Source organism: Triticum aestivum, chromosome 3D (assembly GCF_018294505.1).
Source record: "Triticum aestivum cultivar Chinese Spring chromosome 3D, IWGSC CS RefSeq v2.1, whole genome shotgun sequence".
Classification (NCBI taxonomy): domain Eukaryota; kingdom Viridiplantae; phylum Streptophyta; class Magnoliopsida; order Poales; family Poaceae; genus Triticum; species Triticum aestivum.
Genome location: NC_057802.1, coordinates 3362389 through 3432481, shown reverse-complemented (window position 1 = coordinate 3432481; position 70093 = coordinate 3362389). Strand labels below are relative to the sequence as shown.

The following is a 70093-nucleotide window of genomic DNA, read 5'->3' as shown; positions in this document are numbered from 1 at the left end:
GTCGCCCTTATCCCTTCGCCGACGGGGACGGCGAGAGGGTTCGGCGGCGACCGGCGAGCGCGGTCGCTGGGTCGGGTGAACAGGGAGGAGGGAGGCGACCGGGGGAGGTTGGCTGGCCGGCTGGCCTGGGGGTCGGCCCAGTTGGGCCAGGGTCCAGTGGGGGAAAGGGGGGGTTCCTTTTCTTGTTTGTTTTCTTTTTCTTTTTGTTCTGTTTTCTCTTGTATTTTCTTTTCTTTTTATTTATTTTATTTTCTGTTTTACATCATTTTAGAATAGTTAGGCATTTTCTAAAAATATATTTTCTCCACAATAATTATCAGTGCAATATCTGGCACCCACCGAACATTTTTGTTTAAATTTTTGAAAACTTTTATTATTGACATTAACTAGGATTTAAATTTGAAACGGTTTTGATTTAACCCGAGATCAATTACAGTGACAGAGGTGACGTGCCATCATTAACGAGAGATTACTGTAGCATGATTATCCGGGCGTTACAAGCATGGCATGCATAATAGACCCTATGGCCGAGGCATAGGGGGTGACACTACACTTTTCTCTATCTTATGCCGTGGTCGGGCATTGAGCTGTGCTCAATCTCACACCTTGCAATACAGGCAAGAATCCCTTCTTGGACTGATCCATATTGAACTTCTTCAATATCTTATCAAGGTATGTGCTTTGTGAAAGACCTATGAGGCATCTCGATCTATCTCTATAGATCTTGATGCCTAATATGTAAGCAGCTTCTCCAAGGTCCTTCATTGAAAAACACTTATTCAAGTAGGCCTTTATGCTTTCCAAAAATTCTATATCATTTCCCATCAATAGTATGTCATCCACATGTAATATGAGAAATGCTACAGAGCTCCCACTCACTTTCTTGTAAACACAGGCTTCTCCATAAGTCTGTGTAAACCCAAACGCTTTGGTCATCTCATCAAAGTGAATGTTCCAACTCCGAGATGCCTGCACCAGCCCATAGATTGAGCGCTGGAGTTTGCATACCTTGCCAGCATTCTTAGGATCAACAAAACCTTCCGGTTGCATCATATACAATTCTTCCTTAAGGAAGCCGTTAAGGAATGCCGTTTTGACGTCCATTTGCCATAGTTCATAATCGTAGAATGCGGCAATTGCTAATATGATTCGGACGGACTTCAGCTTCGCTACGGGTGGGAAGGTCTCATCATAGTCAACTCCTTGAACTTGTCGATAACCCTTAGCGACAAGTCGAGCTTTATAGATGGTAACATTTCCATCCGCGCCCGTCTTCTTCTTAAAGATCCATTTATTTTCTATCGCTCGCCGATCATCGGGCAAGTCTGTCAAAGTCCATACTTTGTTTTCATACATGGATCCTATCTCGGATTGCATGGCTTCAAGCCATTTGTTGGAATCTGGGCCCGTCATTGCTTCTTCATAGTTCGAAGGTTCTCCGTTGTCCAACAACATGATTTCCACGATAGGGTTGCCGTACCACTCTGGTGCGGAACGTGTCCTTGTGGACCTACGAAGTTCAGTGGTAACTTGATCATGATCGTCATCATTAACTTCCTCTCTAGTGAGTGCAGGCACCACAGAAACATTTTCTTGTGCCGCGCTACTTTGTAGTTCGAGAGGGGTCATCTCATCAAGTTCCACTTTCCTCCCACTTACTTCTTTCGAGAGAAACTCTTTCTCCAGAAAGGACCCGTTCTTGGCAACGAAGATCTTGCCTTTGGATCTGAGGTAGAAGGTATAACCAATGGTTTCCTTAGGATATCCTATGAAGACGCATTTTTCCGACTTGGGTTCGAGCTTTTTAGGTTGAAGTTTCTTGACATAAGCATCGCATCCCCAAACTTTCAGAAACGACAGCTTAGGTTTCTTTCCAAACCATAATTCATACGGTGTCGTCTCAACGGATTTCGACGGAGCCCTATTTAAAGTGAATGTGGCAGTCTCTAAAGCATAACCCCAGAATGATAGCGGTAGATCGGTAAGAGACATCATAGATCGCACCATATCCAATAGAGTGCGATTACGACGTTCGGACACACCATTACGCTGAGGTATTCCAGGCGGCGTGAGTTGTGAAACAATTCCACATTTCCTTAAGTGTGTGCCAAATTCGTGACTCAAATATTCCCCTCCACGATCTAATCGTAAGAACTTTATTTTCCTGTCACATTGATTCTCAACCTCACTCTGAAATTCCTTGAACTTTTCAAAGGTCTCAGACTTGTGTTTCATTAGTAGACATACCCATATCTATTTAAGTCATCAGTGAGGGTGAGAACATAACGATAGCCACCGCGAGCCTCAACGCTCATTGGACCGCACACATCAGTATGTATGATTTCCAATAAGTTGGTTGCTCGCTCCATTGTTCCGGAGAACGGAGTCTTGGTCATTTTGCCCATGAGGCATGGTTCGCACGTGTCAAATGATTCATAATCAAGAGACTTCAAAAGTCCATCTGCATGGAGTTTCTTCATGCGTTTGTCACCAATGTGACCAAGGCGGCAGTGCCACAAGTATGTGGGACTATCATTATCAACCTTACATTTCTTGGCGTTCACACTATGAATATGGGTAACATCACGTTCAAGATTCATTAAGAATAAACCATTGACCAGCGGGGCATGACCATAAAACATATCTCTCATATAAATAGAACAACCATTATTCTCGGATTTGAATGAGTAGCCATCTCGCATCAAAGGAGATCCAGATACAATGTTCATGCTCAAAGCTGGCACTAAATAACAATTATTGAGGTTTAAAACTAATCCCGTAGGTAAATGTAGAGGTAGCGTGTCGACGGCGATCACATCGACCTTGGAACCATTCCCGACGTGCATCGTCACCTCGTCATTCGCCAGTCTTTGCTTATTCCGCAGCTCCTGCTTTGAGTTACAAATATGAGCAACCGCACCGGTATCAAATACCCAGGAGCTACTACGAGCGCTGGTTAGGTACACATCAATAACAGGTATATCACATATACCTTTGGTATTGCCGGCCTTCTTATCCGCTAAGTACTTGGGGCAGTTCCGCTTCCAGTGACCGTTTCCCTTGCAATAAAAGCACTCAGTCTCAGGCTTGGGTCCATTCTTTGTCTTCTTCCCGGCAGCTTGCTTACCGGGCGCGGCAACTCCCTTGCCGTCTTTCTTGAAGTTCTTCTTACCCTTACCTTTCTTGAACTTAGTGGTTTTATTCACCATCAACACTTGATGTTCCTTTTTGATCTCCACCTCCGCTGATTTCAGCATTGAATATACCTCAGGAATGGTCTTTTCCATCCCCTGCATATTGAAGTTCATCAGAAAGCTCTTGTAGCTAGGTGGAAGCGACTGAAGGATTCTGTCAACGACCGCGTCATCCGGGAGATTAACTCCTAGCTGAGACAAGCGGTTGTGCAACCCAGACATTTTGAGTATGTGTTCGCTGACGGAACTGTTCTCCTCCATCTTACAACTGTAGAACTTGTCGGAGACTTCATATCTCTCGACCCGGGCATGAGCTTGGAAAACCATTTTCAGCTCTTGGAACATCTCATATGCTCCGTGCTGCTCAAAACGCTTTTGGAGCCCCGGTTCTAAGCTGTAAAGCATGCCGCACTGATCCAGGGAGTAATCATCAACACATGTTTGCTAGGCATTCATAACGTCTTGGTTTGCTAGGACGGGTGCTTCACCTAGCAGTGCTTCAAGGACATATGCTTTCTTGGCAGCTATGAGGATAATCCTCAAGTTCCGGACCCAGTCCGTATAGTTGCTACCATCGTCTTTCAGCTTGGTTTTCTCTAGGAACGCGTTGAAGTTGAGGTTGACATTAGCGTGGGCCATTTGATCTACAAGACATATTGTAAAGATTTTAGACTAAGTTCATGATAATTAAGTTCATCTAATCAAATTATTAATGAACTCCCACTCAGACAGACATCCCTCTAGTCATCTAAGTGATACATGATCCGAGTCAACTAGGCCGTGTCCGATCATCACATGAGACGGACTAGTCATCATCGGTGAACATCTTCATATTGATCGTATCTGCTATACGACTCATGTTCGACCTTTCGGTCTCTTGTGTTCCAAGGCCATGTCTGTACATGCTAGGCTTGTCAAGTCAACCTAAGTGTATTGCGTGTGTAAATCTGGCTTACACCCGTTGTATGCGAACGTTAGAACCTATCACACCCGATCATCACGTGGTGCTTCGGAACAACGAACCTTCGCAATGGTGCACAGTTAGGGGGAACACTTTCTTGAAATTTTAGCGAGGGATCATCTTATTTATGCTACCGTCGTTCTAAGCAAATAAGATGTAAAACATGATAAACATCACATGCAATCAAATAGTGACATGATATGGCCAATATCATTTTGCTCCTTTTGATCTCCATCTTCGGGGCGCCATGTTCATCATTGTCACCGGCATGACACCATGATCTCCATCATCGTGTCTTCATGAAGTTGTCTCGCCAACTATTAATTCTACTACTATGGCTAATGGTTAGCAATAAAGTAAAGTAATTACATGACGTTTCAGTTGACACGCAGGTCATAAATAAATTAAGACAACTCCTATGGCTCCTGCCGGTTGTCATACTCATCGACATGCAAGTCGTGATTCCTATTACAAGAACATGATCAATCTCATACATCACATATATCATTCATCACATTCTTCTGGCCATATCACATCACATGACGCATGCTGCAAAAACAAGTTAGATGTCCTCTAATTGTTGTTGCAAACTTTTACGTGGCTGCTATAGGTTTCTAGCAAGAACGTTTCTTACCTACGCCAAAACCACAACGTGATATGCCAATTTCTATTTACCCTTCATAAGGACCCTTTTCATCGAATTCGATCCGACTAAAGTGGGAGAGACAGACACCCGCTAGCCACCTTATGCAACTAGTGCATGTCAGTCGGTGGAACCTGTCTCACGTAAGCGTACGTGTAAGGTCGGTCCGGGCCGCATCATCCCACGATGCCGCCGAATCTAGATAAGACTAGTAACGGCAAGTAAATTGACAAAATCGATGCCCACAACAACTTGTGTTCTACTCGTGCATAGAAACTACGCATAGACCTAGCTCATGATGCCACTGTTGGAGATTGTAACAGAAATTTAAAATTTTCTACGCATCACCAAGATCAATCTATGGAGTCATCTAGCAACGAGAGAGAGAGGAGTGCATCTACATATCCTTGTAGATCGCGAGCGGAAGCGTTCAAGAGAACGGGGTTGATGGAGTCGTACTCGTCGTGATCCAAATCACCGATGATCCTAGCGCCGATCGGACGGCACCTCCGCGTTCAACACATGTACGGAGCGGAGACGTCTCCTCCTTCTTGATCCAGCAAGGGGAAAGGAGAAGTTGATGGAGATCCAGCAGCACGACGGCGTGGTGGTGGAAGCAGCGGGATTCCAGCAGGGCTTCGCCAAGCGCTACTGGAGGAGGAAGAGGTGTCACAGGTGGGAGAGGGAGGCGCCAGGGCTTAGGGTGCGGCTGCCCTCCCTCCCCTCCACTATATATAGGGGCTAGGGGGGCGCATGCCCCCCTTGGAGATCCCATCTAGAGGGGGGGCGGCGGCCCCTCGGGGGGCAACGACCCCATTAGGGTTTCCAACAAAGGGGGCGCATGCCCCCTCGGGGGGCAACGGCCCCCTAGGGTTTCCAACCCTAGGCGCCTTGGGCCCTTGGGTGGAGCGCACCAGCCCACCAGGGGCTGGTTCCCACGCCACTTCAGCCCATGGGGCCCTCCGGGATAGGTTGCCTCACCCGGTGGACCCCCGGGACCCTTCCGGTGGTCCCGGTACAATATCGGTGACCCCCGAAACTCTCCCGGTGGCCGAAACTGGACTTCCTATATATAAATCTTTACCTCAGGGCCATTCCAGAACTCCTCGTGACATCCGGGATCTCATCCGAGACTCCGAACAACTTTCGGTTAACCACATACTAATATCTCTACAACTCTAGCGTCACCGAACCTTAAGTGTGTAGACCCTACGGGTTCGGGAATCATGCAGACATGACCGAGACACCTCTCTAGCCAATAACCAACAGCGGGATCTGGATACCCATGTTGGCTCCCACATGTTCCATGATGATCTCATCGGATGAACCACGATGTCGAGGATTCAAGCAATCCCGTACACAATTCCCTTTGTCAATCGGTACATCACTTGCCCGAGATTCGATTGTCGTGATGGGGAACGTAGCAGAAATTCGAAATTTTCTACGCATCACCAAGATCAATCTATGGAGTAATCTAGCAACGAAGGGAAGGGGAGTGCATCTACATACCATTGTAGATCGCGATGCGGAAGCGTTGCAAGAACGCGGATGAAGGAGTCGTACACGTAGCGATTCAGATCGCGGTTGATTCCGATCTAAGCACCGAAGAACGGTGCCTCCGCGTTCAACACACGTGCAGCCTGGTGACATCTCCCACGCCTTGATCCAGCAAGGAGAGAGGGAGAGGTTTGGAAGACTCCGTCCAGCAGCAGCACAACGGCATGGTGGTGATGGAGGAGCGTGGCAATCCCGCAGGGCTTCGCCAAGCACCGCGGGAGAGGAGGAGGAGGGAGAGGGGTAGGGCTGCGCCAAAAGAGAGACGTTCTCATGTCTTGGGCAGCCCCAAAACCCCAATATATATAGGGGAGGGGGAGGCCTGCGCCCCCATCTAGGGTTCCCCCCCAAAGGGGTGCGGCCAGCCCTAGATGGGGCTTGGGGGGCGGCCAAGGGGGGGAGAGAGGGGGGCGCCCCACTAGATGGGCCTTAGGCCCATCTGAGCCTAGGGTTTCCCCCTTCCCCCCTTTCCTGCGCCCTGGGCCTCTTGTGGGGGGGCGCACCAGCCCACCTGGGGCTGGTCCCCCCCCACACTTGGCCCATGCAGCCCTCTGGGGCCGGTGGCCCCACCTGGTGGACCCGCGGGACCCTCCCGGTGGTCCCTGTACATTACCGATAGCACCCGGAACTTTTCCGGTGACCAAAACAGGACTTCCCATATATAAATCTTTACCTCCGGACCATTCCGGAACTCCTCGTGACGTCCGGGATCTCATCCGGGACTCCGAACAACATTCGGTAACCACGTACATCTATTCCCTATAACCCTAGCGTCATCGAACCTTAAGCGTGTAGACCCTACGGGTTCGGGAACCATGCAGACATGACCGAGACGTTCTCCGGTCAATAACCAACAGCGGGATCTGGATACCCATGTTGGCTCCCACATGTTCCACGATGATCTCATCAGATGAACCACGATGTCGGGGATTCAATCAATCCCGTATACAATTCCCTTTGTCTATCGGTATGCTACTTGCCCGAGATTCGATCGTCGGTATCCCTATACCTTGTTCAATCTCGTTACCGGCAAGTCTCTTTACTCGTTCCGTAACTCACATCATCCCGTGATCAACTCCTTGGTCACATTGTGCACATTATGATGATGTCCTACCGAGTGGGCCCAGAGATACCTCTCCGTTTACACGGAGTGACAAATCCCAGTCTCGATTCGTGCCAACCCAACAGACACTTTCGGAGATACCTGTAGTGCACCTTTATAGCCACCCAGTTACGTTGTGACGTTTGGTACACCCAAAGCATTCCTACGGTATCCGGGAGTTGCACAATCTCATGGTCTAAGGAAATGATACTTGACATTAGAAAAGCTCTGAGCAAACGAACTACACGATCTTGTGCTAGGCTTAGGATTGGGTCTCGTCCATCACATCATTCTCCTAATGATGTGATCCCGTTATCAACGACATCCAATGTCCATGGTCAGGAAACCGTAACCATCTATTGATCAACGAGCTAGTCAACTAGAGGCTTACTAGGGACATGGTGTTGTCTATGTATCCACACATGTATCTGAGTTTCCTATCAATACAATTCTAGCATGGATAATAAACGATTATCATGAACAAGGAAATATAATAATAACCAATTTATTATTGCCTCTAGGGCATATTTCCAACAGTCTCCCACTTGCACTAGAGTCAATAATCTAGTCCACATCACCATGTGATTAACACTCACAGGTCACATCACCATGTGACCAACATCCAAAGAGTTTACTAGAGTCAACAATCTAGTTCACATCTCTATGTGATTAACACTCAATGAGTTCTGGTTTGATCATGTTATGCTTGTGAGAGAGGTTATTTAGTCAACGGGTCTGAACCTTTCAGATCCGTGTGTGCTTTACGAATATCTATGTCATCTTGTGGATGCTACCACGCGCTACTTGGAGCCATTTCAAATAACTGCTCTACTATACGAATCCGGTTTACTACTCAGAGCCATCCGGATTAGTGTCAAAGTTCGCATCGACGTAACCCTTTACGACGAACTCCTTTCACCTCCATAATCGAGAAAATTCCTTAGTCCACTAGATACTAAGGATAAGTTCGACCGCTGTCATGTGATCCATTCCCGGATCACTATTGTACCCCTTGACCAACTCATGGCAAGGCACACTACATGTGCGGTACACAGCATAGCATACTATAGAGCCTACGTCTAAAGCATAGGGGACGACCTTCGTCCTTTCTCTCTCTTCTACTGTGGTCAGGTCTTGAGTCTTACTCAATACTCACACCTTGTAACACAGCCAAGAACTCCTTTTGCTGATCTATTTTGAACTCTTTCAAAATCATGTCAAGGTGTGCGTTCTTTGAAAGTATCATCAGGCGTCTTGATCTATCTCTATAGATCTTGATGCCCAATATGTAAGCAGCTTTTATCCAGGTCTTCCTTTGAAAAACTCCTTTCAAACAACCCTTTATGCTTTCCAGAAATTTTACATCATTTCGGATCAACAATATGTCATTCACATATACTTATCAGAAATGTTGTAGCGCTCCCACTCACTTTATTGTAAATACAAGTTTCTAACAAACTTTGTATAAACCCAAAAACTTTGATCACTCCATCAAAGCGTATATTTGACTCCGAGATGCTTGCTCTAATCCATGGAAGGATCGCTGGAGCTAGCATACCTTTTAGCATCCTTAGGATCGACAAACCTTTCTGATTGTATCACATACAACCTTTCCTTACGAAAACTGGTAAGGAAACTTGTTTTGACATCCATCTACCAGATTTCATAAATGCAGCTAATGCTAACATGATTCCGACGGACTTAAGCATCGCTACGGATGAGAAAATCTCATCGTAGTCAACTCCTTGAACTTGTGGAAATACTCTTTGCCACAAGTCGAGCTTCATAGACGGTAACATTACCGTCCACGTCCGTCTTCTTCTCAAAGATCCATTTATCTCGGATTTCATGGCTTCTAACCATTTGTCGGAATATGGGCCCACCATCGCTTCTCCATAGCTCGTAGGTTCAGTATTGTCCAACAACATGATATCTCAGACAGGATCACGTACCACTCTGAAGTAGCACGCATCCTCGTCGTCCTACGAGGTTTGGTGGTGACTTGATCCGAAGTTTCATGATCACTATCGTAAGCTTCCACTTCAATTGGTATAGGTGCCACAGGAACAACTTCCTGTGCCCTGCTACACACTAGTTGAAGTGACGGTTCAATAACCTTATCAAGTCTCCACCATCCTCCCACTCAATTCTTTCGAGAGAAACTTTTCCTCGAGAAAGGACTCGTTTCTAGAAGCAATTACTTTTGCTTCCAGATCTGAAATAGGAGGTATACCCAACTATTTTGGGTATTCTTATGAAGATGTATTTATCCGCTTTGGGTTCGAGCTTATCAGCCTGAAACTTTTTCACATAAGCTTCGCAGCCCCAAACTTTTAAGAAACGACAACTTAGGTTTCTCTAAACGGTGTCATCTCAACGGAATTGCGTGGTGCCCCTTTTAAAGTGAATGCGGTTATCTCTAATGCCTAACCCATAAATGATAGTGGTAATTCGATAAGAGACATCATGGTATGCACCATATCCAATAGGGTGCAGTTATGATGTTCGGACACACCATCACACTATGGTGTTCCAGGCGGTATCAATTGTGAAACACTTTCCACAATGTCTTAATTGTGTGCCAAACTCGTAACTCAGATACTCATCTCTATGATCATATCACAGACATTTTATCCTCTTGTCACGATGATCTTCAACTTCACTCTGAAATTACTTGAACCTTTCAATAATTCAGACTTGTGTTTCATCAAGTAAATACACTCAGTATCTACTCAAATCATCTGCGAAGTAAGAACATAACGATATCCACTGCATGCCTCAGCACTCATTGGACTGCATACATCAAAATGTATTACTTCCAACAAGTTGCTCTCTTGTTCCATCTTACTGAAAACGAGGCTTTTCAGTCATCTTGCCCATGTGGTATAATTTGCATGTCTCAAGTGATTCAAAATCAAGTGAGTCCAAACGATCCATCTGCATGGAGTTTCTTCATGCACATATACCAATAGACATGGTTCGCATGTCTCAATCTTTTCAAAAATGAGTGAGTCCAAAGATCCATCTACATGGAGCTTCTTTATGCGTTTTATCCCAATATGACTCAAATAGCAGTGCCACAAGTATGTGGTACTATCATTACTTTTGGCATGAACATGTGTATCACTACGATCGAGATTCATTTTAGGTGTAAGACCATTGAAGGTGTTATTCAAATAAACAGAGTAACCATTATTCTCCTTAAATGAATAACCGTATTGCGATAAACATAATCCAATCATGCTCAACGCAAACACCAAATCTCGATGGTAGAGGGAGCATGCGATGCTTGATCACATCAACCTTGGAAACTCTTCCAACACATATCGTCATCTCACCTTTAGCTAGTCTCCGTTTATTCCGCAGCTTTTATTTTGAGTTACTAACACTTAGCAACCGAACCGGTATCTAATACCCTGGTGCTGCTAGGAGTACCAGTAAAGTACACATTCATATAATGTATATCCAATATACTTCTGTCGACCTTGCCCGCCTTCTCATCTACCAAGTGTCTAGGGTAGTTCCGCTTCAGTGACCGTTCCCCTCATTACAGAAGCACTTAGTCTCGGGTTTGGGTTCAACCTTGGGATTCTTCACTAGAGCAGCAACTGATTTGCCATTTCATGAAGTATCCCTTCTTGCCCTTGCCCTTCTAGAAACTAGTGGTTTTACTAACCATCAACAATTGATGCTCCTTCTTGATTTCTACCTTCGCGGTGTCAAACATCGCGAGTTGCTCAAGGATCATCATCTATCCTTGATATTTATAGTTCATCACGAAGCTCTAATAGCTTGGTGGCAGTGACTATTGAGAACCATCACTATCTCATCTAGAAGATTAACTCCCACTCGATTCAAGCGATTGTGGCACTCAGACAATCTGAGTACATGCTCAACGATTGAGCTTTTCTCCCTTAGTTTGCAGGCTTAAGAAACTTGTCAGAGGTCTCATACCTCTTGACGTGGGCACTAGTCTGAAATCCCAATTTCAGTCTTCGGAACATCTCATATGTTCTACGACGTTTCAAAACCGTCTTTGGTGCCACAATTCTAAACCGTTAGCAATACGCACTGAACTATCACGTAGTCATCAAAACGTGTATGCCAGATGTTTCGTAACATCTACAGACGACGTTGAGGTTCAGCACACCGAGCGGTGCATTAAGGACATAAGCCTTCTGTGCAGCAATGAGGACAATCCTCAGTTTACGGACCCAGTCCGCATAATTGCTACTACCAACTTTCAACTAAATTTTCTCTAGGAACGTATCTTAAATAGTAGAACTAAAGCGCAAGCTATGACATAATTTGCAAAGACCTTTTGACTATGTTCATGATAATGAAGTTCATCTGATTATTTAATGAACTCCCACTCAGATAGACATCCCTCTAGTCATCTAAGTGATACATGATCCGAGTCAAACTAGGCCGTGTCCGATCATCACGTGAGACGGACTAGTCATCATCGGTGAACATCTCCATGTTGATCGTATCTGCTATACGACTCATGTTCGACCTTTCGGTCTCTTGTGTTCCGAGGCCATGTCTGTACATGCTAGGCTCGTCAAGTCAACCTAAGTGTTTCGCATGTGTTCCGAGGCCATGTATGTACATGCTAGGCTCGTCAACACCCGTTGTATTCGAACGTTAGAATCTATCACACCCGATCATCACGTGGTGCTTCGAAACAACGAACCTTCGCAACGGTGCACAGTTAGGGGGAACACGTCTCTTGAAATTTTAGCGAGGGATCATCTTATTTATGCTACCGTCGTTCTAAGCAAATAAGATGCATAACATGATAAACATCACATGCAATCAAAATAGTGACATGATATGGCCAATATCATTTTGCTCCTTTGGTCTCCATCTTCGGGGCACCATGATCATCTTTGTCACCGGCATGACACCATGATCTCCATCATCATGATCTCCATCATTGTGTCTTCACGAAGTTGTCACGCCAACGATTACTTCTACTTCTATGGCTAACGCGCTTAGCAATAAAGTAAAGTAATTTACATGGCGTTATTCAATGACACGCAGGTCATACAAAAAATAAAGACAACTCCTATGGCTCCTGCCGGTTGTCATACTCATCGACATGCAAGTCGGGATTCCTATTACAAGAATATGATCAATCTCATACATCACATATATCATTCATCACATCTTCTGGCCATATCACATCACATAGCACATGCTGCAAAAACAAGTTAGACGTCCTCTAATTGTTGTTGCAAGTTTTACGTGGCTTGTATAGGTTTCTAGCAAGAACGTTTCTTACCTACGTAAAACCACAACGTGATATGCCAATTTCTATTTACCCTTCATAAGGACCCTTTTCATCGAATCCGTTCCGACTAAAGTGGGAGAGACAGACACCCGCTAGCCACCTTATGCAACTAGTGCATGTCAGTCGGTGGAACCTGTCTCACGTAAGCGTACGTGTAAGGTCGGTCCGGGCCGCTTCATCCCACAATGCCGCCGAAACAAGATAAGACTAGTAGCGGCAAGAAGAATTGACAAAATCGACGCCCACAACTACTTTGTGTTCTACTCGTGCATAGAAACTACGCATAGACCTAGCTCATGATGCCACTGATGGGGAACGTAGCAGAAATTCAAAATTTTCTACGCATCACCAAGATCAATCTATGGAGTAATCTAGCAACGAAGGGAAGGGGAGTGCATCTACATACCATTGTAGATCGCGATGTGGAAGTGTTGCAAGAACGCGGATGAAGGAGTCGTACTCATAGCGATTCAGATCGCGGTTGATTCCGATCTAAGCACCGAAGAACGGTGCCTCCGCGTTCAACACACGTGTAGCCCGGTGACGTCTCCCACGCCTTGATCCAGCAAGGAGAGAGGAGAGGTTGGGGAAGACTCCGTCCAGCAGCAGCACAACGGCATGGTGGTGATGGAGGAGCGTGGCAATCCCGCAGGGCTTCGCCAAGCACCGCGGGAGAGGAGGAGGAGGGAGAGGGGTAGGGCTGCACCGAAAGAGAGACGTTCTCATGTCTTGGGCAGCCCCAAAACCCCAATATATATAGGGGAGGGGGAGGGCTGCGCCCCCATCTAGGGTTCCCCCCCAAAGGGGTGCGGCCAGCCCTAGATGGGGCTTGGGGGGCGGCCAAGGGGGGGAGAGAGGGGGGCGCCCCACTAGATGGTCCTTAGGCCCATCTGAGCCTAGGGTTTCCCCCTTCCCCCCTTTCCTGCGCCCTAGGCCTCTTGTGGGGGGGGGGCGCACCAGCCCACCTGGGGCTGGTCCCCCCCCCACACTTGGCCCATGCAGCCCTCTGGGGCCGGTGGCCCCACTTGGTGGACCCCGGGACCCTCCCGGTGGTCCCGGTACATTACCGATAGCACCCGGAACTTTTCCGGTGACCAAAACAGGACTTCCCATATATAAATCTTTACCTCCGGACCATTCCGGAACTCCTCGTGACATCCGGGATCTCATCCGGGACTCCGAACAACATTTGGTAACCACGTACATCTATTCCCTATAACCCTAGCGTCATCGAACCTTAAGCGTGTAGACCCTACGGGTTCGGGAACCATGCAGACATGAACGAGACGTTCTTCGGTCAATAGCCAACAGCGGGATCTGGATACCCATGTTGGCTCCCACATGTTCCACGATGATATCATCGGATGAACCACGATGTCGGGGATTCAATCAATCCCGTATACAATTCCCTTTGTCTATCGGTATGCTACTTGCCCGAGATTCGATCGTCGGTATCCCTATACCTTGTTCAATCTCGTTATCGGCAAGTCTCTTGACTCGTTCCGTAACTCACATCATCCCGTGATCAACTCCTTGGTCACATTGTGCACATTATGATGATGTCCTACCGAGTGGGCCCAGAGATACCTCTCCGTTTACACGGAGTGACAAATCCCAGTCTCGATTCGTGCCAACCCAACAGACACTTTCTGAGATACCTGTAGTGCACCTTTATAGCCACCCAGTTACGTTGTGACGTTTGGTACACCCAAAGCATTCCTACGGTATCCGGGAGTTGCACAATCTCATGGTCTAAGGAAATGATACTTGACATTAGAAAAGCTCTGAGCAAACGAACTACACGATCTTGTGCTAGGCTTAGGATTGGCTGTCGTCCATCACATCATTCTCCTAATGATGTGATCCTGTTATCAACGACATCCAATGTCCATGGTCAGGAAACCGTAACCATCCATTGATCAACGACCTAGTCAACTAGAGGCTTACTAGGGACATGGTGTTGTCTATGTATCCACACATGTATCTGAGTTTCTTATCAATACAATTCTAGCATGGATAATAAATGATTATCGTGAACAAGGAAATATAATAATAACCAATTTATTACTGCCTCTAGGGCATATTTCCAACACGTCGGTATCCCAATACCTCGTTCAATCTCGTTACCGGCAAGTCACTTTACTCGTTCCGTAATGCATGATCCCGTGACTAACTACTTAGTCACACTGAGCTCATTATGATGATGCATTACCGAGTGGGCCCAGAGATACCTCTCCGTCATACGGAGTGACAAATCCCAGTCTCGATCCGTGCCAACCCAACAGACACTTTCGGAGATACCTGTAGTGCACCTTTATAGCCACGCAGTTACGTTGTGACGTTTGGTACACCCAAAGCATTCCTATGGTATCCGGGAGTTGCACGATCTCATGGTCTAAGGAAATGATACTTGACATTAGAAAAGCTTTAGCAAACGAACTACACGATCTAGTGCTATGCTTAGGATTGGGTCTTGTCCATCACATCATTCTCCTAATGATGTGATCCCGTTATCAATGACATCCAATGTCCATGGTCAGGAAACCGTAACCATCTATTGATCAACAAGCTAGTCAACTAGAGGCTCACTAGGGACATGTTATGGTCTATGTGTTCACACATGTATTACGATTTCTGGATAACACAATTATAGCATGAACAATAGACAATTATCATGAACAAGGAAATAAAATAATAACCATTTTATTATTGCCTCTAGGGCATATTTCCAACACACAAGGCAAGCAGCTCCAACACCCAAGAACAAGAGGCAATCATCAAGTGCTGCCAGGACAAGCACATCTACACCCACTACAAGAGCTGCTGGTAGGGCACCTTATGCTGCTCCAAGAGCTGCTGCAAGTCATGCTGCTGCTGGTCCTTCACATGGACAGAAGAGGAAGAGGAAGCCTACCAGGTGGGATGATTATTTCACAGCAAGTGGAAATCACTGGAATGGGTTTGCTGTGTTGCTGTTAGATCATTAGTGTTGGATCATGAGTGATGTGTTGCCCTTTGAACCAGTTGATTGTTTTGCTGTTAGATCATGTGTGATGTGTGGCACATTGAACTACTTGAACTGTTAGATCATGAGCACTTGGAACTATTTGAACTGGTTCATTATGAATTAGTGCTTTGTTGCTTACTCTTTATTGTTTTCTGTTGAACTTGCTGGATATTGCTGGATCATCCTGACAAAGTTTCAAATTGTTGGTATTTTATGCTGCATCAACATCTTGATGGATATGCCAGCAACCATGATTTGTGTTAATTGTTGGTAATTGAAGATTGGCATCAACCTATATTTGGGTGCCGACGACAACATGACACGACAAAATAGGCTCAACCCTATATTTGGGTGCCGTCGACAACACGCCACGACAAGGTAGGCATCAACCCAGTATTTGGGTGCCATCGACAACATGACACGACAAGATAGGCTCAACCCTATATTTGGGGGCCATCGACAACACGACACGACAAGGTAGGCATCAACCCTCTATTTGGGTGCCGTCGACAACATGACACGACAAGATAGGCTCAACCCTATATTTGGGGGCCATCGACAACACGACACGACAAGGTAGGCTCAACCCTCTATTTGGGTGCCGTCGACAACATGACACGACAAGATAGGCTCAACCCTATTTTTGGGGGCCATCGACAACACGACACGACAAGGTAGGCTCAACCCTCTATTTGGGTGCCGTTGACAACACGACACGACAAGGTAGGCATCAACCCTGTAATTGGGGGCCATCGACAACATGACACGACAAGATAGGCTCAACCCTATATCATACTTCAACATCTAGCATCACAAACAACAAGCCATCATAGTTCAACATCTAGCATCACAAACAACAAGCCAAACTAGTTCAGCATAGCCTCAAACAACATGACACCATAGTCTGAAACATACATAATAAATTAAGCACTACATCATCATCTTCACTCCTCCAAGATTGCCTTCATCATCTTCAACTTCCTCTTGTTCTCCTCTCCAACCTTCCAAAGGTCATGTAAGCTATATTCAAGTTTTTTCTTCTCCTTTTTGAGCTCAGCAGCAACCTCTTCAGCCATTTCAACCTCCTTCTTTAGATCAAAGTTCTCTTTCTCTAACTTGATCATCTTGTCAGCTGCATCTAGAGGTGTCTTCTCCTCATCCACATCCATCATTATTTTCCTATAATTCTCCTTGTGCACAGACTTCTGAACAGATTCACAAAAGTCCTTGGTAAGCTGAATGTGATGGTTGTACTTTTCCTCTACTATCTTCACTTCTGCTTCTAACTTAGGGATCTTCTCCTCATTAGCTAAATTATCTCTAATTCTGCCTGCCTTGGCCTCCTTATACAAAGCCCAGAGTTTTGTCAATGAATTCTTTAGTGCATAAGGCCATTCATTGTCCACCCATTCCACAACACCACAATTGTTACCCTCCTGCAACCATTTTTTCCCTTTTAGTTAACAATACAATAAACAGAGAAGTGAATTATAAAGAAGTGCAGATTTTTTTTGGTTAATTCAGTACAAAAAACAGATCATTGAATTGCATTACCTATATGTAAATCATTTATACATATTTCAATACAATAAAAAGAGCATCTCTCAGTTCTATAAAGTTAATATCTACATCATTCCTAAAACAGAGCCATTACATTACCTATATCTAAATCAATTAATTCTAATCTAAAAACAATAGCTATGTCTACGAATTCCAACAAAATAACAGAGCTATATTTATCTCTAAATCTTATTTGCTACTAACCTTCTCGGCGCAACCATAAAATCTACGGCCAGTGTTCAGCCCATCGAACACAACAAGCCTCTCAGGAGCATTCCCATGCTTGCAAAGGTGCTTTCCAGTGGCATCAATGCCTGACCAATCCCTGTCCTCTATTGTTGCTGGGCGCTAAGCAGAGCAAAGGGGAGAAAATCAAAACAAATGCAATCTCTCATTTGAAAATCGAAAATAGCAAACCCTAACCCTAGGCAGAGAGGTAATGATACTCACATATGGTTCCTCATCGACCTCGTGTGGCAGCAGCGACACCGAATCCGAGCTCGTCTCGCCGTCATTCCACGACACCATGGCTGCGGTGGCTGCCGGCAACTGATTTCAGCTGGCAACGGCGGTGGCGTCGTCAGGGAAGATGAACTAGGTCACGAGGGAGAGGAAGAGGGGGGGGGGGGGGAAGAGAGGAAGAGGCGGGCACGAGCTGGTCCGGTCGAACCAGGTCAAGAGAGCGCCGCTAACGGTCGTCAGGCGCGCGCCGTCTGCCCCATGCCACGTGGCCTGACGGCTGGGCCCGACCCGTCAGGTTTTCTGTCAAAACGCGGTCAATCGACCAGTTAGTGCTTTGTGCAACAAAATTACTGAAAAACGGTGGTTTCTGCAAACTTTTATGAAAACGGTGGTTTTTCGCAACAAGCGACGCAATTGTGGTGGTTTTTTGCAATTTACTCGGGTTGACATGACAGACAAGAATAACGCCCCATGACCATGATCATGTCCAGCTTCTCACTACGTACATGCATTGTTATATGGTTTGGGAACAGTACTAGTAGTACTGGACTATCCCGAGGGTTGTTAGGCTCTCTTGCTGGTCTTGGAGACTTTGATTGTGTAGATGCAAGTATTCTCTAGTTGATTAACAGTCAAAGTCTCCCCTGGCCATGGGTCAACAATGCGCACATTGGGAAGTCCAGCTTGACGGCAACGAATAGTGGCAAAGTAGTCATGTAAATTAGTGGCATCTTGGCCACGACGAGAACAACTTGCCGACCTCCATCCAAACCTTCAGTTCGCCATCATTACCACTCTGTTATTTTTCTGCCTCGGCCAAGTCGGACAGCCGGCGCGTCATCTTAGGGTTCTTCCTCAGTCCATGGCCGACGACAACAGGTATCTGAGACATGAGGAAAGACAGTTTAATTTTTTTAGATCAACAGGGAGTAGCTCCCCGGCTCCATTACTCAGAAAGAAGCTCGATAAAGACAATTTAATGGAAGGAGGATAGTTGCAAAATGGTTTTCACAACAACCTAGAAGCATGAGTTGCTCATAGGGATAGAGTGTGTGTGCGTGTGTTCATATATGTATGACCCTTACTTTTTACGTCTGTATTGTGTTAGAAAAATATAGCCTCACGCTCACATGTTGTCTTAATGATTGACCAGTATATGCGCCCAGTTAACAGCAACCATGATAGAATGGTGGCGGGCGCACAATTTGGCAATTTGCAGGGTTTAATAGGTACGTGACCAATCTACACATTCAGCATAGCTTTATAGACGACGACTAATTTGTGTTCTTCCTGGACTAATTTACACTCAATAGAATCGTCGATTGAGACATAGCAAAACCGAACAAACAAACATATCCATGCGATACAACTAGTACCAGTGTCGCCTCAAAAAGAAAAAGAACTAGTACCACTGGGATAAGTCAAACGGACTGAAGTAAACCTTGAAATGTCTACAGCGGCCTGCTGTGCAACGCGGAAGCACGGCAAGCATACATTACATATGGCTGGCAGCAGGAGGTACGTCCGCTGTGGCTGCCGGAGGAGTAGGAGGAAGCGGGGGCGACGGTGGTGGGTTGTCGCTGCAGTCAGGGCAGTGCTCCTTGGGAGCCACATGCCCTACCGGAGCCGGAGGTCTCGGCACTGGCCTTCCACCTGCACACAAATAGGAATATCGGTTGGCACATCGATCGATCACAACAGAGTTCAGTGAAGATATGGAGATCATCTGGTGGTTAATTTTTTTGCGGGGTTAATTACCTCCATGGACAAGCTCAACGTTGGCCGCACACATGATCAGTGCAGCGGCGATGACAGCCCAGCACAGGACCGACGAGGAAGATGATGCCGCCGGCTTCAACATCTTTGGTGTTAACTTGGATCGTTCTGGGAACGACTGCATGTGGATGCATGCTTGTATATGTATGTATATATAGACGTATAGTTTAATTTCCAGCAACCAGTGTGTATAACCACTTATGTATGTATGAACGCATGCTCCGGCATGGAGCTCGCCAACGGCGACTGCACGCCGTCAACGAGATGGACTTTTCCACATCTGTAAGACTTATTAAGAAACCGCGTGACAGCTAACACATAATATAACTTAAAAAATGATCTTATATTGTGAGACGGAGGAAGTAGGTACATGTTACCAGCTGCAGCATAGCTTTGGAATGATCACTCTCTCGTGGTACAATTGCGCATATTACAATCCAGCAACAACAAGTAGTAATCCCGGCAATAAGAGAGTGGGAATCCAAATTCGTTGTATCACCGCTGGCTTTTGAAAAAACAACAGGCTGCCGTTAACAAAGAGCGAGTGGTTCACCAGCTGAGCCGGCAAGGCTAGCATGCACGAAAATCCCTCTCCTACCAACGAAAACAAGCATGAAGAGATTTGATCTCCGTGGCTGATAACGGAACGGAAGCTTTGAACACCCCAAGCTTGCCACCATTGAAAACAGCCAGGAAAGATGAAGAGACTATTAAACCCACTAAGGGTCACGTGAAAGGCAGCCAACCAGATATGCCATGTGGCGCGAACTGATTGGCCATGGTGAAAAAGCTTTTGGGATATTATTTTTAGATGCAGTTGAGGAATTTTTTTAAAATATTTTTTTCTTTTTAGATGAAGGTGATGAACCTACATATTTTTTTACATGAAGGGCTACGCAAAGTGACGCTCGCTGGTAGGTTGCATTGATAATTTTTTTCTTTTCTTTTTCACTTCTTTTTCTAGATGAAGGTGAGGATTTTTTTAATATTTTTCTAGATGGAGGCGAGGGCTTCATCTATCTTTTTTTAATAAAAACGTGTGCACATCTTCCTCGCAAGCGGCGCCAGAAGATGACGCCCCAACCAGTGGTACTCATAATAGTTGGACCCTAGTGAGCATAGAATCTCAATTTGATCATCATTACCTCCAAATACCGTGGCAGATGCCGCAGCCGTCATCCTTGCCGCCTAGAGAACGGCAGCGGTTGTAGCAAGGTGACACCCATGGCCATATTCAAGTGCTCTCCTTTCTAGTCGGGGGTCCGGGTGCACCATGGATCGAGCCGGCACGCCGTTTGGCAGTGTCCTACGCGGGTGGCTAGCTAGCTGGCACCACCCTCGTCGACACGACATCGGCTGGACGGTGGTAGTCAGGCGGCTATGGTCGATGCACGGTGGTGGTCGTGTCCCTCTTGGGGATCGTAGCAGAAATTTAAAATTTTCTACGCATCACCAAGATCAATCTATGGAGTCATCTAGCAACGAGAGAGAGGAGTGCATCTACATACCCTTGTAGATCGCGAGCGGAAGCGTTCAAGAGAACGGGGTTGATGGAGTCGTACTCGTCGTGATCCAAATCACCGATGATCCTAGCGCCGAACGGACGGCACCTCCGCGTTCAACAAACGTACGGTTGGGGAAGACGTCTCCTTCTTCTTGATCTAGCAAGGGGGAAGGAGAGGTTGATGGAGATCCAGCAGCACGACGGCGTGGTGGTGGAAGTAGCGGGGATCTCGGCAGGGCTTCGCCAAGCTCAGCGAGAGGGAGAGGGAGGCGCCAGGGGCTTGGGGTGCCGCTGCCCTCCCTCCCCCCCTCTTTATATAGGGGTCCAGGGGGGCGCCGGCCCCCTGAGATCCCATCACCAGGGGGGCGGCGGCCAAGGGGGGGACTTGCCCCCCAAGTCAAGTGGGGCGCCCCCCACCCCTAGGGTTTCCAACCCTCGGCGCAGGGGAGGCCCAAGGGGGGCGCCACAGCCCACCAGGGGCTGGTTCCCTTCCCCACTTCAGCCCATGGGGCCCTCCGGGATAGGTGGCCCCACCCGGTGGACCCCCGGGACCCTTCCGGTGGTCCCGGTACAATACCGGTGACCCCGGAAACTTTCCCGGTGGCCGAAACTGGACTTCCCATATATAATTCTTCACCTCCGGACCATTCCAGAACTCCTCGTGACGTCCGGGATCTCATCCGGGACTCCGAACAACTTTCGGGTTACCGCATACTAGTATTTCTACAACCCTAGCGTCACCGAACCTTAAGTGTGTAGACCCTACGGGTGCGGGAGACATGCAGACATGACCGAGACGACTCTCCGGTCAATAACCAAGAGCGGGATCTGGATACCCATGTTGGCTCCCACATGTTCCACGATGATCTCATCGGATGAACCACGATGTCGAGGATTCAATCAATCCCGTATACAATTCCCTTTGTCAATCGGTACGTTACTTGCCTGAGATTCGATCGTCGGTATCCCAATACCTTGTTCAATCTCGTTACCGGCAAGTCACTTTACTCGTACCGTAATGCATGATCCCGTGACCAAACACTTGGTCACATTGAGCTCATTACGATGATGCATTACCGAGTGGGCCCCAGAGATACCTCTCCGTCATACGGAGTGACAAATCCCAGTCTCGATTCATGCCAACCCAACAGACACTTTCGGAGATGCCCGTAGTGCACCTTTATAGCCACCCAGTTACGTTGTGACGTTTGGCACACCCAAAGCACTCCTATGGTATCCGGGAGTTGCACAATCTCATGGTCTAAGGAAATGATACTTGACATTTGGAAAAGCTCTAGCAAACGAACTACACGATCTTGTGCTATGCTTAGGATTGGGTCTTGTCCATCACATCATTCTCCTAATGATGTGATCCCGTTATCAATGACATCCAATGTCCATAGTCAGGAAACCATGACTATCTGTTGATCAACGAGCTAGTCAACTAGAGGCTCACTAGGGACATGTTGTGGTCTATGTATTCACACAATTATAGCATGAACAATAGACAATTATCATGAACAAGGAAATATAATAATAACCATTTTATTATTGCCTCTAGGGCATATTTCCAACAGTCTCCCACTTGCACTAGAATCAATAATCTAGTTACATTGTGATGAATCGAACACCCATAGAGTTCTGGTGTTGATCATGTTTTGCTCTATGGAGAGGTTTAGTCAACGGATCTGCTACATTCAGGTCCGTATGTACTTTACAAATATCTATGTCTCCATTTTGAACACTTTCATGAATGGAGTTGAAGCGACGCTTGATATGCCTGGTCTTCCTGTGAAACCTGGGCTCCTTGGCAAGGGCAATAGCTCCAGTGTTGTCACAGAAGAGAGTCGTCGGGCCCGACGTATTGGGAATAACTCCTAGGTCGGTAATGAACTCCTTCACCAAGATTGCTTCTTGTGCTGCCTCTGAGGCCGCCATGTATTCCGCTTCACATGTAGATCCCGCCACAACGCTTTGCTTGCAACTGCACCAGCTTACTGCCCCACCATTCAAAATATACACGTATCCGGTTTGTGACTTAGAGTCATCCAGATCTGTGTCGAAGCTAGCATCGACGTAACCCTTTACGACGAGCTCTTCGTCACCTCAATAAACGAGAAACATATCCTTAGTCCTCTTCAGGTACTTCAGGATATTCTTGACCGATGTCCAGTGTTCCATGCCAGGATTACTTTGGTACCTTCCTACCAAACTTACGGCAAGGTTTACATCAGGTCTGGTACACAGCATGGCATACATAATAGACCCAATGGCCGAGGCATAGGGGATGACACTCGTCTTTTTTCTATCTTCTGCCGTGGTCGGGCATTGAGCCGTACTCAATTGCACACCTTGCAATACAGGCAAGAACCCCTTCTTTGACTGATCCATATTGAACTTCTTCAATATCTTGTCAAGGTACGTACTTTGTGAAAGACCAATGAGGCGTCTGGATCTATCTCTATAGATCTTGATGCCTAATATATAAGCAGCTTCTCCAAGGTCCTTCATTGAAAAACACTTATTCAAGTAGGCCTTTATACTTTCCAAGAATTCTATATCATTTCCCATCAATAGTATGTCATCCACATATAATATGAGAAATGCTACAGAGCTCCCACTCACTTTCTTATAAACACAGGCTTCTCCATAAGTCTGTGTAAACCCAAACGCTTTGATCATCTCATCAAATCGAATGTTCCAACTCCGAGATGCTTGCACCAGCCCATAGATGGAGCGCTGGAGCTTGCATACCTTGTTAGCATTCTTAGGATCGACAAAACCTTCCGGCTGCATCATATACAATTCTTCCTTAAGAAAGCCGTTAAGGAATGCCGTTTTGACGTCCATTTGCCATATCTCATAATCATAGAATGCGGCAATTACTAACATGATTCGGACGGACTTTAGTTTTGCTACGGGTGAGAAAGTCTCATCGTAGTCAACCCCTTGAACTTGTCGATAACCCTTAGCGACAAGTCGAGCCTTATAGATGGTCACATTACCATCCGCGTCTGTCTTCTTTTTAAAGATCCATTTATTTTCTATGGCTCGCCGATCATCGGGCAAGTCAGTCAAAGTCCATACTTCGTTTTCATGCATGGATCCTATCTCGGATTTCATGGCTTCTAGCCATTTGTCGGAATCTGGGCCCACCATTGCTTCTTCATAGTTCGAAGGTTCACCGTTGTCTAACAACATGATTTCCAAGACAGGGTTGCCGTACCACTCTGGCGCGGAACGTGTCCTTGTGGACCTACGAAGTTCAGTAGGAGCTTGATACGAAGTACCTTGATCATCATCATCATTAACTTCCTCTCTAGTCGGTGCAGGCACCATAGGAACATCTTCCTGAGCTGCGCTACTTTCCGGTTCAAGAGGTAGTACTTCATCAAGTTCCACTTTCCTCCCACTTACTTCTTTCGAGAGAAACTCTTTCTCCAGAAAGGACCCGTTCTTGGCAACAAAGATCTTGCCTTCGGATCTGAGGTAGAAGGTATACCCAATGGTTTCCTTAGGGTATCTTATGAAGACGCATTTTCCGACTTGGGTTCGAGCTTTTCAGGTTGAAGTTTATTGACATAAGCATCGCATCCCCAAACTTTTAGAAACGACAGCTTAGGTTTCTTCCCAAACCATAATTCATACGGTGTCGTCTCAACGGATTTCGACAGAGCCCTATTTAAAGTGAATGCGGCAGTCTCTAAAGCATAGCCCCAAAATGAGAGCGGTAGATCAGTAAGAGACATCATAGATCGCACCATATCCAATAGAGTGCGATTACGACGTTCGGACACACCATTTCGCTGAGGTGTTCCAGGCGGCGTGAGTTGTGAAACTATTTCACATTTCCTTAAGTGTGTGCCAAATTCGTGACTCAAATATTCCCCTCCACGATCTGATCGTAAGAACTTTATTTTCCTGTCACGTTGATTCTCAACCTCACTCTGAAATTCCTTGAACTTTTCAAAGGTCTCAGACTTTTGTTTCATTAGGTAGACATAGCCATATCTACTCAAGTCATCAGTGAGAGTGAGAACATAACGATAGCCACCGCGAGCCTCAACACTCATTGGACCGCCCACATCAGTATGTATGATTTCCAATAAGTTGGTTGCTCGCTCCATTGTCCCGGAGAACGGAGTCTTGGTCATCTTACCCAAGAGGCATGGTTCGCACGTGTCAAATGATTCATAATCAAGAGACTCCAAAAGTCCATCTGCATGGAGCTTCTTCATGCGTTTGACACAAATGTGACCAAGACGGCAGTGCCACAAGTATGTGGGACTATCATTATCAACCTTACATCTTTTGGTATTCACACTATGAATATGTGTAACACTACGTTCGAGATTCATTAAGAATAAACCATTAACCAGCGGGGCATGACCATAAAACATATCTCTCATATAAATAGAACAACCATTATTCTCGGATTTAAATGAGTAGCCATCTCGAATTAAACGAGATCCTGATACAATGTTCATGCTCAAAGCTGGCACTAAATAACAATTATTGAGGTATAAAACTAATCCCGTAGGTAAATGTAGAGGAAGCGTGCCGACGGCGATCACATCGACCTTGGAACCATTCCCGACGCGCATCGTCACCTCGTCCTTTGCCAGTCTCCGTTTATTCCGCAGCTCCTGCTTTCAGTTACAAATATGAGCAACCGCACTTGTATCAAATACCCAGGAGCTACTACGAGTGCTGGTAAGGTACACATCAATAACTTGTATATCACATATACCTTTGGTGTTGCCGGCCTTCTTGTCCGCTAAGTACTTGGGGCAGTTCCGCTTCCAGTGACCACTTCCCTTGTAATAAAAGCACTCAGTCTCAGGCTTGGGTCCATTCTTTGGCTTCTTCCCGGCAACTGGCTTACCGGGCGCGGCAACTCCCTTGACGTCCTTCTTGAAGCTCTTCTTACCCTTGCCTTTCTTGAACTTAGTGGTTTTATTCACCATCAACACTTGATGTTCCTTTTTGATCTCCACCTCCGCTGATTTCAGCATTGAATATACCTCGAGAATGGTCTTTTCCATCCCCTGCATATTGAAGTTCATCACAAAGCTCTTGTAGCTCGGTGGAAGCGACTGAAGGATTCTGTCAATGACCGCGTCATCCGGGAGATTAACTCCCAGCTGAGTCAAACGGTTGTGTAACCCAGACATTTTGAGTATGTGTTCACTGACAAAACTATTTTCCTCCATCTTACAACTGAAGAACTTGTCGGAGACTTCATATCCCTCGACCCGGGCATGAGCTTGGAAAACCATTTTCAGCTCTTCGAACATCTCATATGCTCCTTGTTGCTCAAAACGCTTTTGGAGCCCCGGTTCTAAGCTGTAAAGCATGCCGCACTGAACGAGGGAGTAATCATCAGCACGCTGCTGCCAAGCGTTCATAACGTCTTGGTTCTCTGGAATGGGTGCATCACCTAGCGGTGCTTCTAAGACATAATCTTTCTTGGCAGCTATGAGGATGATCCTCAGGTTCCGGACCCAGTCCGTATAGTTGCTGCCATCATCTTTCAGCTTGGTTTTCTCTAGGAACGCGTTGAAGTTGAGGGCAACATTAGCATGGGCCATTTGATCTACAAGACATGTTGTAAAGATTTTAGACTAAGTTCATGATAATTAAGTTCATTTAATCAAATTATTCAATGAACTCCCACTCAGATAGACATCCCTCTAGTCATCTAAGTGAAGCATGATCCGAGTCAACTAGGCCGTGTCCGATCATCACGTGAGACGGACTAGTCAACATCGGTGAACATCTTCATGTTGATCGTATTGTCTATACGACTCATGCTCGACCTTTCGGTCTTCCGTGTTCCGAGGCCATGTCTATACATGCTGGGCTCGTCAAGTCAACCTAAGTGTATTGCGTGTGTAAATCTGGCTTACACCCGTTGTATTCGAACGTTAGAATCTATCACACCCGATCATCACGTGGTGCTTCAAAACAACGAATCTTCGCAACGGTGCACAGTTAGGGGGAACACTTTCTTGAAATTATTGCGAGGGATCATCTTATTTAAGCTACCGTCGTACTAAGCAAATAAGATGTAAAACATGATAAACATCACATGCAATCAAATAGTGACAAGATATGGCCAATATCATTTTGCTCCTTTTGTTCTCCATCTTCGGGGCGCCATGATCATCTTCGTCACCGGCATGACACCATGATCTCCATCATCGTGTGTTCATGAAGTTGTCACAACAATGATTACTTCTACTTCTATGGCTAACGTGTTTAGCAATAAAGTAAAGTAATTTACATGGTGTTGTTCAATGACACGCAGGTCATACAAAAATAAAGACAACTCCTATGGCTCCTGCCGGTTGTCATACTCATCGACATGCAAGTCGTGATTCCTATTCCAAGAACATGATCAATCTCATACATCACATATATTTCATTCATCACATCCTTTTGGCCATATCACATCACAAGGCATATGCTGCAAAAACAAGTTAGACGTCCTCTAATTGTTGTTGCAAGTTTTTACGTGGCTGCTATAGGTTTCTTAGCAAGAACGTTTCTTACCTACGCCAAAACCACAACATGATATGCCAATTTCTATTTACCCTTCATACGGACCCTTTTCATCGAATCCGTCCCGACTAAAGTGGGAGAGACAGACACCCGCTAGCCACCTTATGCAACTAGTGCATGTCAGTCGGTGGAACCTGTCTCACGTAAGCGTACGTGTAAGGTCGGTCCGGGCTGCTTCATCCCACGATGCGCCGAAACAAGATAAGACTAGTAGTGGCAAGAAAATTGACAACATCTACGCTCACAACAAGTTTGTGTTCTACTCGTGCATAGAAACTACGCATAGACCTAGCTCATGATGCCACTGTTGGGGATCGTAGCAGAAATTTAAAATTTTCTACGCATCACCAAGATCAATCTATGGGGTCATCTAGCAACGAGAGAGAGGAGTGCATCTACATACCCTTGTAGATCGCGAGCCGAAGCGTTCAAGAGAACGGTCTTGATGGAGTCGTACTCGTCGTGATCCAAATCACCGATGATCCTAGCGCCGAACGGACGGCACCTCCGCGTTCAACACACATACGGTTGGGGAAGACGTCTCCTCCTTCTTGATCCATCAAGGGGGAAGGAGAGGTTGATGGAGATCCAACAGCACGACGGCGTGGTGGTGGAAGTAGCGGGGATCTCGGCAGGGCTTCGCCAAGCTCAGCGAGAGGGAGAGGTGTCACGGCAGGGAGAGGGAGGCGCCAGGGACTTCCGTGCTGCTGCCCTCCATCCCCCCTCTTTATATAGGGGTCCAGGGGGGCGCCGGCCCCCTGAGATCCCGTCTCAAGGGGGGCGGCGGCCAAGGGGGGGAACTTGCCCCCCAAGTCAAGTGGGGCGCCCCCCACCCCTAGCGTTTCCAACCCTAGGCGCAGGGGAGGCCCAAGGGGGGCGCACCAGCCCACCAGGGGCTGGTTCCCTTCCCCACTTCAGCCCATGGGGCCCTCCGGGATAGGTGCCCCCACCCGGTGGACCCCCGGGACCCTTCCGGTGGTCCCGGTACAATACCGGTGACCCCCGAAACTTTCCCGGTGGCCGAAACTGGACTTCCTATATATAATTCTTCACCTCCGGACCATTCCGGAACTCCTCGTGACATCCGGGATCTCATCCGGGACTCCAAAAACTTTCGGGTTACCGCATACTAGTATCTCTACAACCCTAGCGTCACCGAACCTTAAGTGTGTAGACCCTACGGGTTCGGGAGACATGCAGACATGGCCGAGACGACTGTCCGGTCAATAACCAACAACGGGATCTGGATACCCATGTTGGCTCCCACATGTTCCACGATGATCTCATCGGATGAACCACGATGTCGAGGATTCAATCAATCCCGTATACAATTCCCTTTGTCAATCGGTACACTACTTGCCCGAGATTCGATCGTCGGTATCCCAATACCTTGTTCAATCTCGTTACCGGCAAGTCACTTTACTCGTACCGTAATGCATGATCCCGTGGCCAAACACTTGGTCACATTGAGCTCATTATGATGATGCATTATCGAGTGGGCCCAGAGATACATCTCCGTCATACGGAGTGACAAATCCCAGTCTCGATTCGTGCCAACCCAACAGACACTTTCGGAGATACCCGTAGTGCACCTTTATAGCCACCCAGTTACGTTGTGACGTTTGGCACACCCAAAGCACTCCTATGGTATCCAGGAGTTGCACAATCTCATGGTCTAAGGAAATGATACTTGACATTTGGAAAAGCTCTAGCAAACGAACTACACGATCTTGTGCTATGCTTAGGATTGGGTCTTGTCCATCACATCATTCTCCTAATGATGTGATCCCGTTATCAATGACATCCAATGTCCGTAGTCAGGAAACCATGACTATCTGTTGATCAACGAGCTAGTCAACTAGAGGCTCACTAGGGACATGTTGTGGTCTATGTATTCACACATGTATTACGATTTCCGGATAACACAATTATAGCATGAACAATAGACAATTATCATGAACAAGGAAATATAATAATAACCATTTTATTATTGCCTCTAGGGCATATTTCCAACAGTCTCCCACTTGCACTAGAATCAATAATCTAGGACCATCTAGGACCGTCCGTCCAAGCTGCTATTGGGATCATGGCAAGTGGAGGAGAAAACATAGAATTACTTTGATTGGTTGGTGCATCTCGAGCACCTTGTCTTGAGCTCCGTGGTGAAACCCTTAGATCTGACCCTACTTGGTTATACCTAACAATGACGGTGTTTTTGCATCGTTGCCTTGTTGACGGCATTGCTCGGGGTTTTCTCAGACTTCATCTTCAGGGTGAAAACCCACGATCTAGCCTTCAATGGTTGGATCTGGCAATGTCGGCGTGTGTGCGTCGTTTTCTTCCTCAAGACATTGCTTTTGAAGAGGCTTTCACGTAGTCCTTGTGTTGTCAAGGGATAATTGGTCCTGATGGTCGTCATTGCATATTGTCAATCGTTGTTTCGATCACTTCGGTTTTTTTTTCTTTTTTTCTTTCACTGCCTAGGCATAGCTTTGGTCTTCTATGACCTTGCTCCTTGTCAAGGTGGTCTTTTGTGCGTGTGTGTTCACATTGGCAGTGCGCATCATTGTGTGTTTGTATTCCCTTTATGCTTCACTATGAGTTAATAAAATACACTCTTTATAAAAAAACGACCCCGTCAAAAGATTTCAGCTACCGCAGGTTGATGAACTGAGGATTGAGTACAATCCATATCACCTACCTTGGGTTACCAGCTTGCTGCTTATGCACAATAGGCACCTTAGATCACCAACTTTGTGTTTCTCATTGAAAGAGTGACCAAGCGAGTGGGTCCACGGCGTAGGGACGCATCAATTGCGGTAAACCAAATTTGATGAATGCTTGCTTATCTAGTATGTTGATGGATGCGATGGATCAAGTTTTCATCGTGTCTTAAGTGCACGATGGTTATGTTTTACCCCCTTTTTGTGCTTCATAAAATGTGAGTGTCGGTGTCCTGGCCAAGGGGGTCCTTGACATGTCGGTTTCCAACCTAGGATGTTTCTCTGGGCCACTTTGGGTGGCCCATGGCGGATTACATGAAGATTCCGAAAGACTTGGAGTACAATCCGAGCCGTGGAGGACTCTGCCTCCACCGACATAGCCGACCTAGTTACGTAAACCCTAGGACTCCCGGTATGTTATATAAGCCGGGTCAGTTTCGTCGTAGATCACATACAATATCTCGGTACTTTACCTATACTGTATACACACTCCAACGCAGTAAACACAAGCAAGGCGTAGGGTATATATTATCTCCTACGGAGAGCTCAAACCTAGGTAAACCCTTGCTCAAGTTGCCATCCTGCCAAGTCGCCTAGTTCGGATACCCTACCGACGGCTTTATTAGCTCTGACGGTGAGCACTCATATGCTGTAATAATATTGGTGGTGATTAACCGGCCAGGAATGAAGGTTGGTTGTTCCCCAGAAGTTATCACAAGCACGATTCACTTAAAAAGGTTATCTTTAACTTTGGAAGCAATGTTATAGAGCACATTGAAATGGCTAATGGGGAGAAACTAAGTGAGAAGAGTTGGACTGAGCACCTTCGCCCTTCGGGATCGGGACTAACGTTGTATGGTTGATTAACTTCCCACTTTTAGCTGACAGGCAGCAACCTTAGTGGGCTGGCTAGTTAGGCCTTTTCTTTTTTCCCTTCTAAATCTAGATCAATCCCTCTATCTCCTAATAGCTCATGATATAGGTGCCCCAAAATTTTTGAGGTTATGTGCCATCCTCATCGACAAGCCTGCATTCACACCAAGCATTGGCCATCCTTTTGTATCTGAACTTTTTGTGAGGTTAATATAGGCACCAATAAGCTACACTCATTTTTACTGAGGTTAGTATAGGCACCAATAAGCTATATTCCTTTTTACCGGGGGCACTGGAAGAATCACCCTTGTGGCCCATTGCATGTTGCTATGTTCTAGGATGCGCACAACCAATTGTTTTTTCGATTGAAGCTCCCAATGTTCTTACAAACGGAAGAATGCGCCATGAGCTTGGCAATGTTTGAAATTCCGGCAACTGTGAGCATGACAACTACAAAACTTACCATACATACACACAAATATCGAGAAACCTAGATAATAGATTGGACAGCAAGACAATGCCTTCAATAACGATGCAACACTGATTCGACATTGTTGTCGGAACTCGCCAGTGAAAGCCAGAACACAAGTTACCTTGATAGTGCCCACCTATGGAACTCCACGACAACACCCCTCATAAAAATATGAAATGATGCGCAAGTACTGTCATTACAGATGAACTGTCGGCCGATCGACGCTAGCTAACTCTGGCCGCCAACACGTTGCTCATCTGCCACTGCTTCTGCCTGTGGAGTAGAAAGAAGCGGCCGCGAAGACGGTGGGTTGTTCTTGCAGTTAGGGCACCCCTCGTGGGGACGCTGGTTCTCTGTGGTGGGAGCCGGAGGTGACCGTGGTTGCCTTCCACCTGCACACAACGTAGTTCTACCCCTGATGTCCATTGATCACAGCAGAGCTTAGTGAGGATATGGACACGCTGATGCTTAATTACCTCCCTGGACAAGCTCAACGTTGGTTGCACACAGGATCAGCACTGCAACGACCATCGCCCAGCACCGGGCGGACGATGTGGAAGATGATGCTGCTGGCTTCAACATCTTTGATTAATAATTGACACTACTGTACCTTGTAGATCTATCTGTCTCGACTGTATGTGGATGTATGCTTGTCTATGAATATATAAGCATGTACTCTTAGTATGTAACCAACTTGTGCATGTATGAACGCATGCTCCGGCCAGACCCCAAAGGAGGCGATGCGTTTGGGGAGGAGAGGCAACAACGACTACTGCACCTCAACTGCACGTGCGTTTCCACGTCTGTAAGGCCTTGTACAATGCTGGGTGATTAGGAACGTGCTTAGAAAAATAAACAGGATTTTTCTGAAGCACGAGTGTCTATTTCTAAAGGAGAGACGTCTAATTAAGTGTCTATCCTATACAAATAAGCACTGGTGCTTGAGGAAAACCTGATTTATTTCTTTAAACACCTCCCCTAAGCACCTTGCATTGTACAAGGCCTAAGATTGTTTATTAAGAAAACCGCATGGCAACTCTCTCACGGCGCCAAGTCCAAACTGAAGCTGGCCATGGCCAGCTTGTACGCGTCCACAACAAGTATGCACCAACTTTAGAAGGATACGGCTGCCTAACCTTTGCAAATTATTCCAGCAACAAGTAGTAATCCCGGTCAGTACAGTTATTCTCCTGTGCAAACTGCAGTTAAAGGATAATTTCTTCTCAACACCATCATGCAGTGGTCACCAATCTACGCGGAAATGAACAAGTCCGTGCCACATGTAAGACTTATTTGAACTCATCATTAATTATCGCTCTCCTTGACTACATATTTGAACTTAAAAACGAATTTCACCACTGCCTTTAGTCAATTTGAGTCAAAATACGCAGCTATCTCACCGTTTTTCTAGATAGTCTTATACATTTTCCCTCTATTATTGCACTCGGCCTGCTTCTGCATATCCCATCCATATTTTGTCTTGTTTTTTTTCTTTTGAAAAGGAGGATGACCCCTGACCTCTTCATCTGGACGATGCATGCAGCCATTTTATTAATGGGAAACCCTTCCTATCAGACGAAAACACCAGACCAATTGTGCGTTGTCGATTTGTGTTCCATCCCACCGTCCTCATCTCCACAGAAACCCCATTCCAACCGCTCGTAATCGACGCATCCACCTGCCCCGTATCTGTCACCCTGTTCCTCCTCCCCCAAATCTCTCCTTGTTTCCAAACCCTCTTCGCCTCCGAGCTCACGAGCCACCACGCCACCATGTTCTCTCCGCCAGCGCCACCCAAAATTGACTAGACTTATTTGTTCCCGAAAAATCAGGAGATATTAAATCAGCCAGTAGTTAATAGCAATCCCACTTGATTAGCGCCCAGTTCTGGTAACAGCTCACGAGAGATGCATGGGGCCTTCGTACTTATCAACGACTGCAACGCTTCTAATCTTGCGGACAGGAAATGGTCTTATAGGAACCTAGGACGAGTAGTATGATCCCTAGCGGTTCACCGGGAAATAAACTGATAGTATTTTATATCTATTTCAGGAAAAGGGGCACTCTGTTGGGAAAATAATGCGGCCCGCGCTGTCTAGCCACATCCTTATAGTATTAGTTTTCGTTGCACGAGCAGCGCGTGTGTTGCTACAGCCAACCATTTTAGCAACATTATATAAGTTGGAGCAGGTAAAAGATGCTCCCTTTATGCAAAAGTATATATAATTGTCAATAATGCTAGTTATCTACCATCTGCTGCAACCACTATCTGAATGATGTGCAATTATTCGTCACAGTGGAGGTGGGTGGAGCACTGCTCGTCCCGGCCTGCCGGACTCCAACATGGTTACTTAAAGGACGTGAATATGCCACACAAAATTCACACCTCCCCCGCCGTGACTTCTTGCCGATCAACATGGATACGGCCTGCGGCAGCAAGCCCCCGCAGTCGAAGAAGGTGTGCGTCATCGGAGCCGGCATGGCCGGGCTGGCCGCGGCGCTCGAGCTGCGCCGGGAGGGCCACGACGTGACGGTGCTGGAGCAGAGCGGCGACATCGGCGGGCAGTGGCTGTACGACCCGAGGACCGACGCCGACGACGCGCTCGGCGTGGCGGCGCCGGTGAAGGTGCACAGCAGCATATACGCCTCGCTCCGGCTCATCAGCCCCCGGCAGACCACGGGCTTCACCGACTTCCCATTCTGCCCCAAGAGCGGCCGCGACGACCGCCGCTTCCCGGGCCACCGCGAGGTGCACCTGTACCTCAAGGACTTCTGCGACGCGTTCGGGCTCATGGAGGCCGTGAGGCTCAACACCAGGGTCCTGCGCGCCGCCATGACGCCGGCGCGTAAGTGGGCGGTGAGATCCATGGACCTCGGGCTCGGGGAGCGCGATGGTGCCAACGGGAAGGGGTTGGACGCGTATGTCGACGAGGTGTTCGACGCCGTCGTCGTCGCCACCGGCCACTACTCGCAGCCAAGATTGCCAATCATCAAAGGTAAGTAAAGCAATGCAAGCTCCACCCATGCATGTTCCCATAATCGTTTACTGTAAAGAAGAAGATGTACGTACAGGCATGGAGGCGTGGAGGGGGAGGCAGATGCACAGCCACTCTTATAGGGTGCCCGAGCCGTTCCGCGGCGAGGTTGTGGTGGTCGTCGGGTGCGGGGATAGCGGCAGAGACATCGCCATGGAGATCCGCGGCGTGGCCAAGGAGGTGTACATGGTCGCCGGGTCCATGGAGGCGGTCACCCCAGGCTTGTCCAAGGTGCTGGCCAAGCATAGCGCCAACCTCCATCTCCGACTTGAGGTACGTACACTACACTACACAAGCGGTCCCTCTCCACACACACGTAGAAGAGAACCAATAGTACATATAATAGTTTTGCTAAGTCTTTGTTACGTCTCAGTCTATGCTATATATCTTTCTTTGATTTTGCACACAGTCTTTCTTTGATTTTGCATGGAGATTCATAAAAAAAATTATTTTTAGTTTTTATTTTTCTTCTTACATACTGTATTATTTTTAAGTCTCAGTCGAATGAGATCTAGCTTATAATGCACCGTTCATCCTGGCCGGCCCGTAGGTGGAGCGTCTCTGTGAGGACGGGCGGGTGGCATTCAAGGACGGCGGTGGCTCCAGCTCCAGCATCGCCGCCGACACCGTCATCTACTGCACAGGGTATAACTACTCGTTCCCGTTCCTGGACACGGGCGGAGCGGTGGCCGTGGACGACAACCGCGTGGGCCCGCTGTTCGAGCACGTGTTCCCGCCGTCCCTGGCTCCGTCGCTCTCCTTCGTCGGCCTACTCAGGAAGGTATTCGCGCCTCGGTCCTTCGAGGCCCAGGCTCGCTGGGTGGCCCAGGTGCTGTCCGGCAGGAGGAAGCTGCCGACGGAGGAGGAGATGCTTCGGTCCGTGGAGGAGTTGTACCGCGCCAGGGAGATCGCCGGCGTGCCCAGCAAGTACACCCACGAGGTCCGCTCGCTCAAGTGCTCGGTATGTGTTACACTTTTATTAACAGTTTTGTTAAAGCACATCTAGATGTGCCATAAGTATTGCACATCTAAGTCATAGGTTGCATGCATGGATTGACGCAAAGGCCAGGGGTTTTCCTCCTTTTCAAAAACTATGACCACGCCGCCAAACTGCTGGTGCTGGATGGATTCGCTAACCATCGCTTCTTTGATTGGCATGCAGTACGTGGATGATTTCGGGGAGAAGTACTGCGACTTCCCTCGTCAGGAGAGGTGGCAGTACGAGCTGCTGAGGTCGACCGTGCACGACATGATGGACAAGTTCGAGACCTTCAGGGACGATTACCAGGACAGCAACTCCATCGGCAAGGCTGTGCAGGAGTGGCATCTCTCTTGTCTGCACAGCTCGTCCATGGCCGGTTCTGAGGTTTCGGGGGCCGGGGCGAAACGAGAAGCTGGTGCCTCTAAATACGAACATCAAAATGATATTTTTCATTGTGTAGACACATCAGTTTCAGCGGCAACAAATATGGATCAAAAAGAGTAGTGGGAATCACTAATGTTTTGTGTAAGAAAATTATTTAGACACTATCTTCAATGATCCGTAAATCCATCTGCACTCGTTTACAACAGTATCCTCTTCTTTTCTTGTCATTGCTGTGCTAGTAGCGATGCACAAGAGGAAGAAGATGAAGCAGCGCAGTTCCGTGTTTGGCCATGAGTACATCCACTACTAGATATCCCGTTTTAGCCGAGGGTCCAATTACCGTCGGATATGTAAGTTCACCGTCAGATACACTTATAACCGACGGTGAACCATCGGCCATCTCCCGTCGGCTATGCGTCGTCGGCCATTACATTAATAGCCGACGGTACTCTTAACTAATATCTTTTCCCACGGTATTAAGCCGACGGTGTGCCGTCGGATATGTTTAGGCCACGATTGGCTCGCACTAGCTTGACGACTCATATAGCCGACGGTGCCCCTTCAATTATTATTCTTCCGACAGTAACTGATTCCCGTCGGGTTTGTTATTAGTCAACTGTATGTTTGACCCGTCGGGGTTAATCATAACTAAGAGTAGAGCCAAACCGTCGATTAGTATGATTACCGACGGTGCATATAACCCTTCGGAGATTCCTTTAGTTGAGAGGCTGGCAAGCAACGCCAATTTACGAAGGCTCATCGTACGCATATTGTGTACCCAAGATGTTTGCTACGCTATAAGGCATAGTCACCCCGAGATCTTTTCTACGCTCCATAGGCAGTAGTGTGATACACCAAACTGCGTTTCAGAATATTGGCATATCAAATAGGTCTCAAGATTACACGACCATACATGACCCAAAAACATATATTATATTTTGCATATCTAAGAAAGTACTACAAGCCTAATGAGTTCCATACGATTTACATTAACCCTAGCGATCCATCTAGGGAATGTAGAATGCAAAACAAAATAGTAACTATGCATGATATAATGGTTCAGGCAATTTGCATAAGCTAAATTGCCCTCAATCTTCAAAACTTCGCTTTGTTGCGTGCCTTGAATAAGATTGTTAAACTAGTCACCATCATCGCCAGAGTTAGTATCTCATTCATCGCCATATGGATCATAATGTTTATCGCACGAGATATCCCCTGCCTTGATGTCATAGGTGTTATCGTCATCATCATTAATGGAATGATTATTATCATGACTCAGACCGCCTCCAATATTGCTTCCCACCCCCCTATAAAATGATAACTTGTAAGAGAGTGAAAAATGATGTAATGTACTGTAGTTAAATTCAATTGAGCCACAGGGAACAACTTTTATAGGGAAGCTACAGGGAATAAAATTAATTGTTCTATATTGTACTGGAGTATCCATGGACTAGGAACTCAGTGTACATCAGCATTTACTAGTGCTAGACCAGTGGTTCGCTCCTTTTCAAACCATGCATCCGGGGAATAGAAACTAAATGTAAATGGGAATAATACACAAATAAAACTAGTTCACTCGTTTGCACCTTTTATCCACAAACTTATATACTAGTAATTTTGACCTTTTAATATAGTTCCCTGGTACATGTGATAATTCGTTTTTAGTAATCAACTCTGCGATTTAGCAAAGAGGAATGATTTATGAACTTAAAGTAAATCCAGAAAGTTACTAAGTGAAATAGTTAAGTGCGGCACAACCATGGCAAGCTTTTTCATCATCCGAATATGCACATACTTTCTCATCTTACTTTGTTCCTGTATAACTAGTTGTACAAAGCGAAGCTGCTGCAACTACTACTACTACTCCCTAGTAGAATTTCCACCATAGTTGTGTGATTTGTGCAGTTTTGACATCTTAGCTCGCAAAGATTTGACATTAGAAATATATCAGACTAGACTAGCTGGGGATTGCAGCCTTAACTTGCGGAGTACTACAATACGGTAATTGGTAATGGAACTGAACAGAGGTGGTACACCTACCTGAAGTCGGCCATCTCACTGGATTGGATCTTTTTGGGCAGTGACTCGTAGAAAATTCTGAGAGGTTCCCTCTGTCAAATTTTTAAAAAAATCAGATGAATGAAAACATATATGTACTTTTTGGACAGTGACTCGTAGAAAATCCTGAGAGGTTCCCTCTGCCAAATAAAAAAAAAACAAATCAGATGAATGGAAACATAGATGTACTCTAACATGAACGAATTAAGAAGAGGGAGACGGATGTGATTCAGTTACGGTACCTTGGAAGGATCCAACTTCTAGCCGGGCAGGGAGAAGGCATTCTTGGCCGCTTGCCTGGTACATGGATTTGACATTGGATGAAGCTAGCGATATGGATCTCCCACCTCCTTTACCCTTCATGAGAAGGAGAACACAGCAGAATAGAACCCTTCAGCTTGCGTTGTCGCTCGGCCATCCACACGCGCCACCGCTCGACGAGCAGCCCGGTCCACAGCTCGCCCATCAGCCGCATCGCCGCTCCTTGCGCTGCTGCTCGCCATTGTCCGCCACTACTGCTAGCAGTACTGTTTCTGCAGAAAGAGAAGAAATAAGAGACCAAGGCGAGAGGAGAAAGATTTTCCCTTAAAGAGAGGAAAGAGGCACTGATCTAGCACCTTAGATCGCCGGGTGCTGCACGCCGCCGCCAGAACTGGTGACAGACGGGATCTGGCGGGGTGGACTTGATTTTTACGGGAGGATAGAAATGGGGGAGGTGAAAAACGTCTCCATCAGCCTCCAGCCATGGCTGTTGTGGAGTGGAGAGGGGAGGGGTGGAGCCGATCTGAAGCTAGTTCAGGTGGTGGGGGCGGTGAGGGGTGGAGGCGGATAAGGTGAGGGTTGGTCTGTGGCGGCGAGGTGAAGCTAGGCCACGACGACTAGCAAGGGGAGGTTCATAATTGCAACTGCGGTTCGTGGCTTCGTGCCGCGTGGGCTACATATTATTTTTTTTCGGCTCGCGCCAGCGTGGTTTGAAACTTTTAGCCGCCCGTGTAAACAGACTTCAGGTTTTCTTTTTCTTATAATTTGAACATTGATCAGATTAATATTTGATCAATTTAAAATTTTAAATACAATGCAGTAAATTCAATGTGATGATGAAATATACTTTGCAACATTTTAAACTCGTGTGATGTCAATTGTATCCATAATGCACATTTAGGTAAAGTTAATTTCGCAAATATTTATTTAAATTCTAAATGATAGAAAAAGAGTTTAGAAATTTGCAACAATCTAATAGAACCTGTATAATGTGGTCCCACATATGTAGAAATTAGTTGGAAGTTTCCAGATCAATATTTATGGTACACGCTTCCCAAATAATCTTTCCAATATTCAAAAGATTTGATAAAACCGTAACTATAGGTTTCATTGAAGGGGCACATCTTCAATGATGTCTCATATATTTCCAAGCATGCTATGAACATAACACTAACAATTTTCACATAAAAAAGATAACACCACCAAATATATATCTTTGTTATTTTAAAATAATATGGGACCCCAAATGTTTGAAAAAGTTTAGTGAGAAATAGTTTTGATGTAGTAACTTCGTATTTGCTTATAAAGATAATATCTCATCTTGACACTCTCACACTTACAAGCAACATGTATTCATAGATTTTTCAAACAGTGTTAGAAGTTCCGAACTGATGCACATAAGACGTCTCTTGGTGCTATCCATGCACGATGGATGATTCATTGGTGTGTTGTATTTTGGTTCCACCCTACGAAAACCATGTAATTAACTTTTATTCTTTTGGGCCATTTGTTCTTTACAAAAATCATATTTTGATTCTTAGATTTCTCACATAGGTCAACATTTTAATCCGAACAGTTGCACATATGACGTTTCTTGGTGCGATCCATGTATGGTGGATAACTCAATGATGTGTTGTATTTTGCCCCCCCCCCCCCCCCCCAAATGGACTGATCTGTTGTGCTGGACAAGGATAATGCACGACAAGGATCATACATACAGAATCGTATGCATAGCAGGACTCTTTTTTAATTTTGAAATGCAGAACTCATGTTTTCTATAATTCATGAGCTAAATTGCATTTAATAAAAACGTGGAGGATGTGGTCCTTCTAGATCACAAAGGTGCATTAAATAAATAAAAACATGAACATACACAGGAAGTTACAGAAGGACACATAACTACTAATAAAAAATAGCAAACTAGACCCTAGATTTTACAAAAAGGGCCCTAGAACATTGATGGAACGATCCAATATATACATGCATATCCTCATTGTCGTTGAGGATGACACCACTTGGGATGACAAGACCTCTGTGGCTCCATGACACAGACTCCGTGGAGAATCAGCGTTGCCTCCATTTTACCTCCTTAGTCGCGGGGGGGAGGGGGGATGAATGGGCATCCTTGGGCCAGCAGATGTGGTGGTGTCGTGGAACAGGACAACAACCGATCGCCGCAACAAACGCCTAGCCACTCCAAAGCAGCCATGGATGAACTCTATCCCGATATAGAATTCCATTTTTTTTCCCACATCATGAGCCACCAGCCACTGCTCGGACACGGCGACAACACACTCCACTTAGCCAAAACGCCATGTGCCACATGGTAATGACCCAACCTAGACTTATATATACAAGACTATGATGAGCATCTCCTTTATCTGTTCGTCAACTCCGTTAGATCAGATAAGGGATTGGGCCTCTTTCCTCTTGATACTTTGTGTAAGTGCACATTCTTTCAAACAAGTCTTTTTTTTTAAAACCATCATATCTGTATTTTTTGGACCAATTTTTTTCCCACCCTATTAAAGAAAAATAACATATCATGCACTTACAACATCAATGCTAGAACTAAATTGTTGGAAGTTTACTTTTATGAAAATTTTCTGGAATAAAACTATTGGTTGTTCCACATATTTATTGCAGTCGTCCATTGAAACATATCACTGAGGGTTAAATTCAACTGTTGGTTATTGTATACCCCGTCGGGTATTTAATCTAATAGGCGAGAGTGACGTATGCACCGTCGGTCATTTCTACTTGTAGCTCAGAGTTTTGTTTTAACCTTCGGCTATTAAATTTCACCGTCGGGTATTACATGTAATCTCCGTGGGTATAGCCAAAACCGTCGGATATTACAATGAACCATCGGGCATTAGGTTGGATAACCGAGAGTTGGGTTTTCCCCGTCAGATAATTTAGGACACCGTCGGTTATTAGTGGTCATACCCGTGCGTTGGCAATAACCGTTGGCCATTGCCTCCCCCGTCGGTTATTACTGTAATGACGGACGGACCGTCGGCTATTAGATTTCACCGTCGGAAATATGGGGATTTCTAGTAGTGATCCGGAGAGAACGGATTGAGGGGCATGATAGATTGGTGCGCAACTTTTCTGGTACTCCCACTGCTGGGGAAGCAGCAGCGCGGATTAAAGGCCTAGCAGTAGCGTGGCCCATCATGCTACTGCTACGGCACTACAACTAACTTTTACCAGTAGCGGGAGTTATGTGCCCGCACTACTGCAACTCAAACGTAGCAGTAGTGCGGGTCTCATCGGCGCTACTGTTACTGCTACACACTGCTCCCTACTGCTAATATTTTCTGTATTTTTTTCTGCTATGTAATTACTGCATGATTGCCTATGGTATTCCGGCTGACTACATTAATGATAATTTGGCGATGGCAGAAAGCACTTCTATCTTTTATGTCATACAATTTGCAAAGACTATGTCAGGAGTGTTTGGTCCAGAGTACTTGAGAGCACCCAATGCTCAGGACAGTCAAAGGCTTTCGAAGATGAACAAAGCCCGTGGGTTTCCAGGTATGCTTGGGTCTATCGATTGCATGTACTGAAAGTGGAATAATTGTCCGACAACATGGCATGGACAGTTTAGAGGATGCTCCAAGGATGCCACTATCACTCTTGATGTCGTTGCCCATAAGGAAACATGGATTTGGCATGCCTATTTTGCGATGCCGGGATCTTGTAATGACATCAATGTGCTCAACTAATCACCTCTTTTTGCCAAGTTAGCCAAGAAGAAGTGCCACCAGTGACCTTCGAAGCAAATGGCCTCACCTACAACTATGGATTCTATCTCGTGGATGAGATCTATCCGAAGTGAAGTAGTTTTGTGAAGCCAATCCAAACCCCCAAGGTAAGAAAGAATCTTATTTTCACAATGCTCAAGCGAGGGCTAGGAAAGATGTTGAGGGGCCATTTGGGATTTTGGAATCCCAATTTGCTAAAAAAATTAGAGTGAATTCCGGTTTTTACCCCCTAATTTAGCATTTTTTTTACATTAGTTACCCCATTTAACAAATTTTCATCCAGATTACCCCACTTAATAACAATCTTGTCTGTATTTACCCCTTTTAATTTTTAAGAGCCTTCCGGATCTTGTTTTACTCGAGAGAGACTAAGGGCCCAAACATACATTTCTATTATAACAAAAAGATTACATACTACTATGTTAATAACTGGTAGTACTAATTTTCAATGGACACACATCATTGGAGCCCATCTAAAAAACACATGTTCGACAATAGCACTGCAGACCTGTAAAATAGAATGTGATGTTCTAGTTTGATGATCTCCCAAAGCGTAAAAAAAATGCGTCCTCCAATGTTTTGCATCAAGGAAGAAAACTAAAATATCATCACATTAAATCTATGAACCACAACACAATGCAAAATTGAACGTACTTGATCGCTCAAGATAATTGTTCCTCTTTCCCGCGATGTGGTGCACACATACACCTGACAACCAGGAGAAAAAAAACGGGTGCGGCTAAACCAAGTGACCGGTTCGGGCATTGGAAAAAAATGCCAAGAGGAATCTGATGGCAGGGAGTTAGCTGGCAGATCGCTCTCAAAAAACTACTGGGGTAATAACTGGCAAGACCTTTGCTAAATGGGGTAATCTGGATGAAAATTTGTTAAATGGGGTAATTAGTGTCAAAAATCTTAAAGTAAGGGGTAAAAATCGGAATTCACTCATTTTTTACCATGAATTTCAATTTGCTGTTGTGCGAGGACAGGCCAGAATCCAAAATCAAAAAACCTTAGGCACATCATGACTGCTTGGGTAACCATGCATACCATAATCACTGAGAATGACCATCTGCAGGATTTGAATTACACCTTCGATTATCTAATGGGTGTGTGCGTTCGCCCGATTAGAAGAGAGGACCGAATCCGACGTTTCATGGAGGTGTACAATGACATTAAGGAGGCTGATACTCACAATGATCTAATGGGCGGGTGCTTTGTACTTCCGATAAATCTTTTAATAGATCTGATATTTTCATTAAAAAACAAAAAGGAGAAATAAGAACCTACATGATCCTTGCTCCTCCCCGTCACTTTCTCACACCTTCTTATGTGTGTTCTCTTTGTCCATGCGTTGTTTTATACGGAACCGTAGTATTACGACAACAATGAGGATTCCTATCTAAGGGCATCTATAGCCGGGCGTTTCATACTCGTCTCAAACGTGTGGACAGGTCGTCCGGTCACTGACAGGTAAAAAAAATTGACCCAACCGGATCTCTCAAACTGCAGAGAAACGCTCGGGATGATCGGCACCCATCATATCCAGCCCAAATATAGGGAGGATATGGGGCAGCTCAGGCACGCCCGGGCGCGTCCGCTTGACAGGCCCGGCCCACCATCGACCCCACAGCTTTCCGACAAAATACCCCAATCCGGACGCCTTGCTCCAAACCCTAGCTCACTCTCTCCCTCTCTCTCGCTCCATCCACTCCTCTCCCTCTCCGATTCCTATCGCATCCACTAGGATGAGAAGCTCCGGCTCTGAGCTCGACTACGAGGAGGAGATGGCCCTCCGTATTGCATTGGAGCAGTCCAAGGTGGAGACCGGCGGTAGCTCCGGATTTGGAGTGTCGCCGCAGCTCCCGCGCCAGTGCAGCACGGACGCCAGAGCTGGAACCTACCGGCCCGCGCGCAACGGCACCAGGACAGCGCTGTCCGCACCGGCCCAACGCCGTCTCCTTCACGTGGCCAGCGGTGGGTGCTTGTGCCCGCGCCGCTGGCCCGCATGCACACTCCAGAGTCAGAGGCGTTCGCCACGCGTTGCGAGATGCAGCGTGCATAGGAGAGGGACGCGTTGGAGCAGTCCGTGCCGCCGCCGCGAGACGGAGGCGGACCCCGACGAGGACGCGCGTCTCCTCGCATGGGTCTCCCGCCGCTCCCTCACGACGACGGAGACAAACGTTCACCGCCTCCGACGGAAGAACGCCAAGGCGCTCCGGCTTGGTATTGAGAAGTCGGAGCGCGAGGTGAACGAGGCAGCGGCGGAGAAGGCTCAGGTCGCCAGTTTGAAGCAAGAGCAGGATAGGGCGGTCCGTCGAATGAACTGGCTCATCGTCCTCTCTGACTCCGACTCCGACGACAGTCACACTGCACCTCCTCGTCGGACGACCAAGACCCTGCACCAGCCTGTTGGAAATATGCCCTAGAGGCAATAATAAAAGGTTATTATTATATTTCTTTGTTCATGATAATCGTCTATTATTCATGCTATAATTGTATTGTCCGGAAATCGTAATACATGTGTGAATACATAGACCACAACATGTCCCTAGTAAGCCTCTAGTTGACTAGCTCGTTGATCAATAGATAGTCATGGTTTCCTGACTATGGACATTAGATGTCATTGATAACGGGATCACATCATTAGGAGAATGATGTGATGGACAAGACCCAATCCTAAGCATAGCATAAAAGATCGTGTAGTTTCGTTTGCTAGAGCTTTTCCAATGTCAAGTATCTTTTCCTTAGACCATGAGATCGTGCAACTCCCGGATACCGTAGGAGTGCTTTGGGTGTGCCAAATGTCACAACGTAACTGGGTGACTATAAAGGTGCATTACGGGTATCTCCGAAAGTGTCTGTTGGGTTGGCACGGATCGAGACTGGGATTTGTCACTCCGTGTGACGGAGAGGTATCTCTGGGCCCACTCGGTAATGCATCATCATAATGAGCTCAATGTGACTAAGGCGTTAGTCACGGGATAATGCATTGCGGTACGAGTAAAGAGACTTGCCGGTAACGAGATTGAACAAGGTATTGGGATACCGACGATCGAATCTCGGGCAAGTAACATACCGATTGACAAAGGGAATTGCATACGGATTGATTGAATCCTCGAGACCGTGGTTCATCCGATGAGATCATCGTGGAACATGTGGGAGCCAACATGGGTATCCAGATCCCGCTGTTGGTTATTGACCGGAGAGGCGTCTCGGTCATGTCTGCATGTCTCCCGAACCCGTAGGGTCTACACACTTAAGGTCCGGTGACGCTAGGGTTGTAGAGATATATGTATGCGGAAACCCGAAAGTTGTTCGGAGTCCCGGATGAGATCCCGGACATCACGAGAGGTTCCGGAATGGTCCGGAGGTGAAGAATTATATATAGGAAGTCAAGTTTCGGCCACCGGGAAAGTTTCGGGGGTTACCGGTATTGTACCGGGACCACCGAAAGGGTCCCGGGGGTCCACCGGGTGGGGCCACCTGTCCCGGAGGGCCCCGTGGGCTGAAAGTGGAAGGGAACCAGCCCTTAGTGGGCTGGGGCGCCCCCTTGGGCCTCCCCCCATGCGCCTAGGGTTGGGAACCCTAGGGGGGGGGGGAGCTTCCCCCTTGCCTTGGGGGGCAAGGCACCCCTTTCCACCCCTTGGCCGCCGCCCCCCCCCCCCCAACCCTAGATGGGTTTTGGCCGCCCCCCCTCCCAAGGGGGCCTATATAAAGGGGGGGAGGGAGGGCAGCAACCTACAGCCTTGGGCGCCTCCCTCCTCCCCTGCAACACCTCTCTCTCTCTCTCGCAGAAGCTCGGCGAAGCCCTGCCGGAGAACCGCTACATCCACCACCACGCCGTCGTGCTGTTGGATCTCCATCAACCTCTCCTTCCCCCTTGCTGGATCAACAAGGAGGAGACGTCGCTGCACCGTACGTGTGTTGAACGCGGAGGTGTCGTCCATTCGGCACTCGGTCATCGGTGATTTGGATCACGGCGAGTACGACTCCGTCATCCACGTTCATTGGAACGCTTCCGCTCGCGATCTACAAGGGTATGTAGATGCACTCCTTTTCCCTCGTTGCTAGTAGACTCCATAGATGCATCTTGGTGAGCGTAGGAAAATTTTAAAATTATGCTACGATCCCAACACAGCCGCGTACGCGTACGGCTGCGCCGGTGACCGGAAGGGCAAAGGCCCGGCAAGGAAGTGGTGTTCCCGCTCCCCACCCCTCCCCCCCACCCCCACTCGTCAATGTTTATATCGTTTCTAGTTGTACAAGTTTAAGAACTTGTCCGGTGATGAACGATGATCTTTTGGATGTGGCGAAGTTTGTTAATGTTTGTTTTGAGCCGATCTTGTGTTCCTTTGCAGCCGATTTTTGTTATCCGTCGTTTGTTCACGTAGAGTAGATGAACGTTGCATGTGTAGTTTGGATCTGAAGCGCCGGATATGAGATACACGGATGCAGAGTGGCAAATATGAGGCATGCCCAGTTAGTGCCCGCTGACGTGCCCACGCCTCTGGGCGCGTTTGAGGGGCCAGATTTGGTCATCGCGGCTGTAGATGTTCTAATTAAGTCCTATGATAATTCCTTGTCTTGGAGACGCGTTCAAATTTAACGGTCAAAGTCTATCATTGGGTTAACAGCAAAAAGGACACCCTTTTTCGTCTTGTACATGTACGACCAACACGAGTCAACAATATCTCAATCATGCAGTTGGGCAGCGAATAAACACTATAATTCCCCTGGTTTGCTAGTTTACAAGACATATTTTTTTGAGTGAACTTCCTCAGCAAAAGTTTGTCATCGCCACGTATATTAGTGTGGTTGCAAAATATTTATTACACAGCTATTTTTCTTTGTGTAGCATGCATGCATCCGGCGTCAACTTCCACTGAATCGTGGCGTCAACCACATCAATCAGCTCGATCGTTGCCACATAAAATAATTCTAGAACTCGTAATCATATCGCAACGTCGCCATCGCTGCATATAACGGTGATTCATGTGTTCGCCACAACTTGCATGGTCTTGCGGCGTGGAGTCGGCGGGGATGTCGCCGGTGGAGGTGGTTCAGGAACCGTTCTGCAGCCATAATAGGGCTTGCACGGCCGTCCCGTGTAGGGTCCCCCATGCGGCGAATAATTGGCACGCGGCGACGGAGGGGAATTTAGTGGCCCATGGAGTCCGTCGGGAACAACTACACACACACACATATAGATGATGAATCAAACATCATTCGGGCCATCGAGTTGCCGAGATTAATTACTGGGGAGTTGTATATACCTCGGATTGCCGTCGCTGAGCGTGGCATGAAACAGCAGACGATTGCCAGCACCGCCACCGCGAGAGCGAGGGAGGAAGAACGCGCCATGATCGTCATGTAGCCAGCTTCCCACTGCATACGCTGTCCTCTTCTCTTTGTGCAGGCGTTATTATAGGGCTTCCTTTTGGTCCATGGTCAAAGTCTTCCGTTCGTCAATGAATAGACCAGGCATCTTTGAAAATTCTGCTTCTCCTTTATAGACCTGTCATGCAGCAGCCGTCGACACACATTTTGGCAGCACTGTGACTATTCCAAGATGTGCATGTCCTTCTCCGAGAATTTCCATTTAGTGCCGATTCAACCTCCTGCAGCAGTCTCTACTGATTCGAGTGTGATTGCCAACATAATACAGTCCAGTCATGTCATATGAAGAAGCTGCGTGGAATTTCCAGTAAGCTGCCACTGCATTGCACCTCCGAAGAAAATATCGACCATTACCAACTTGTCAAGGATAGAAGAATGATGTTTGATTCATCGCATCTATATTTGTGTGTGTGTGTGTGTGTGTGTGTGTGTGTGTGTGCGCGTGTGTCTTTAGCACCATACCTGGCCATCCCTCGGGCTGGGCCGGGCTTTGGGTCGGGCCTGACCAAACCCGATGCAGAAATCCTAGGCCCGGCCCGGCCCGGGCGTCGGGCCTAGAAATCAGCCCCTAGCCTGGCCTGGCAACGTAAAAACCCGTCGGGCCTCAGGCCGGGCCTATTCGTTAACTCGCAAATATTATGGGCCCGGGCCCGGCCCAAACCGGCCTTTGGGCTCAATATCTAGGCCCAGGCCCGGCCCGTGAGGAGCGTCGGGCCAGGTCGGGTCGGGCCGACGAGGCCGGGCTGCCCATGGCCACGTATAAGCCCAACCTAGTCCAAGAAGAAAATATCATTCATAAGGAGAGTGATGAAAGGCATGGTTAATATATTTTCAAGGGGTAGTTATGCTTGAATTTTAAAAAGTAAGCTCCGGTTATTTAATTTGGGTTGGATTAGTTAATTACATACTTTAGATGAGTAGAAATGAACCCTAGGTCACTCCCTCATGTGATCCAGATCCAACGGATCTCTGGGTCCGCATGCAAAGGGGCACTCGTTGGGCAGCTAGACGGGCCAGGCCAGCCCATGACTACCTCATTGACGTGTGAGTGCCTACTTCCACTATGGCATACGACCAGCTCGCCTTTAGCAAGAGGTTTGTGTGATCATATAAAGTCTATTATTCGGAAGTTCTGGTGTGGCTGTAAACCGGCCAAAGGAAGCCGGCTTGGGTATCGTGGGACATGATGATGTGGCCTAAACACTTGGGAGGATTGGGGTTCAGAGATTTAGAGCTGTTTAATCTAGCTCTTTTGGCCCGTCATGCCTGGAGACTTTTTAATGAACCTTCTACTTTGAGTGCTAGAATACTCAAAGCTAGCTACTTCCCTGAGACTACTTTGTTAGAAGCTCAACTTGGAGCTCGCCCCTCTCAGATTTGGCGAGCAATAATCGAGGGAAGAGATGTGATGAAGCAAGGAATCATTAGAAGGATTAGTAACGGTCAGACCACAGATATTTGGATGGACAATTGGATACCAAAAGAACACACACCAAGGCCCATTACGTCCCTTGTGCAAAACCCGCCTACGAAAGTGGAGGAGCTGCTACAGCCATCCATCGGAGGGTGGAATGAGGACTTGCTAAGGTCTGTATTCATTCGTTTTGATGCTGATGCTATTTTGAGAATCCCAGTTTGTACACGCAACGTCGAGGATTTTTGGGCATGGTATCCTGATAAAAAAGGAAGGTTCTCTGTCAGTTCGGCTTACAAATTTTTGGTAAGCACAAAACTACAGCGCGAGGAATGGCTAGAGGGCAGATCGGGATCTTCTTCAGGCCAGGAGGAGGGCAAAGCCTGGTCAGCATTATGGAAGATATCTATACCCTCTAAGATCAAATATTTATTTGGCGTTTGGCACGGCATTCGCTGCCTACCACGGATGTGTTACACCACAGAAATATGGCAACCCAGGACACATGCCCTTTGTGCGGATGCCAGGACTCATGGCACCATGCTTTGATCTCCTGTACGATGTCGAGGTGTGTGTGGGCACTATCAGATGCAGATGTGGTGCTAGCAATGTCAGAACTAGAAGAACCAAGTGTAAAGAGATGGCTTTTTGAATTATACAGCAGGATGGACCACTCAAAGTTTACAACAATGGCTGTCACACTTTGGGCTATTTGGTATGCACGTCGAAAAGTTGTGTATGAGGCAATCTTTCAAGCGCCGCACCAAACTATTTCTTTTGTGAACAACTTCCTCGCTGACTTGCAAGAAATCCCTAGGGCGAACAAGGTGGCTAGCATGACAGCAGGGTGGTCAGGAATCAACAATGGCTCTCTCCGGGTACCGGCTGGATCTGTCAAAGTTAATGTTGATGGAGCAGTAGCGCGAAGCAGAAGGGGCGGAGCTGTGGCTGCATTATGTCGAGATGAGAAGGGCAACTACCTGGGGTCCTCGGCAGTGGTCTATGGAGGTATCACTGATCCCACGGTCTTGGAAACCTTTGCTTGCAGAGAGGGACTAGCTTTGGCTGAAGATCTAAATGTTCATGAGGTGGTTCTGGCTTCAGATTGTGAAGGAGTTGTCAATGACATCAATGGTGGAACAAGTGGACCGAATGCAGCAATCATACATGAAATATCAGCTCGTAGTTCTGGTTTTGCTTTCTGCAAGTTTATTTTTAAGCATAGAAACTTTAATTTTGAGGCTCATAATCTCGCAAAGTATGCATTTAATTTAGGCATAGGTACCTATGAACATCTCTCTGAATCAATAAAGCTTGCGAGATCTCTCAAAAAAAAGCTCGTCTTTAGCACCATGGCCGACGATGTTGTTGCGCCAGACTTTTCGGTGACCTAAGATGAACTCTCTCTCTCTCTCTCTCTCTCTCTCTCTCTCTCTCTGTAGCGCCAGATTTTTCAGTGACCTAAGATGAATTCTCTCTCTCTCTCTCTCTCTCTCTCTCTCTCTCTCTCTCTCTCTCTCTCTCTTCTTAACCAAAAATGAAAGATCCTAAAACCTTATTTGTTTAGCCAATTTTTGTTGACCAGCTTTGCTGCTGCTATGTAACCGAGCACATTTATGGCTGCTCACTTCAAGAGGTGGCAGACCAAAACCATCATGTGGCTCACTGCTTTGAACATGCACTGGGTTTCAGCTGCCACTTCGAGGAGCGGGGGGAGTGGGGGCTTCCACCTGAACATGACAAAATGTTCTCGGAGGGCACTATAATATTTGTGTCTGTCTTCATGTTCAAGGGAAAGAACAAAGTCTCCAAGACAACATCAAGAAGAAGAAGGACCGAAAGTGGCAAAACAAGAACAAGGAGGAGGATCCTTGTTGGGTTTGTGTTGCGAATGTTCATTGGTCTTCCGATTGTCCGAGCCGCTATGGCCTAGAAAAGGGTCCTATACGGATTTAAAATTTGTCAACATGAACGTTGGCAATATTCAAAGGGAGCATCCAGATATGGTAATATACCTAATTACCTATTGCTCTTTTAGTATGTCAATCAATCGACTAATGGGTTGACACTCCTAATATTCATGTATGTGTTGACAAATCTTTCTTTACTTCTTATCACAAACATCAGGATTCCACAGTCCACTACAAAATATGCTCTATTCATTAACAAAGATCATAGTGACAGACCAAAAAACGTCAAGTAGGATTATATTTTGTGACGATGACCCTCACTAACACAGTTCCTCCCGGGCCATCCCACTCGCCAACTTTGTGGATGTTATGGCCTCATTTTAGGCGACGATATTATCCGTCGCTATGCGGGTATATTTTCTGGGACGGATATTATTGTCACAGAAATTATTGGAATGGCGTCGTCATGAGTTATTTCAGGAGATTAACAAGAGAAGACCACGTGTCATTGTCTGTGCAGGCTCCGTGCATGCGGACTTGTGGCGTGTATGCAGGCGGCCTGGAGGCGTGTCTGTGTCCGGCATTGAGGCGTGCGAGCAGGCCGCGTCAGATTTTGTGATTAGCAGACGTCGCCCGCTGTGGTACTCTGTGCTTATTGAAGGCGTGAGATCAGGTGCCGCAGCCTTTGACTGCCCCTCCGGCCGCCTATCCTTCTGTTTATGTGCTTTTTGGTGGGGTGCATGGTTCCGATGGTTCAGGTCATTTGGTGTGGTGAATGCGGTCGAGATTTCTATAGAACTGTCGTCGGGTTACTCTGGCCGGTCAACAAAGCGATAATTGTTCTCGCCGCCAGACAGTACGGTACCCGTCCAATCACACGCCCATTGGCCGAGTAAGCTACCCAGATGGTTGGAGTTACTGGGTACACCCACACGCAGTGTTAAACAGTGCAGAGTAGGCAACGGCTACCGAGGACGGTTAAGCCGTCAAAACATTTGAAAGCACGTTTTTTGGTTGGATCATACTGCAGCCAAAAACTGGGTAGGCATGTAGACGCGTTTGTCACACAGTGCGACTAACGACAAGAAGGGATCATAGGTCGCTAATCCGAACAAATAGGTCGCCATTTAGTGAAGAGGCGAGCAGATAACAAGATCTGTTTCATGTGGCCGGTACGCTGTTTTTTGCCGCTTTCAAGGCTCAGCTACGTGACGTCTTCTTGTACAAAGAATCACATCACCGCAAGCCTCATAAGGTAACACAAAACAAGACAATTCGAGCAATACAACCCTCACTTGAGCAGACCGAGAGTAAGCCTCCCCAATGACCTCGTAACCAGGCCAAATGGCTCACCTATTTTTGGGCTCTTGTCGAAGCGACAAATCACAAAATTATTGGTTTTGGCGAAATATAACAACGTTGAGGAGAAATATAACTAAAATTGAAAAAAATTCTAGTTCGTGATGAGTCCTAATATGCACAGCCACAAAGTTCGTTGAATCAGGCAGCCCCTCCGCTCCAAGCCGTTTCTTTTTTGTTGCTGTGCAGAATCTTCAGTGTCGGCCCGGGTGCAGGTTCTTACGGTGTGGCGCCGCAAGGGCCATGCCCGATGGCGATGGCAGAGCGTACGCTTGGCCACAGCCCGGGCAGTCCAGTTGTTTCATGTGCCCCGGCTGCGGTGAGTTCAACCTATTCCTCCTTCTCGTAACCCTCTCGGAAAATTAAAGCTTGCACCTGCATGTGCACCAGCATCGCATGGAAATATAACACAACTAGCGCTAGATGTAGCATGAACAACAACTACAAAAAAACAACAAAACAAAAGGGCGGGTGGTTACCTTTGGCCGCGGCGGTAGTGCATGGTAGGAGGAAGCACCACACGATAATAGCTAGGAGGGCCATGGCGCGCGAGAGCGAGGATGAAGAAGAAGATCACTCCATTATCGATGTAGAGCTTCTCATTAGCCTTGTGTCTCTGGACAGTTCCCAACGGCTTCTATTATAGTTGTAGTATACTACTACAAATAGCAGCGACATTAACCAATCAGCCGGTGACTCCAGGTCAAAGTCGTCTACCGCTACGGACGTCCCCGATTTATTCATCCTATGTGCAGTCCTTTGCCAAACTGCCAGCCCATCGTCTCAGCGCGATCCTTGCTAGTTGCACTCTTGGACGTGTCAAGCAGGAGTGTAAAATACAGAGTAAATTCCACTTTCGACGGAAGTACATATTATCCTCACACACAAAAGAAGAAAGAAAAAACTCAAGTAGATATTTTGTGATAAAATGGCGGGTTGAACTACATATCCTTTTACTTTTTTTAGCGCGTCCGGTGCACTCCTTGCCACCAAGGGCTTGGTAAGCTACCAATAAAAATTGCAATAGTGCACTCCTAGTGAAACCAGCAATGGGAACATAAGACCCCAAAATCCATGAAATCTAAACATCAATTTCTGTAACATATTTTTTCCGTGGGAATTTCGGTCGCAGTTGCATACAAATGAAAGAATTTATGCAACATACGTGTGGGAATAAGGGCCCCGGTCAGAAAGTAGGGTGAGGAAACACGCCCAAGATTTCTTTTTGGTGATTGACGGTGCAGGGATCTGGCAGTGGTGATCCTGTGGGACGAATGAGGGTTATGACCATAGTGGGAGTAACTTCAGCAGTAACATTGAGTCCAACTTAGCAAATTTGCCTATGTAATAATGACTTAATGAGGAGAGAGGTAGTTTGAATAAATTAGCTAGTTACTGTAACATCATATATCCCAATACAATATGCTAATAAATAAGCTTTGCATGACACCACACTTGACTGGCCATAGTGAGAGTAATTTTAAGAGTAACATCAGGTCCAACTCAGCAAATTTGCCTATATGGCAGTGAGTTAATGGGGAGAAATAAATTGAGTAACTTAACTAGTTACCGTAACATCACATGTCCCAAGACAATATGAGTCTCTAACCTAATATATAAAGCTTTGCATGACATCACATATATGTTCACTGTGAAGATAATAATATAGTCTACGGATATGTATATGTTATTAGTATATGTTACTCTTCACTATGGCTAGTCTACTAGTCAAGTATTAGAAGCAACCTCGACTTTTCGTACCTTCTCGAGCTGTGTGGCCGTCGGGGGAAGGGTGACGAGTCCAAATCATTGAGCGGATGGTGTGTATGGAAAAGAACCAGCAACCACATTACTGCTCGACGAAAATCAAGTCGTGGTAGACTACAGACTTATCGCTCAGCCACAGTATTTCTGTCGCAGTAATTCTTGTTTGCCTGGAATTTCTATCACAGTTACATACAAAATGGAAGAAACTACTTATCACGAAATGCTGCAATAGCCTTGTGCATTTACAGGTCATCAGGCATACACGCCGACGGACGGGTCCGGCCACGGCGTTGCGCGCATGAAAGCGCACCGTGTCTCACTCACGGGCGTGCCCGAAGCCGCCCATCATGGACGTTCCAGTCAGGTTAATCGGGTGCGAGCCGTTCGGGCAGATCAGATGACTCACGTCACCCCTGAGAGCCTCCCGCCTCAAGCCACCCGGCAATGGACGGCCAAGAGATCTATTCGCCCTCGCGCGGCCCAGGAAGGTGGGTACTCCATCATCCTTCGAAGTATAATAATATTCTATGGACATTCTTACAATTATACATTATCAAATAGAATAAGTCATGTATTTTAATTTTGGTTCTTATGTTATCAATCCAAATTATTATTAATCAATTCTGGCAGCGACCCCATAGTGCACATGACCTTTTGGTAAAGTATGTGTGTGTATATATAATATAGTTACAGTAGTGCATGTTGTTCATGGGAGTCCAAGATTGAGCAAATCATGCGTACAGAGAGATCGAATATTTGAAAGAATAGTCACCGTGTAGAACGTATCAGTTTTGTCCTGCCGAAATGTGTGTCGACGGGGTCTATAAAAGATCGGAAGAGGAAGATTCTTCCATGACTAGAGGCCAATCACGTTGTTCTCTCGCTGAATTTTCCAAGGTGTCATGCTGACTGAGGGGAGAGTACTTTGACCATGAACGAGAGCATGCATATCTACACGGTGGAGTCTCCAAGACCAACAAGAGAGCCCTATAATAACGTATGCACAAAGAGGAGAGAACAACGTACGTAGCGGGAAGCTACTGACTACTCCTACATGATAATGGCGCATTCTTCTTCCCTCGCACTGGCCTGCTGGCTATCATCTGCTGTTCCCTGCCACGCTCGACGGCAATCCTACGTACGTAGGAGTAGTACTTGCAGTTATCCCAGCTGGCCGGAATGACGTTTGATCACATGTATACATGCGAATAGGTGTTTCGGACTTTTGTTTGTGTGTTTGAATTTTCACATATACTCCCTCTGTTTCTAAATATAAGTCTTTCTAATATGGACTACATATGGAGCAAAATGAGTGAACCTATACTCTAGAATACATCTATATTCATCCGTATGTAGCCCATATTCAAATATCTAAAAAGACTTATATTTAGGAGGAGGGCCTTATATTTAGGAACGGAAGCCCTCCGTTTCTAAATATAAGTCTTTTTAGAGTTTTTGACGTGGTCTACATACGGATGTATATAGATATATTTTAGAGTATGGGTTCACTCATTTTAGTCCATATTTAGTTCTTTATTGAAATCTTTAAAAAGACTTATATTTCAGGAATGGAGGAAGTACATATTTGAGAGGGAATTGTTTAAAATCAGCCGACCTGCCGTGCCGAGGCTGGCGCTGGTCGCGAGCTTGCCGTGTGTACATGTGGCTCCACATGCCATCCGTATCTCCTTGAACCATTCTCCTCAACGCATCGCCTCATTCAACCTCGTGCCTTCCGACCAGATGAGCCACGGACGTAAAGTCCAATCAGGCGGTGTTGTGCAACGAGGGTCACTGCTTGTCGCCAGTGCTGCTGCAAGGGCTGGCGGGGCGATACGTGGGGGGTGCCCCAAACACGTTTGCCACTGGCTGCTCGCATCTTCTGGGGATGCCATGGTGGGACATCCCGGCTGGGAAAGCTGCAACCTGTGTCTGCAGAAGCTACAATCAGTGCCAGTAAAAGCCGCAACTGGCAGGGCAACGACTGCGCCTGTCGGCTGAGAAAGCTGCAAAGGGCAGTGGGAAAAGGTTCAACCGATGCGTGCTATAGCTACAACCAGCAGGAGGCAATGCTGTAACCGGTGGCACGGCGTGCTACAACCAGCAGGGGGAGGAGATGGAACCGGCATGGCGGAGTTGCAACCATGGTCGATAGACGGTATGGTCAGTGGGTGCTCTTGCTGCGAGCCGTTCCACAAGAGGTGCCACAACGGGATAGTCGCCGCAACGCCGCCATGGAAGCCGTCGGCCGATTTCTTCCTCGTTAGAGCGAGGAGAGGGGGGATTTTTTGTTGGAAGGCGCAATGTGTGTGGCGATGAGACATAATAGGGAGGAGGAGGGATTAGCTTAACCGGGCAGCTGCTACGAAGCTGAATCAAGCGGCTGCTAGGCGAGCTGCTGATTTTTTTTAATGTACTTACAATTTAAATTTGAATTATATTGAATTAAATAAAAATCATAAAATAAAATATCTAAATATGAAAAATAATGATACCTATAGTGTAAACCATTTTTAAGATAATACCATATCATAAAAAACAACACACTCAATTCTAACATAATCCGATAAGACCATAATAGCTAAATATCTACAACTAAAATACATCTAGATACATTCATTTCTTGGACGAGTAATTCCGAACAGAGGGAGTAACTACCAATGATGCACACTTGTGAGGTTCCTGCCATAGATATTTTTGCCCACATTAACCTGGGCCAGGATTAGCAGTGGTGGTAAGTGCTCCTCACTGATAGGTACTAAATTCAAGTGGTGGGCCATGTTTTGTAGCCACCACTGGTATTAGGCCAGATTATCAGTGACTGGTTTCTGAGTCTGCCCACCACTTACTAAAAAAAACCTATAAATTTCCTAGTGTGAGGGGACAAGGAGCAGGTGTCGCGGGAGTAATTGTCGTCCATGGGAAGCACCGGATCTGAGCAGCTGCCACTGTCGACGAGCGATAGGGGAACGGGAGACCGATATATAGGGTGACTTGAAGGACCCAAAGAAAATTAGCGGGAAGCAAAGGAACATTTTAAACAGAATTATGTAGTTATCAGTACAGATCCCTCCTCTCTAATCTTTATCCCACATCTCTACTCCAACGGCCCAGGATCATTTTTCTATTTTTGCACCTGAAGTCCAGATTCTATATACTGGTCTCGCCCCAGGTCAACTTGATCGGCACTAATGAGCTTTTGCCCCAGGAGGATGAACTACGCCTGATGATGCTGCAGAGGGAGGAGACAGTGGGGATGTTGACGATGGGGGTGGGTCGTTGGTGCAGAAGGAGACGTCGGCGACAGCAGTGCGATCGACGAGCAGCCCCTCTGGGAGCAGGAGGTTCCTGCCCATGCCTTTCACCTGCACACACATACATAAATAAATATCCGCCGGTTGGCACATCGATGGATCGTAACATAGTTAGTGAAAACACTGGAGATTGTGTCGCATGCTCAATTACCTCCTTGGACAAGCTGCACGTGCGCCGCACACACGATCAGTGCAGCGGCAACGATCACCCACCACCGGGCGGACGAGGAGGACGATGCAGCAGCTGGCTTCAACATCTTTTGATATTAACTTGTCGATCTATCTGTCTCGACTGCATGTGGACGCATATGCTTGTATGTGTATATATAGGCATGTAGTCTCCGTCTCCTACATGCTCCGGCGAGACCAGAAGGGCAGGCTGCGTGGGAACGACGGCCCAGAGGTCAATGAAAATGAGGGCTAATACGTACCACGTACGTGTACCAGCTGTAGCATAGCTTTGGAATGATAAGGATGCCTAATCTCTCACGCCACAGAACAGTTACAACAGATGCAATTTCCACGAGATTAATCCAATCTGCCACAACAAGTACCTTATCGCGTCCATCAACGAGTACTAATCCAGCAGAGTTACTCTAAGGTCCAAACTTCATGCTCTAGTTAATGGTCAAATTCTCCCCTTGGTCACACGAAGCACCTTGGGAAATTCAGCTTGAGAACAACGTGAGTACGTCTTTTATGTAGAAACCACGGAAGTCAAAGTATCCCAGTCTTGCAGCGTGCAGCAGCCGTCATGATGCGGTTTTGGCTTTGGCAGCATGAAACTGACGGCAAATCAGATGTAGGAAATACACACGGCATTACTATGGACCACACGTGTGGTGAGAAGAAGTTTGGACCGAACGCTTATACTATTATAGATCGCGTCACGTCACCGCACGCATGCACAACTAACAAAACAGATGATGTCAATGAAAATCATTATGATTTTCAGTTTTTAAAATGTTTTATCTCTTAAATGAACAAACCTATTGACAAACCGTTTTCATCATTAAATCCGTCGCGATGAGATCTTTAAAACTAGATCTCATATCGATATGTATCGATTGCCATGTCTATTACACATAAATTGCCATGTGTTTACACTGAAGTTACCATGATAAGTTTCAACTACTTTTTCTTCCATGTTTATAGTAAATTTTGACATGTTATAAAAAAGAGAATTCACAAACTAAAACTTGCCATGGTAGATTACTAAAATTTACCATAATTCATGAAATAATTTTTACACGGTTCATTACTAAAAAGAAATTCATCGTAAATTACTTAAAAAATGCATGGTCAATGACTTAATTTGGCATGAACTATAAACTAAAATCTCCATGGTGAATTACATAAATTTGCCATGATCCATGCACTAAATTTGCCATGGTTCATAAAAATAATAATTACCATGGTCAAAATACTAAAATTGCCATGGTCAAAATACTAAAATTGCCATGATCTATAAACTAAAATTGCCATATCCTATAAACTAAATTTGCCATGATGAATTAATAAAAATTGCCATGATCCACAAAGTAAATTTGCCGTGGTTAATTACTAAAAATTTCCATGGTCAATTAATAAAATTTGCCATGATGAATTAGTAAAAATTTCCGTGATCCATCAAGTAAATTTTCCATTGTTTAAGAAATAAACTCTAGAACTTGGCGTGGCAACACATGTTTATTTGCTATGGCAAAGAACATATCTTAAATTGCTATGAAAAAATATATTAGATTTGCCATGGTCACAAAAAGGAAAGAATTTTCCATGAGTAGATAGAATTTTTTTTGCCATTATATGCATAGTAGATCTGCCATGGACACAAAAAAAAAGTCGCCACTAGCGCAACACCACACTGCCAACAATCGCTCCACCCGACCCATAACCCCTTCCCCGGCCGTGCGCCGAATAATCGTCTCGATGCATCCGTGTCCTAGGAGCGCTCCATGCCATGTATCAATCCCCATGTCGTATATCTGCTTGGGGTCCATGGGTCGTCACCGCAGCTCTCCTAGGCCCTCACCGATGAGTGAAAATAGTTGGAATTTAATGGTAGCTTTGAATCTAGAAGAAAAAAATAGATGAAACATATCATGCCAACTTTAGTGTAAACACTATTGCAACTTGAGTGTAACATCATGGTAACTTTTGGCTCAAAAACAAAAAAGGTCGTCGAAACATATCAATATGGGATCTTATCTTGAAGATCTCGTCGAGACAGATTTAATGGTGAAAACGAATTTTTAATCGGTTTTTATTTAAGAGACAAAAAAATAAAGTTTGAAAAAACCAAAAAAATCCGTTGATGTCATCTGTTTCTTGTGTATGCTTGCATACGATGATGTGACAAGATGAGTAATGATGATGGAGACGTTTGGCCCAAGTTGCTTCGTGCCACACATGTGACACTTATCATTTGGGTTAATAAGCTGCAGGGCCATAATTTTTTTTAATTTTCATCACGAGGGAGGACCCTAGCCCGACTTTTTTTTCTGAGCTGGAATAATTCATTTCATTACTAAATCCGCACAGACTCATGGGCGATCACATCTGAAACAAAGTTCGGAGCCTGCTCCGTCCATGACAAGGAACCTTTCAGTGGGAGGACATAGCTCCCCACCTAAGTACTGGTACAAATATGTAGTGCAAGAACCAGGGACGCGCCTATAGAAACAATAATCCCGATGCACAACTACAACTCACGTACAAAATGTACATACAAATGTTACAAATGGTTCGACACAAGAAAACAACATTCAATATTTCACATAAACCTTCTGAGCTCCTTTCTTATGTCAGAAAGGTACAATTGTTGTTCTGACATGTACCTTAGAGAAAATATTTTTATTCGTTATGTTCAATTGCAATTTTTTTACAAAAGTCTTAGAAATATTTTCTGGTGTAAAATTTGATTACACAAAGAAGATGTCTCAAAAAGATTTCAATATCATTCTTAGTTGTTCCAGTTCCTTTGTTTTTGTTTAGATCATGGATCCAAAACAATGTACGTGTAATCTGTAATAGTTGTGTGTATGAATAAAACTAGATAATACCCCACGATTTGCTACGAGAATCGGCTGCAATACATTTCAATGAGATTTGATTGTGTGGAATATAAATATTTAGATCAATAACACGTGAATCGAAGTTTAAAATACATATGACTTCTTATATTTGATTATGTATAGTTATAAAATATTTATTAAAAATAGAATGGAAAATATTTGTAATGCATTGATGCATGTGGTGATAGGTTTTTTTTATGCATGGTTGCAAGCTGACGCGCACCATCTCTCCATAATTATATGATGATGTGGGATATGCTTAAATCTTGAAGTAAATAAGTTAGTGGCGATCACTCTGCTAGTTTGGTTGATTTTGTCAAAAAGAAAATCTAGTTATCGTTATCCCCTTCTTATATAAATTATGAATTATTTTAAACATATGTACTTGTAGATAATTTAATTTTATGAAAATGTTAGCCATGTATTAAAGATATCCAATCACGTAATTAAATGTAGATCTTATATTAAAAAATATTTAACATGTATTATAATATTTTTTATTATTTATTATAAAATTCGTCACATATTTAAATTATTCAGCATATTTAAAAAATTATTCATCACCTAAATCAAATATGTTAATTTTGTGCTAAAATTATCCACTGTGTGTTTTAAAAATGTTCATCATTTTTTTAAAACTGTTTCAAACATGCTAATTGTGTGTTAAAAAGTATTCATCATGTATTTAAGAAATGATCATCATTTATTAAAAACTTTTTCTTGCATAATTTGCAAATTCTTCTTCTTATTTTTAGAAAAATGGTCTTATGCATTTTTTCATATATTAACTATAATTTTGGTTATCACTTGAATAATTTTTATCTTGTATTCCGAGAATTTTTTTCAATTGAATATATTCATGTAATTATCTAAAAGTGTCCGTGTAATTGAATATATTCACACATTAAAAAAATTCCTCGTATTATTCAAAATACAAAAAGAAGAAAACAAAAAAGATAAATAGGATAAAAATCTAAATAATAGAAAATAAAAAGAAAGTAACGAGAAAAAGGGGAAATTAGACAACAAACATGAGAAAAACCTGACAGAAAGAAAACCCACAAAGTGGTTTTCAGACTGAAAATCCATTAAGCAAACCGGCCCATGAGGTAAACGACCTCCTGATATGTCTCCAACATATCTATAATTTTTTATTGTTCCATGCTGTTTTATTATCAATCTTGGATGTTTTATAATCAGTTTATAGTCATTTTATATCATTTTTTGGTACTAACCTATTGATATAGTGCCTAGTGCCAGTTGCTGTTTTCTGCATGTTTTTTTACATCGCAAGAAATCAATATCAGACGGAGTCCAAATGCCACGAAACTTTACGATGATTTTTTATGGACCAAAAGGAAGAAGTTGGGCCCTGGTTGCACCTGGGGGGAGTCCCGAGGAGGGGACAACCCACTAGGGCGCGCCAGGAGGCCCAGTCACGCCCTAGTGGGTTGTGCCCACCTCGGGTACCCCGCGGACCGCCTCTTTGCTCTATAAATACCCCAATATTCCAGAAACCCTAGGAGAGTCGATGAAATATTCATCCAGCCACCGCAGAGTCCAGAACCACCAGATCCAATCTAGACACCATCTCGGATGGGGTTCACCACCTCCATTGGTGCCTCTCCGATGATGCGTGAGTAGTTCTTTGTAGACCTTCGGGACCGTAGTTAGTAGCTAGATGGCTTTCTCTCTCTCGCTGAATTCTCAATACAATGGTCTCTTGGAGATCCATATGATGTAACTCTTTTTGTTGTGTGTTTGTTGGGATCTGATGAGCTTTCAGTTTATGATCAGTTATATCTTTTTATATCCATGAAAGTTATTTGAGTTTCTTTGATCTCTTATATGCATGATCTCTTATAGCCTCGTATTTCTTCTCGGATATTTGAGGTTTGTTTGGTCAACTTGATCTATTTATCTTGCAATGGGAAGAGGTGCCCGGTAGTGGGTTCGATCTTACGGTGCTTGATCCCAGTGACAGAAAGGCAACCGACACGTATGTATCGTTGCTACTAAGGATAAAAAGATGGGATCTATATCTACGCAATAGATAAACGGATCTTGTCTACATCATGTCATCGTTCTTATTGCATTACTCCGTTTTTCCATGAAGTTAATACACTAGATGCATGCTAGATAGCGGTCGATGTGTGGAGTAATATTAGTAGATGCAGGCAGGAGTCGGTCTACTAATCTTGGACGTGATGCCTATGTAATGATCATTGCCTGGATATCGTCATAATTATTTGAGGTTCTATCAATTGCCCAACAGTAATTTGTTTACCCACCGTTTGCTATCTTTCTCGAGAGAAGCCACTAGTGAAACCTCCGGCCCCCGAGTCTTCTTCCTCATATATTTGCCTTTGCGATCTATTTTTCCTTTGCATTTTTATTCAGATGTATTAAACCAAAAATACAAAAATATCTTGCTGCAATTTATTTATATTTATTTTGTTTGGCGTTTGATCTATCAATCTACTATAATTTCCTCACGTTCGTTTTGCCTATCTTGAGGCGCCGTACCCGAAAGGGATTGACAACCCCTTTAACACGTCGGGTTGCGAGGTGTTGTTATTTGTGTGCAGGTGTTGTTTATGTTGTGTTGCTTGGTTCTCCTACTGGTTCGATAACCTTGGTTTCTTCACTGAGGGAAATACCTACCGTCGCTGTGCTGCATCATCCCTTCCTCTTTGGGGAAATACTGACGTAGTCCTAGAAGACAGGAGCTTTTCTGGCACTATGTCAAAGAGCGATCACCTCCTAAGGCTTTAAACCATCCAGGGCTCACACACGGAGCAGCTTGTGGAGCATCAACTCATGCCAAAACCAGCATCATCGATCAATTCAGGCTGGTTCACCACAGGCACCTAGGCTGGCTCTTGGAGTAGCGGTCCGTTAATGATGGGAGAACGCTATAGTGGCATGGTAAAAAGAACCTAGAGATTCTCGGAGGGAATGATGAGATCATCGGAACGTTTAGCAAGCACTTCAGACGATCCAGGTGTCAAATTATTTGGGGACTCCAAGCTAGTTTAGTTTAACTGCTTTTTTTTAATAACCATAACATCCCTTATTTTATCCATAATAAGGAATAATTAGGATTTCTAAAAAATATAAAGGAAAAAAGAAAGGGTCCACTCATAGGAAACCCATCCATTCCCCGCATTCGGCACTAATCTATTTTTAACGTTGAATTACAGCGGGGAATCATTCCAGTTAGGAAGTTAAGCTCGTTTCTTTTTATTTTACCAGAATTGGAGCCAGTCTATCCATTTATTCACTAGACCCCGAAAATCATAATTTTGGATTCCATTTAGAAAATATTGATTTTATTATGGCATGCTATTTTTTCCGTTCATTACCTTTGATGATCATTCATGCTCTTCTAGACTCTTGGTCATTGATGACATAGCTAACTAATATATGAATCGGCTATTGGATTGATTATACATGATGTTACAACTATATATAGCCGGTTGTTGGGATGTACCGTTAACCTTGCACTAGAGAGGATTTCTTCGCAAAGCAAAAAACAAAGCTAATAAGCTGTGTGATTATACGTGTTCTCTACAAAATGGAACTTTAAAATATAAAATCTAGCCAAAATAATTTGCTTAACCCCTACTTCTTTTCGTCTATAGATCTCTTCATGTCTCTCCTATCTTCGCATAACCTACCAGACCACACCGGAGAACTCCCTAAATCCCACCGTTTTGTTCTCACTTACACACGAGCAAACTGAATGACTAGTGCCTACTTGTGGAGTCTCAAGTTAACTAATATTTGCGTGGTGAGTGATCTAATACTAGCAACTTAAGTTTCGTTCATTGTCATTGAGAAGCAAGAGTGGTTGCACTAAATGTGATTGATACCTCAATCATAACAAAAATGTTGATCCTGAATTTGTCAACACACGGTGGATGATGATGGATGTCAAGACCTGATTCTTTTTGAAAAAAGCTGACAAGGACCCGATTGCTATTTTTTAAGTTATAGGGACCTAATTGCTTTTAAAAAGTTACAGGGACCTAATTGCTTTATATTTTTGTAAGGAACCCGATTGGCTTTAAAAAGAATGTGGGCCCCATTTGTCATAACGCAATGATCAACCTATCGGTCAAAGCTAGCGGTCAACCTGACGAGTGGACCGGAGCTGTCATAATCACGAATAAAACTTCACGGTTCAACCACTTAGGTTTTTTGGAACAGCAAACTAATTTTGTGGTAGCTTTTTGGAAAATTAAGAAAATAAGTAGTTTTTGTAACCCTATCCCGTAATATGGTAGTTTTTGTTATTTCCTCGCAAGAATAGCAATTGGTAATACAGATTCAATAGTCGTCAGGTATATATAACGAAAATCCTACGCACCTCTTTTTTGAAGAAAAAAACATATCTCATTTTTCCATCCTGTTGCGCAATGGTCGTTGCAGTACAATTCCTTGTTTTCCTCGTTCAGTAACGTACCCGTGCCTATTGTCGGAAAAAAAAAATACATGTGACAGAGCCACATGTTGCCGGTTGCAGTTTCAGGTATTTGATCACTTGTTTCAATCGTCATTGGCACAGGCACACAACAACAAATAGCTACACACACAATATATATATAAGTCAAACAAAATATGTAAGTACAGTGCTGATCCTTTATTCAAATCTCTGGCGACTATGGATCGTGCGTGCGTGCGTGTATATATATACACATGGATATACACGGAGCGAGGCGGTTCATGCGTAAGGGTCGACGTTCGCAGTGGCCTCCAGCGTCCTGCGGTGTGGCGCAAGGGCAAACGTCCCCGGCGGCGGCAGCAGAGACGAAGCGGTGACCTTGCCGTAGCCGCAGCCGGGGCAGGTTGTCGACTTGTTGACTGAGGCCGTGGGCGACGGAGGGCATCGTCCGTGATGACTTCCGTCCAGAGCAACTGCATGGGAATGTTACTGCATGATTTCGTGTTTCTGGGTATGATATGAAGAGAGTAGGAAGCAACAAGAGATGAGTAGTCGTTTACCACGGCCCGCCGCCGCCAAGCATGCCAAGGAGAAAAACATGATAGCCAGCACGGCTATGGGGCGCGCGAGGGAAGAAGAAGGCCGCTCCATGAATGATCCTGACCCAAGCTTCTCACTCGTTCTCCTTGTGCGTCGTTTTATATATAAGCAAAATGGTAGATAGCTAGTTGTACTAGTGGAGCACCAGTGTACTACCCCACTAACTTCTAATCTGAGGACTTTGGTATACCTAGGATCTGTTCTTAATTGGCCACTCGCGTAGAAGAAGCATACTGTAATCACATGGTCAAAGTCTCTCGTCTATCGACAGAGGACGTCTGTAAATGAGTGAAAAATCGAGTAGGTATTTGTCGCTGTTATCTAATACACAATTCATGCTTTCCTCGGTAGGATTTGACCATATTGTAATTTTCAATGGAAAGTCTTCACGCCTTCACAATTTTCGGATATACAATGCCCGTATGCCTTTCTACCAAACGGGCATATACTGAGTAAATGTACTTGTCTTACACCGACAATCCATTTAAGTGCGGGTTCAACGTAGTATGGTCTTCTAGCGTGATCCGAGCATGATTTGAGTATGACTGTGGACCTTCTTGTTGCAGTCCAATTCCACCACGTGGAGAAGTTGCATGGAATTTCTGGTAAGTTGCCATTATCAATTGACATGTCGAGAGAAATATAGTCAATAGGAAACTAGCAGGGGGAAAGTTAAAGCTCCAACTTTTTGCGGAATTTTCAGTAGGAGTTTGATCATGCTGACCATACTTAGAGTAGTTATTTGGAATATTTGGCTGACCAGAAAAATGATTAGTTTTTTACAGATAAATTATGCTCTAATATATTCTAGGTGATACCCAAGTTTGTCTTAGATGCAACAGTGATGAACCATGGTACAAGGATAGTGGTGCCAAAAAATAATGAGACGAGTGGGTTGAACAGGGAAGGTCTGCAGCCTCGGTGGAAAGCTCTCGTCCTTCTCGATCGCCTATCTCAACATCCAGGTAAGCGACACCTATGAAGGATTTAACTCGCTAGTAGAGCAGCTTAAATCCAAGAGACCAAGACGGAGCCCTAGTGGGGCCAGTTCGTCTCTAATGGGAGCAAAATGGTCCTAGTAAACAAATGCCTTTCCAGCCTCCCTGTGTTCATGATGAGGCTTTATCTTCTCCCCAAAGGTATCCAAGCGACGTTGGATAAATAAAATTTTGGCTTCTTTTGACAGGAGCCCGGTGAGAAGCAGAAATATGAGATGGTGAAACGGGCTAACATTTGCAAACCGAGGGATCAAGATGGCAAGGGTATCTTGGCGTCTCGTGGGATGAATGTTTTCCTTCTCCCTCAAGTGGGTTTGGAAGGTTCTCTTGGAGATGAAGGCAGTCTTTGGTCTAGTTGAATAAATTGAAGTATACTTTCAACATCACCATCTATTCTCTTGCTCTCTCATTGGGAGGGGTCCCGATTCCGGTGCACTATCCAGCTTCTTAAACCATGGGTCCATGGGGAGCCGGTTCTCTATGGGGGATGGTGCCACCACCCTGTACTGGTTTGACATTGCCATGGTCCTAGATCACACAAAGATGAATTCCCCTCTCTGTTTACCATTTTCTTGGACCCATAACACTATGTTGCCTTCGTTATCCGTAATCATGGTCTTAAGTAGCGGGCTATGTCAAATAGCGACAATTATCCAAATCAGCTATAGTGACGTTATAGCGGGGCTATAGCTCGCTATTCGGCAACTTTATTGGATAATTATACATGAATTTTATTTAGCAACACCATGCTCAAAGCGCTATAGAGGGGCTATAGTGAGGTTATAGTCGGCTATTGACAACCACTATTGTTTGAAACACTCTCCATAATAGACTCTCGACATTTCGTTTTGAAGGACGTTCGCAACAGAGGAAATGAGAGGGCATCTTTGAGGGCCTTGGCTATGCCGAACTTATCACTTCATCCAGGTAAGATCTATTGGACCTTTGAGCCAATGGGTGTCTACTCGTCGGGCTCAACCTGTTGGAAGATTACAACCTGGTGAAAATAAAAATCTTCACCTGGCAGTTGATTAGGTGTCATCTTTCATCGAAAAATGGAGGTCTCTAAATGGAAACGCCCTAGGATTGGTTTGTCCCCATCATGTCATGGATGAGGAAAACAACCACATCTTCCTCCTCTGTGTATCTGATCAGTTCATTTGGAATTGTGCCATGAAAGTTGCGGGTTGCTCCTAATTCCAGGCTTATTTTGGTGATCTATTCACTATCCATGCGAATTTCGCCAGTATGAGGAGGCGCCTCTTCTAGCTTGGCTTTGCTGCAATTGCTTGGACCTTTTGGACCACTCACAACAAATAAACTTCTTAGTGGACAAGCTAATTTGTGCCAGGCTAGGGACTTTGTGTTAAAAATGATTGCCTTTATGCAACAGCGGAAGGCACATAATAAGGAGGTTGCAGGAGAGGGATATGGTAGACCTGATTGTTGTCGGCCTACAGGAGGTGCCCTAACATTTTGCCTTGCCTGCCCGATGCATATGGTGCATTTACATATCTCTTTGAACATTTGGCTTTCTTGTGTTGTGGCCCAAACAGATGTGAATAAAGCGAGGCAAACAACTAGTTTCTGAAGTCTGGTGCTTCTGTGTGCAGAAGAGGGAAACATCTAAGGATTGTTTGGATTTTTTGCTAGCTTTTATTTTGTTTGGAGCTTGTACCATATAAATGAAATTTATTCACTCAGCTTGCTATCTATGTTCCCGAGTACATGTGTGTGTATATAGTGTCGTAAGTGCTATGAATGGATTTTTTTGGGGGTCCATATTGTACTATCTCTATGTCCACTTTGCATTGCCTCATTGCTTTTATTATTACGACATTTTTGTCACAAGCATAGTATGTTCTGAACACCTGGGGGAGGTCATTTTACAATAGTTAGCTAGATCTCCCACCCTGTTCTTAATCCTATGTTTGTTGCTCAAATATCATAGTGAAAGGTCAATTTTATTTTGATTGGGAATGTGACCTCTTGCTAACATTTAGTTACACAGAAAACATAACACATACGACAAAAAAAAGATAGAATCATAATTAATAGAACTAGCATAAATATACGGATGCATCACAAACCAATTGCCAGTCCATATACATAAACACAATATTCAAAGTATCAAGGGCTTCTTTACTTTAATGGGAAAACATGGGGTCCCTTTGTCCTTGTCCCCTAAAACAAAACATGTAAAAGCAAGTTGCTTAGGCCGTTTGCGCCTGTTTGTCATTCTAACTATCAAGAAAAGGAAAAAAGGCAAGGGCGTAGCCAGGCCGCAAAACTTTGCCTCCTAGGCACATTGGCACAATACATATTCATAACTCCCTTGATGTGTCGACGACCAAGATCACATTTCGTCGACTGATTAGAGGGCTGCCAACCAACTTCTTCCTTCAGATAAGATAATAGGGTTTCTTTTGACTATTTTCGACCATATAGCACAATCTTAAGAAAGTTGGGACCCACAAAGTTGCCTCATAGCCTGTCAAGTCCCTTCCTCGCTCGATTTTGACCTCAAGCGAGATATTGGGGATGTCACCTCGGCTTAGAAAAGAGTGACCTTTGTCACTAAGGAGACTCACATCTCGGTCCCTAGCCACGATGGCAAGAGGGGTTGTGGTTGTGGTGCCGCATGTCCAGCGATTGCACTGATGCACACCAGCAGCTTGTGTTATCCTAAACAACATGTTCATCGACAGTGAGCGAGAAACAAGTTCATGACTTTGACGATGACCAAGAGGATGGCGATGTGGTAAGGATAGAGGCCATGATTCTCTTCTACTGCAGGAGTTTCTAGTGATATATTAGTAGACTGAAAATAAAAAGTCACTTGAGCAATTCCGAGATGAACTTATTGAGCACTTCTGGACGCTTCATGGGGCTACCTAGTGCTGCTATTGAATTTGTATTTTCGGTGTTTCAAGTTATGGATTTGAATATCATTGAATTTTATGCATTAGACATATTTATATTTGAATTATTGTGATGTCAAACATAGAGTAAAGCATAAAGTATACGTGCAAATAAAAAAAGTATAGGCCAAGATTGGGGGTTTCTGCTAGGAAGCATTATTGTGGGGCTCGCTAAGTGGGGGAGTTCCCGTTTGAACTGTAGGGCTCTTATTTAGGGGCTACTCATGGACATGATGTGAGAGTCACATGTCCAAAAGGAAAATATGTTCCGTCAACCTACTACTATGCATGCTAGGTTAGGATGTCAGCTTGGAGGTGGACTGTAACAATGGCTTCTATAGGAAGCTGCTCAGCAGAAGAATGCTTTATCATTCAATCAAAAGTTGAGAGATAAAGAGGGATGCCTAAATTCGATGGAGTTGTTTGAGCACAGATAGAGATACTCTTTCTCGCAAGGCGGTGAGGGGTGACGATTTCCATTGAGCTTGCTTTAAGAGGGTTCCGGGTGTTTGAAGTGCTATTATCGGAACTTTGGAATCAACCGCCCCCATGAGTGACCACAAATTATCTCCCACTTCGTAATATTGTGCCCTTGGTTAAGAGGGGCATCCTGGAAACATCCTAGTGTTTGAACAATATAGTGGCAAGTGCTCTTGAAGAACTAGTCGGTATACTTGTAAAAGCATTGATAAGTAGCACGACAAA

At 45.4% G+C, this 70093-nt stretch overlaps 1 protein-coding gene and 3 long non-coding RNA genes across 4 annotated transcripts; 1 reads left to right on the top strand and 3 right to left on the bottom strand.

The window, feature by feature from the left end:
- Positions 1-19039: 19039 nt before the first annotated feature.
- LOC123073600 (uncharacterized) lies at positions 19040-19672 on the bottom strand. Its single transcript, XR_006435703.1, has 2 exons — positions 19538-19672; positions 19040-19432 (listed from the first exon to the last, which is right to left on the bottom strand). It is a non-coding gene; the product is annotated as an uncharacterized lncRNA (long non-coding RNA).
- A 14143-nt stretch (positions 19673-33815) lies between these two features.
- Positions 33816-36297, top strand: LOC123076760 (flavin-containing monooxygenase FMO GS-OX-like 8). The gene is made up of 4 exons (XM_044498873.1): positions 33816-34687; positions 34764-34999; positions 35277-35687; positions 35889-36297. Exons 1-4 carry the CDS (start codon positions 34108-34110, stop codon positions 36210-36212), a joined length of 1551 nt encoding a protein of 516 aa, XP_044354808.1. The 5' UTR covers positions 33816-34107; the 3' UTR covers positions 36213-36297.
- A 709-nt stretch (positions 36298-37006) lies between these two features.
- On the bottom strand, positions 37007-39063 carry LOC123076761 (uncharacterized). Its single transcript, XR_006436262.1, has 4 exons — positions 38768-39063; positions 38393-38683; positions 38133-38290; positions 37007-37399 (listed from the first exon to the last, which is right to left on the bottom strand). It is a non-coding gene; the product is annotated as an uncharacterized lncRNA (long non-coding RNA).
- A 13218-nt stretch (positions 39064-52281) lies between these two features.
- On the bottom strand, positions 52282-52894 carry LOC123073599 (uncharacterized). The gene is made up of 2 exons (XR_006435702.1): positions 52747-52894; positions 52282-52642 (listed from the first exon to the last, which is right to left on the bottom strand). It is a non-coding gene; the product is annotated as an uncharacterized lncRNA (long non-coding RNA).
- Between the last annotated feature and the right edge of the window lie 17199 nt (positions 52895-70093).

Bases quoted from the DNA above. Each gene is read 5' to 3' on its own strand.
- LOC123076760 (XM_044498873.1), top strand. From the start codon at position 34,108: ATGGATACGGCCTGCGGCAGCAAGCCCCCGCAGTCGAAGAAGGTGTGC. The intron at 34,688-34,763 runs GTAAGTAAAGCA...ATGTACGTACAG, and splicing joins AAGATTGCCAATCATCAAAG to GCATGGAGGCGTGGAGGGGG. The intron at 35,688-35,888 runs GTATGTGTTACA...ATTGGCATGCAG, and splicing joins TCCGCTCGCTCAAGTGCTCG to TACGTGGATGATTTCGGGGA.